The 72,089-nt window shown below is 34.4% G+C and overlaps 2 protein-coding genes and 1 non-coding gene across 10 annotated transcripts; 1 reads left to right on the forward strand and 2 right to left on the reverse strand.

Moving 5' to 3' along the window:
- Nucleotides 1–8,014: 8,014 nt before the first annotated feature.
- Nucleotides 8,015–8,121, reverse strand: LOC121225860 (small nucleolar RNA R71). Its single transcript, XR_005923763.1, has one exon. It is a non-coding gene; the product is annotated as a small nucleolar RNA R71 (small nucleolar RNA).
- Nucleotides 8,122–26,560: 18,439 nt separating this feature from the next.
- On the forward strand, nucleotides 26,561–29,837 carry LOC107893784 (ras-related protein RABE1c). Of its 5 annotated transcripts, none has more exons than XM_041108904.1 (10): nucleotides 26,561–26,708; nucleotides 26,849–26,977; nucleotides 27,507–27,579; nucleotides 27,677–27,777; nucleotides 28,409–28,474; nucleotides 28,728–28,825; nucleotides 28,944–29,006; nucleotides 29,080–29,178; nucleotides 29,284–29,391; nucleotides 29,547–29,837. In XM_041108904.1, the coding sequence occupies exons 2-9, from the start codon at nucleotides 26,905–26,907 to the stop codon at nucleotides 29,362–29,364; spliced, it is 654 nt and encodes a 217-aa protein (XP_040964838.1). In that variant the 5' UTR covers nucleotides 26,561–26,708; nucleotides 26,849–26,904; the 3' UTR covers nucleotides 29,365–29,391; nucleotides 29,547–29,837. The 5 variants fall into 5 exon arrangements, with proteins under 5 accessions (XP_040964838.1, XP_040964836.1, XP_040964834.1 ...); XM_041108902.1 differs by having other exon boundaries at nucleotides 29,132–29,178; nucleotides 29,510–29,837; XM_041108903.1 differs by having other exon boundaries at nucleotides 26,562–26,708; nucleotides 29,132–29,178.
- Nucleotides 29,838–30,261: 424 nt separating this feature from the next.
- On the reverse strand, nucleotides 30,262–34,268 carry LOC107893783 (uncharacterized). Of its 4 annotated transcripts, none has more exons than XM_016818873.2 (7): nucleotides 33,980–34,258; nucleotides 33,624–33,713; nucleotides 33,501–33,556; nucleotides 31,630–32,832; nucleotides 31,484–31,552; nucleotides 31,184–31,387; nucleotides 30,262–30,801 (listed from the first exon to the last, which is right to left on the reverse strand). In XM_016818873.2, exons 3-7 carry the CDS (start codon nucleotides 33,501–33,503, stop codon nucleotides 30,790–30,792), a joined length of 1,491 nt encoding a protein of 496 aa, XP_016674362.2. In that variant the 5' UTR covers nucleotides 33,504–33,556; nucleotides 33,624–33,713; nucleotides 33,980–34,258; the 3' UTR covers nucleotides 30,262–30,789. The 4 variants fall into 4 exon arrangements, with proteins under 4 accessions (XP_016674362.2, XP_016674360.2, XP_016674361.2 ...); XM_016818871.2 differs by having other exon boundaries at nucleotides 31,189–31,387; nucleotides 33,980–34,256; XM_016818872.2 differs by having other exon boundaries at nucleotides 31,189–31,387; nucleotides 33,501–33,713; nucleotides 33,980–34,268.
- Between the last annotated feature and the right edge of the window lie 37,821 nt (nucleotides 34,269–72,089).

Consider the following 72,089-nt stretch of genomic DNA (forward strand, 5'->3'; position numbering starts at 1 on the left):
CCACATTTCAAAATATTTCTCCTTTATTTTTTGTGATCATCAACCTTGACACCACCACACACCACTTCTCCACCTTTGAGCCACCTTTTGCGCCGCCCTTTAGGCCACCACCACCATTCGCCACCGTGAACACCACTATCCACCGCTGTGACCATCGCTGCCCTTCGCTAAAAAATCACCGTACATCAATAATTTTCTTTTCTTTTTCCTTTCCATTCTCGTATCAATTTTATTTTATTAAAACATCTATCTATTTTTTCTTTCTAATGGTATGATATTTTAGATAACGTTGTTGTCGCTCCGTAACTTCTGTGATCCTTACAACCGTGTCTGAATCTTTATTTTCAATATAGTAAGTATTCAAAGACTTATTTATTATCAATTTTCTTCCCTAACTCTTAAGACGACCGAATGCCATCTTTTAACTTTGTATTTATGGGTTGAAGGATCATTTTCGAAGCATTCAAACTTCTGGATTTTAGAGGGTGGAAATTATATCTAATTACAAAAGAGTAAGTATTATTAAAATAACCGGTTTTCTATTTGGATATCATATGATTGTGCTTAATACCATGATAACTAAAAATATTATCATATATTAATATTTAGATTTGGACGTTTTCGATACCACGATTGAGATTAGAATTTTGGACAATCAAATAGAGGTGTGTGTCTTACTTTACGAACTTAAGTATAAAAGTGAAGTTTGATTACAATTTTTATTAACCATAAGTATTAGTTTAAAATTGTGTTGGTCGATTATACATATATAATATTTCAAATTGGGCTAAGGTATGTACCTTACCTACAAACACTATATTGAATTGTCTGTTGATGGATGAAATTTTTTGTATGTTCTGACATTCATGCTATGTGATTAAATGACACGTTTAGATTAAGAAAAATTAATATCATGATAAATCATGGATATTGTATTCTATTCTAATAAGCATGAAAAGAAAATCCATGTCTATTGTTTCTATTAATAAAATTTGATCACATGTTAAGCATGCCCATTGAGATATTTCTGTTTATGTATGCCATATCACATTGCATGGGGTGGGGACAATATTCAAAGGAGGAAATTTCTGGCAGTTTAATGATCTATATATTCTTGAGGTATATCCACATATTCTGACAATATATCTGCGATTCTTGTGGCTTATCCACATATTTGTCTGTTCTAGCAAGAAACATCAAACTTTATTCATGCTGAAAACAAATTAACAACAAAGGTTTAACTTTACGGTTTGCAAAATAAAAAATAAGCTTAAACTTTAAAGAAACTGATTCAATAGAAAAATCAATTATGATAATCCTATCCCACATAAATAAAACCCCATCAATTATTTTGCACATTCACCGATATCTATTCCGGGATGGGCCTCGCAAGTCATCTACCTCGCCACTTCCATCCGCGACCTACTTACTTGTGAAGTAAGAGAGAAGCAGGTGAGTTCATTGCAAACTCAGTGCATAATCAGGCAACAACATAGCATGCTTAAAATATAGAGTTTAAGATAGAAAAAAAACCTAGTCTGAAAAATTGTATCGCGTGTTGGGTATGCGGTGAATGTGTGAGACCCAATTTGCAGATTCTGCTTGTCAAAAAATATATAAGTTTGTAAATGGTTACAAATGTGCTTGTTTAAAATCATACTTAAAAAATTAACTTGTTCATTTTTTAAAACTGGTCTTATATAACATGAAACCTGGTCTTAAACTTGTCTTATCAAAATCGTTGAAGAACATAGAACATGTTCTCAACACTTGTCATAACTTGTCTTATCTTATTTTTTGGATATGTGGATCTCCTTATAACGCCTCAAAATGATTCAAGGAGTCCTTAACATGTCCCATAAGTGTAGCATAAAGCTAAAAACTCTCTTATACGCCAACATGTCCCTATGAATGGAGCATAACTCGATATTCCTTTATCTCTCCACATGTCCCAAGGCTTCAATGCCCAAATTACAAAAATTATAGGTGAGTTCACAAACATATAGGGGTCGCAGAAAATAATACTTTGCAATAAAACTGGTTTGCATATGATATTAGCTCATACTTTGGAAAAATTGCAGGAATACAATATGGTACGCATGCTAGGAAAACTAAGAAACATCAAACTCTATTCATGCTGAGAAGAAATTAACAACAAAGGTTTAACTTTATGGTTTGCAAAATAAAAAATAAGCTTAAACTTTAATGAAATTGTTTCAATAGAAAAATCAATTATGATAATCCTATCCCACATAAAAAAAACCTTATCATTTATTTCGCAGGTTCACTGATATCTTTTCAGGGATGGGCCTCGCAAATCATCTACCTTGCCACTTCCATCCGTGACCTACTTACTTGCGAAGTAAGAAAGGAGCGGGTGAGTTCATTGCAAACTCAGTGCATAATCAGGCATCAACATAGTATGCTTAAAATATAGAGTTTAAAATAGAAAAAAGACCTAGTCTGAAAAATTGTGTCGTATGTTAGATTCGCAGTGAAGATGTGAGACCCAATTCACAGATCTTGCTTGTCAAAAAATATGTTTGTAAATGGTTACAAATGTTCTTGTTTAAAATCATACTTAAAAAATTAACTTGTTCATGTTTGAAAACGGATCTTATATAACATGAAACCTTCTCTTAAACTTGTTTTATCAAAATCATTGAAGAATATAGAACAAATTCTCAACACTTGTCATAACTTGTCTTATCTTATTTTTTGCATATGCGGATATCCTTATAACGCCTCAAAATGAATCAAGGAGTCCTTAACATGTCCCATAAGTGTAGCATAAAGCTAAAAACTCTTTTATACGCCAACATGTCCTTATGAATGGAGCATATCTCGACATTCCCTTATCTCTCCACATGTCCTAAGGCTTCAATGCCCAAATCACTAAAACTATAGTTAAGTACTCACAATTCTCTGGTATACCAATATATCCAACATATAAGCTTGCAAAGGACCTCGCACAGAAACTTATCACATAGAGCTCGCATAGAGAGCTCGTGAAAACATAGTTTATAAAATTGTACTTTTAAAACATGCTTTAAAACATAAGCTTGCATAAGAGCACACTTAAAACATATTTAAAACATAACTTAGAAAACATAACTTGGAAAAATATCTTAAAAAAGTATCAAAACTTTAAAAGACTTGGAAAAATATCTTAAAAAAGTATCAAAACTTTAAAAAAACCAAGGTTTTTAGAAAGCATATTAGTTCTCACACAAGTTACGAACCCTGAGCATTCATACTGAATAACATGATAGTTGTCACACTTATGACGATTTTTAACCACTCGCCAATAAAGTTGAAAGTTTAAACGAGTTTTCCTTTGCCTTTATCCTTGTTGGTAGATGGTCTGGCTAATTTGCAGTATGCATAAACACACAATTACTTAAACAGACAAAACTTACTGAATTCACATTTGCAAGCGAACCTAGCTTTCTGGACAATCAAACCTAACAGGAAAGAGGCTTACCTTGGTTGCTACTAACTTGGTTCAAAACTGAGACTTGACAACAGAATATTGATGAGAGAAATTTCATGGAATATGTATTTGTAGGCACTAAGTGTGTAATATCCCATTATTCAGTCGTGTTGGAAACAGTGGTTTCAGGACGACAATTCTGGCCAAATACTCCCTAATTTATAGGTATTTAATATTTTTAGGGTTATGTGATTGTCGTATTAAGATTTGGTTAGATGATTTTATTATTTACATAGTTAATTAAAGCAAAAAGGTCTAATTTGTAAAAGATGTAAAATTTTAATCATTTTTGAATTATAAAGATTAAATGGCTTAAATATCATAAAAGGAAGTTTTTAAATGGTAATTATATCATTTCTAAATATGTGGGACGGCTATTAGGGAGTTTTATAATTTTTATACATCAAAATTTTAGTAATTAAAATGATAATAGATATAATAAAATAGTAAAAACATAAAAAAAAAAGATCATCATCTCTATTTTCCTAATTGAAAATCAAAACCTCCAAGGAAAGGGACCTTCAAGCTTTGGTATTCTCTTTTGTGCTTTCATGGTATGATTTTTTAAACCCGTTTCTTGTCATTTTTATGTTTTTAGGATCGTTGCAACTAGGTCCAGCTAACCCGTAACTTCATTTTTCAAACTGTTAAGGATTTTAGGTTTTTTTCCATTGATGACTCTTACTTATTGTTGATGTAAAATAGTGAATTTGTAGTCTTCGTTGTTGATTAAGATTATTTTGTAAAGTGATTTTTCTTAGTTTTAATTAAAGGATTAAATTGATAAATTATTAAAATTTAAGTAGAAATTTTGTGAATTATGAATAATTAGGGATTGTAGTAGTTTAGAAAGAAATTCGACTAGCATGAAAAATTGTAAAATTTTGATAAATTTGGAATTTCGAGTTTAGGAACTAAATTGTGAGAAATGTAAAAGTTTAGTGAAAATGTGTAAATAATGAAAACTTAAGGGTCACATGTATAGAAATAGTTTGGTAATGTATGTTAATTTAATAAGTTGAATTTAATTACTATATAGATCAAGAACCAAGTCAAAAAGATAATAATCGTGGAAAGGGGAAATTTACGGAGTAGTCCTTGCAAATTAATCGAAAGCGGATTGTAGGTAAATTCATAGTATAAATAGATATATGATTTATTTATAACTTGTGTTAGTATGTTTTGGTTCAATTGTAATTGATGTTGAATTACGTTATTAAGTTCTTAATTTTTAAAATGCTTACAAATAAGTATATGTGAGAAAATGGATATATGATATTGTTGAACTTTTGGGATAATATGATTATATAATATTGAAATGAATTTAACTGATTAATACCATGTGTACGAATATGTTTCTGGAAGTGCCTCCGAATTATAATTGTATAACCTATGTTAAAATGTCTGGTTGAACGTAGTAAACGCTTAGGATACGATTGGCATGCCAATAGGGTTGGAACGGTGCTTGTACAGGTTTGCACTTCGGTGCCTATGTTATGCATCATTGATGCCTTTGGTATGGTGTAGCTTCCCTAGTATCTGAGTCAAGTTACTATAGTTCATCAAGCTATGTATCAATTGTCTTAAAACTCATTTATTTGCTCAACTTTGTTGGGTAATTATATTGCTGCTAAATAATAAATGTTGCTATGAAGTTCTTGTTTATAAATGTTAATGATTGTATTGAGAATTATGGATGATGAATTGGTTATGACTTTTGGAAGGTATCATTTATGATGTAAATGATTATATACTAATGTGGTGTGATCTTGCTTCTTGGATATCAGGAATTAGAAACTTATCTTCTTGTTTATCTATATTGCTTGAGGGAAGTTAAATGGTATATATGCTATGACCTTATTAGGCTTCTTAAGCTTATTTGTTACGTTTGTGTCTCTTTTTTAGTTGGTGTTTTATGGATTAACCAAACATGTCATTTTGGAGCACAAACTATCCAGCCATCTCTGTAGCTTTTTTTTTTCATTTTGGGATGTGGCATGTATATAGGTGTTAAGTTGTTAAAATGTAAAGTGTTAACTTAACTTGTTATAAATAGTTAATATGGTTGAATTGGGATATGTACTTATATTGATATTGGTCAAGTTGATCTTTAGTGCCATATATATGTTAAGTGGTGATTGATAACTCTTCAAAAGAGTTATATTTCATGCCTTTAGACCTGGCTAATTTCTTGTACTTGCAACATTTAGTTGCATTTTAGGACCTTTCATTGCTATTTTTATCATTGTATTAAGAGTTTGGACTGTGTTTAAATGCTAGGTATTGTTAATTGCATGTGGAAGGGTTGTGTTCGGTGGTTTGGCAACTGCAAGATATGGAGAAAGAAATAAAGGAGTGACGGATTTTTGAGGCAAAAGGTTGGACAGTTTTCCAACACGAATGTTGTGGCAATTTCAGAAAGATGACCGAGTCAACACTCAGCGCATACCAGTTTTAGCCCAACTCTACTTGTACCAGAAAATCTACCTAAAAAATGGTAGAAGATATCGTAGGTTGTTAGAGTTACCCTAGGAAGAAAAGCTTAAAAAATCCAAAGAAGGAAACCCTAAAGTGTGTGGAGATCCAAAGGAAACAATAGAGGGTAGTGGCTAAGTAGAGACAAAAGGAGGAAACCGAAGGCAGTCCCTCTCAGCCACCACAGGACACTGTGTTTCTGGATTCTGGATTGACTTGACGACAACCATCTTTCTAAGTTCTTCAATTATTTCTTAATTTGTTCTCCCATCAATTAATTTGATCAAAATGATGTTGGGTGTTATTTTGAACTTGAATTTTAATTGGCAACCCATGAGCTAAATCATATAGGGTTATGTTTAAATGATGAAACTGTTATTTTCATTAATGGTTGAACCATATATTTGATTTAATCTATTGTTTCATTCAAATTGTTTTTATTTCCTAATTGTATGTGTACATTCTCTAGACATAGATGAGTGTGCAGTATGCTCATAAACTGAATTTAATTCTGAAAAGGTTAGATTATTGGACTGGAATTGAATGATACAAGCGATTATTCGACCGAATACTTGCAGTAAACTCTAGACATATAGCAGTGTTTGTATAAAATGAAGACAAAACAATACAGGGTATAGTGATAAGGCCTATAGACACAGGCCAAGTAACTTGAGATCTAGCTTTCAAAAGATGCAGGTCACTTTAGGTCTCTTCTGAAAAGTAGATTGAGTACGATTTTACTGAAGCATTACTAAAAGTAAGGGTAGATTCTCAGTAATCCCAACCTTCCAAATCAACATTGTATACCCTTAATCCTTTATCATGGAATCTTTGCCGTAGCATTCTTAGTTATTTATTTATTCGCTCGTAGATTATATACGTAATTATTCTCGTAATTTCCATTGCATTTTTACTCTTGCTTTGCCTTAGCATTTTCAGTATTAGTCAATATTGCACACATCCTTATTACTTTAATTTACCACTGCATACTTAACTTAGTTTTGCCATAACATTAATCATAATTCTTTATAATAACTTAACCACTTTTATACTTAATCCGATCCATGTGGAGACGATTTCACTTATTACTTTATTACTTGATTCGACTGTATACTTACACAATTCACACTTGACTGTGATGTTTTGAAATGGTAGTTTTGGTTGTGAATGATTATATAGTTGGTAAATATTTGGTTAATGGTTTTGGGCATGAATGACTACCTAATGATAAAGTTTATTTCTCAATTGTAACTTTTTTTCTTGAATTGAATTGGTGTGTGAATTGAGGTGCCATTGTAAATTTGTTCTTACATATCACTTTATTACTTGATTCATCGTGTCTACTTGCACAATTCACATACCATTTAACACGCGACAAGTTTTTGGAGCCGTTGTTGGGGATCAACAATTTCATGAAATTTGGTTTTGTTATTTTACTTAATTCGATTAGTTTTATTTAACTTAGTTTTATTTAATTTCTACAGGTTTGTCATCAGTGCATGAGAAAAGGCATTCCTGCTAACAAAGAGTATCCTTTTAACCCAGAGATTGAAAGAACTTTACAAAAAAAGCAAAAATAACTGTGAAAAATGGCAAGGAACAGGAATGATCCTGGTCCCAATGACAATCCGAATGGTCAAGATATTAATCCTCTTGTTTGTAGGGTGATACCTGGTCTGAATGATAATCTGAATGGTCAAAACGATAATCCTCATGTTTGTAGGGTGATAGATGACAGAGATAGACCAATGCGAGAGCATTTTGTGCCAATTTTGGATTACTTGAATCCAGGGATAGTCAAACCACAAATACAGGCTCAGCAGTTTAAGCTAAAATCGGTAATGTTTCAGATGTTACAAATAGTAGGACAGTTTAGTGGATTACCCACTAAAGATCCAAAATTCTTTACGTCTTAAACTATTTCCATATTCTTTAAAAGATCATGCAAGAGCGTGGCTAGATGCTTTACCATCAAGAACAGTGGCATCGTTGAATGATCTTTTCCAGAGATTTTTGCTACGGTATAATCCCTCAAATATGAATGCCAAGCTTAGAAATGACATCACATATTTTCAGTAATTGGACGATGAAACACTATATGAAGCTTGGGAACGATTTAAAGACTTAATTTGGAAATGTTCGATGCATGGATTTTAACACTGGACTCAGATGGAGATATTCTATAATGGGTTGAATGCACATACGAGGATGGTAGTTGATGCTTCTGCCACAGTACTTCGTTGGATAAATCTTATAATGTAGCATATGAAATTCTGGAGAAGATTGCCAACAATGATTATCAATATCCTACCACAATAGTTGGGATAGGCAAGAGAGCTATTGGTACCATAGAGCTAGATCCAATCACTTCGTTAATAGCCTAGGTATCTTCTTTAACTAATATGATCAAAATAATGAAGAAGCCCACTACAGTTCAGGAGATGAAATCGGCTAAGCTTTCGTGTGTTTATTGTGGTGAAGACCATGTGTTTGATGAATGCCCATCAAACCCAGCATTTGTGTGTTACATGGTAGCATAGGATTATATCAAACATGCCACCTATGAAATCTAGAAAAATGAATGAACAAGAACCACCGACAGTTTTGGATCCTCTAAAGTTTCAAAATTAAAATGTTGAAAGTTATTTCCTCGAACTCCATGGCAAAACCTTTATTTAGGAAAGGGGATTCAAAAATTCAATGGTTCTTTGTAATGAAATTTGGTCTCTAGTATGGTATCATAGATGACAGCAGATTTGCACAATCCCCAAAGAAAATATTGTTATTCCTCTTATGCAAGAATTTTATGCTAGTTTTAGGGATGACAAAACTTGAAGACCGCATAATGTTATGTGGAGAACAGTAACAGTAAGGTGTATGGATGTGTCATTCTCCCCAAAAAAGATTTCCAAATATTATGATGCTTCATATTACGAATCTAATTACTTATAGAATATTGATTTAACAAAATTTAAAGATATTGATATGGAAAGCATAATAAAATACTTAATTGAAAACTAAGGGGAATGGAACCTCCAATCAGATACCAGATTGCTGACTAATTTTAATCAGGTTATAATGTTCCCAATAGCCAAAATATGGATACAATTTATTTCCATCGAAATTACACTCGCTCTGAATGTTTCTAATGCAAATACGTTCTGAGCTATTTTATTATATGACATTTTACAAAAAATAAAAAAAAACATATATGCTAGGACAATGGATCCATCTGAGTATGAAGCATTGTGTCAGTGGCTAAAAGGTTGGGATTTTCTTTCCCTATCTTGTGACGGCACTTTTCAAAAGCATGGAGGTTCAAATGGAAGAGAATGAATAGTTCTTGCACCCAATAAGGAGTTCAATCGGTGATTCGATGTATGCTCAATAAATATAACTCAACTAAAGGCAAATTATTGGTTGGAACCGGAGGAGAAAAGAAAATATGGACATCCCAGCCTCACTCAAAAGAAAAGAAAAGATGACACATCGACGAAAAACAAGTGAGAATAGTAAAGTAAAATAGACGAAATGATACGATGGGTGCAAGAAATTGGACCGGTCCTTCAAGAATTCGCACGACAGAACAACATGAGAGTTCCTAATTATCTGCAAGACATGTTTAGTCCAATCCAAACTCATCATGGAGAAGAACAGTAAGGAAGTGAAGAAGGAGGTGACAGTGAAGAGGAGGAAGCATTTGTATCTTATGAGTAAAGGTAATAGTAAATGTAATAGTAAAGGTAATAGTAGCTTATCTTTCCATTTTAACCTTTTATGTAGAAACCCCATATGAAGAAGCACAACAATTGTGAGCTTAAAACAATCAAAGGAGGAAGCACCCACCAATAGTTTACCAAACTACCACAATAAACCGAGTAACTTCTTTCCTTATCTTATGAAGTTACACATTAAGTACAATGTGTTAACTAAAGTGTGGGGGTAACATAGAATTTTTTTTAAAAATTTTTTATGTTTTTCTTTTAATTTTTATTGTGAATTGTGTGCTTGAGCTTGTAGAATTACAAGTGATTGATTAGGAGCATGTATATAGTTTGATTGTATTTACTATAAAGTTGGCATAATAGTAGATGATTTTAATTTTTTTTATTATTAGACTACTAAGTTTTATATATTACACTATAAATAGGCATTGAGCAATTGAGTGTACCATGTGATAAAAGAAATACAGGGAAACGAGCATGCTAGTATGTATGATAAATTGTTAAAATTGTGATTGTTTGGGTGATTAAATTTATGAATATTGAGATACCTAAGGATGACCTAAGGCATTGTTTCATATACACCCAGAGCAAAAAAGCTAACCTTATTTTTGAGCCAGAAAATGCTTCTTGATGAACCTTTATACAAAAACCGAGCCAAAAATGTTAATTTGTATTTGTCCTTTTTCTTTGGCCCTAAATTTCAATATTATAGATGCCTGGCCATACATATTAAAGGTTTAAAAGATACAATACGGTGGAATTTTCTAAAAATAGAGTGAAATAGGAAGGATTAGTGTGATACAGTGATTATAGGTTAGCTAATACGTGCAGAAAAAGAAAAAATTCAAAAAGAAAATAAAAAAGGAGTAGAAAATGTTCTTGAAAGTAGAAGCATTTGTGAATGAGACATGTATTGAAAAAGAAGAAAGAAAAGTGACAATGTCACAAAAAATAGAGAAACTTGCTCATTAGTGCACACAAAATCGTGAGCTAGCAATAGTTGTTGTATTATGTTGTGACTTCCTATTGAGAAATAAGGAAGGTGAGAGAAAGAGAAATAAGGCGGTGAGCGGGTAAAGGTTGCTAAGGGGGAGAATAAGGAACAATACGATGTGTCTAACTATTTTTGTCCTTGAAACCATTTGATGCTTATTGTTCTTGAATTTCATACCTGTCCTAAGCCTCAAAACATTACAAGCTGGAACGCCCTATGTGATCTAGGTAAACTTATATAAGAATTGACATGATACTAAATAATTGAATTTATGACTATTTGTATTCTGTTAGGATAATAAAATCACCTGTATAACTTATTGATGGATCCCTACATTTGAAAACTTTAATGTTTATATGCTTTGTAATATGCTGAACTCAGGTGTTTGATATCAAAAGTGATAAGTCATCTATATATCCTACCAAGATTATCTGTAAATATGAAATGCCTAGTCTTGTGCTCCAAAACTAACATTTGTACCATATTTTCTCAAGGGTCATCTTTTATTTATTGTTTTTTGCTTAAGGACAAGCAATGACTCAAGTGTAGGGGTGTTTGATCTGTCGTTATTCGATGTAGAAGATTAAAATAGTTTTCGTACTTTAGGAGTTTGAGTACAAGAATTTTTATTACTTTTGTTTAGATTCAATAAAAAACATAATTTGAGTCTTTTATTGACATTAGGGGCCATTGGTAATTTCAACCAGAACAATAACCCCTATTCCAACACGTATAATCTAGGTTGGAAGCAACATCCGAACATTAGTTGGAATAATTAAGGTGTGGGGAATTTTAACAATGCCGCAAGACAAAATGCCAACAGTGCACTGCCTGGTTATAACCATCCTATGCCAAGGTAAAATGTCCAATAGGGTCAGGCATTGGCTTCACCATCATCATCTATTGAAGCCTTGTTGAAGGAATATATGGCCAAGAAGGATGTCGTAATTTAGATTCAAGCTGCATCTCTCGAGCTATTAAGAATCAAGTGGGGAAAATAGAGAATGCTTTGAATTTGAAACCATAAGGAGCATTGTCAAGTGATACCGAGAATTCGAGATCACAAGGGAAGGAACAGTGCAAGGCCACCACTTTTAGAAGCATAACTCAACTTGGTGACGTTGCTTAAGATGCCACGGGAGGGAAGGATAACTCGAAAAATAATCATGTAAAGATCCCAAAGTTGTCTGAAAAACATACTGAACCTAAAAAGGGTAAGTAGCAAAATGATGTGGCAAAATAATATCAACAACCTGAAGGACAACCACCTCTACCTTTTCTTCAGTGATTTCACAATTCTAAGCAGAATATTCAGTTAAAAAGATTTTTGGATGATTTGAAGCAACTTGACATCAACATACCACTCGTCGAAGCTTTGGAGCAAATGCCCAATTACGTGAAATTTATGAAAGATATATTGTCAAAAAAGCATAGATTATGAGAATTTGAGATTGTCACTCTCATTGAAGGGTGCACAGCAATGTTGACGAATAAATTACCTCTGAAGCTGAAAGACTCAGGGAGTTTCACTATCCCATGTTCAATTAGAAATCATTATGTTGGTAAGGCGTTATGTGATCTAGGAACGAGTATAAATCTAATGCCTATGTTTATTTTCATGAAACTGGGAATTTGAAAAGCAAGACCTAGTACGGTTACGTTGCAACTGGTTGATTCATCTTACGCGTGTCCAGAAGGTAAAATTGAAGATGTGCTTGTAAGAGTAGATAAATTTATCTTTCCTGTAGATTTCCTTATTTTAGAATGTGAAGCTAACCAAGATGTGCCATTTATTCTTGGAAGACCTTTTCTTACTACTGGTAAGACGTTAATTGATGTGCAAAAAGATAAGCTGACCATGAGGGTAAATGATCAACAGGTTAGATTCAATGTATTTAATGCTTTGAAATGTGCTGATGCTAATGATGAATGCCATGCCATTGGGTTGATAGAAACAACAGTTGATAAGTTCACCAAATCTTTCCACAATAATTCTAACTGTGACGAAGACCCACTCGAGTAGAGTGATATAGTAAGTTTTGAGAAATTCAGTGAATTTATGAAAGCCAAACAGATAATGGATAAACCCGAGAAGAAGTTTGAATCCTTGGATTTTTCAAATTGATCCTTCAATCCTCCTAAACCTTCAATAGAAGAACCCCTATACTGGAGTTAAAACCTTTGCCGCAGCATTTGAAATATGTTTACTTGGGTGACAGTAATACCTTGTGGGTACTAATTTCTGCGGAGTTGACACCCGAGCAAGAGGCAAGGTTGTTAGAAGTTCTTCGGTGATTTGAGAAGACATTGGAATGGAGCCTGACTAATATAAAGGGAATTAGCCTTGCATTTTGCATGCATAAAATTTTGTTGGAGGATTGCCCTAGCAATTCCATTGAACAGCAGCAAAGACTAAATTTGAGCATAAAAGAAGTTGTCAAGAAAGAGATTATTGAGTGGCTTGATGCTGGCATTATTTACCCAATTTCAGACAGCTCATGGGTGAGCGATGTACAATGTGTACCCAAGAAAGGAGGTGTCACAGTGGTAAGTAATGATAATAATGAGCTCATACCAACTCACACTATCACCGGATGAAGAGTATGTATGGATTACCACAAGATTAACAAGGCAACTAGGAAGGACCATTTGCTCTTACCATTCACTTATTAGATGTTGGATAGATTAGTTGGGAAAGCTTTCTACTATTTTTTAGATGGTTATTTAGGATATAATTAGATTTCCATAACTCCTAATGACCACCAAGAGAAGACAACTTTCACATTTTCATATAGTACTTTTGCGTTCAAACGGATGTTGTTCGAGTTATGTAATGCCCTGGTAACTTTTCAACGTTATATGATAGCTATATTGTCTGACATGGTGGAAAATTTTCTTGAAGTCTTCATGGATGACTTTTATGTGTTCGAGAATGATTTGAGGATTGTTTGAAAAATTTAGTATTGGTTCTGTGCCACTGTGAAGAAATAAATCTTGTTTTAAATTGGGAAAATGTCACTTCAAGGTTCATGTTGGAATTTTCCTCGGGCCTAGGATATCACAGATAGGAATTGAAGTGGATAGAGAAAAAATTGAAGTGACAGAAAAATTGCCACCTTCTACCAGTGTCAAGGGCATTAGAAGTTTTTTAGGTCATTAAGGTTTTTATAGAAGGTTCATAAAGGATTTTTCAATGATATCTAAACCCTTGTGTACTTTTTTGGAGCAAAATAGACCTTTCAATTTTGATAAACATTGCTTGGTAGCCTTTGAAGAGTTAAAGAAAAAACTTATAGTAGCACCAATTATGGTAGCTCCGAAATGGACACTGCATTTTGAACTCATGTGTGACACCAGTGATTATGCTGTGGCAGCCAAGTTGGGGCAAAGGAAAGACAAAATACTAAGTGCAATATATTATGCTAGCAAAACTTTATCGGAAGTACAGCCTAATTACACCACCACAGGAAAGGAGTTATTGGTTGTCGTGTTCGTGTTCGATAAATTTCGTTATTATCTAGTTGGTATAAAGGTCATAGTCTACATAGATCATTTTGTTATTAAGTATCTAATGAGCAAGAAAGATCCTAAGCCAAAGTTGATTAGGTGGATACTTTTTCTATAGGCGTTTGACTCAGAAGTTAGAGATCTGAAATGAATTGAGAATCAAGTGGCCGATCACTTGTCGAGGTTAGAATCTAGAAGTAAAGGTGATTATGACACGCTTATTAAACAAGAATTTCCACACAAGCAATTGTTAGTTTCCACGGCATTACCTTGGTATACTGACATAGTGAACTATTTAGTGAGTGGTGTATTGCCACCTGATCTCAGCAGTCAAAGAAGATTGAAATTTCTTTATGCTGTCGAGCATTATTATTGGGATGAACCTTTCTTGTTTAAACATTATGTTGACCAAATAATTAGGAAATGTGTCCCTGATAACGAAATACATAGCATTCTGCAACATTGTCATTCAGCTCCGTATGGAAGACATTTTGAAGGGATGAGAACTGCAGCCAAAGTACTTCAGTCGGGATTTTATTTTCCAAGTCTGTTCAAGGATGCTCGTGAATTCTATTAGTCATGTGACCATTTTCAGAGAACAGGAAATCTATCTAGAAGACACAAAATACCATTGCAAAGTATATTACAGATTGAGTTGTTTGATGTATGGGTAATAGACTTTATGGGTCTATTTCCACCATCAGTGGGAAAATTGTACATACTGTTAGTAGTGGACTATGTCTCTAAGTGGGTCAAGGTTGTTGCCCTTCCTACTAATGATGGAAGGTCAGTATGATGTTTTTACACAAGAACATTTTTATAAAATTTTGTACACCTAGAGAAATTATTAGTGATGAAGGCTCTCATTTTGACTGCAAGTTGGTAGCTAATATTTTGCATCAATATAGGCTGAAATATAAGATTGCCATAGCATATTACCCCAAAAAAATGGAAAAGCTGAAATTTCTAACAGAGAAATTACAAAAAATTAAAACGTGGTGAATCCTACTCGTACGAATTGGTCTACCAGATTGGATGAATATTTGTAAGCGTATATTACCGCATACAAAACATCGTTAAGGATTTCACCTTTTAAGTTTGTCTATGGCAAGCCATGTCACTTTCCTGTTGAACTTAAGCATAAAGCATTTTGAGCTATTAAGAAGCTAAACATGGATTGGGTCACTGTTGGCCATAAAAGGTTGTTAGAATTGAATGAAATGGAAGAGTTCTGAGCACAAGCATATGAGAATGCTAAGTTGTACAAGGAAAAGACCAAGCATTGGTACGATAAAAGAATCATGCTGCGACAATTTGAACCAGGAAAACAGGTCCTTTTGAAGTAGCTCAAGTGTATCCTCATGGAGCTGTTAATATCAAAGACTTGAAAATGAGGGTCACATTTAAGGTTAATGGGCAACGCTTAAAGCACTACTAGGGTGCCCATTTAGATAGAGATAAGCACTCCATTGACCTCTGAGATGTTTGAGATAACAATTTCTTTTATCTCTCATTTCCTTACTTATTTTACTTTAATTTTATTTTTAGTACTCATTTAATATTGTTTCTATTTTTGTTTTCTTACTTTTGAATAGTTTTCTATGATTTCTAGAGATAGAATAAAGAATGTGAACTAAGCAGTTGCGATATCAAGAGGAGTTTGTCGTAGCATTGCAACAAACTGGGTAAACGGATAACATGAGGATGACCGGGCAGATAAGTCTAAGGGGAGAGATTATTTTTTCTTATAGTTGGGCCAATTTAGTTACTTGGCGAGCCTATAGAAGAGAAGTTAAACTTTTTGTTTAAGGATTAGGACACTTCAATTTTTTCCCCCAAAATCTTCATTATTCCTTTCTTTTCTCCTCCACATCACGCAAGTTCCCTAGCACGTTTCATTTTTGCTAAACTGTCATTACTATCTCCCTTATTTTCCTCTTCTTAACTGCTCACATCTCTTAAGTTTCTCCTAAAGTTTTCATTTTTATTACTCTTTCTCTTCAATCTCTCTTATCTTTTCTTCCACTACATTCTCCAAGATTTCTTCCAGTCTTCTCCAATGGCTCGCGTCAAAACTACCTCCAATACTGCTGAAGACATTCGTTAACAGTGTTGCAACCATGAGATATAATAACAACATCGCGAAGTACCCTTTCTATTTTGAGCAATGTCCTTATTTAAAGATGAACCATACAAGGGATACGATAAATCTATGTCCTCCATAGTAGAAAAGCATGGGTGGAATATTATCTGTTTGCACCCCGAAGACGTTTTAGGAAAAATTGTTCGAGAATTTTATGGTCATGTCAATTCTACAGATTCCCATTTTATCTACGTAAAGGGAACCTCCGTTCCTTTTGATGAAGATCATATTAATGCACAGTTTGGCCTTGCAGGTGTCCAAGAGGAACATACACTGTTTGCTGAGAGTATCACTACTGAGGTTTTAGCCCAGGTACTGATGATTTACGTATCGAAGGAACACGATGGACTATTTCCAATCAAGAGTGCTATACTATTGAGAGGGATTTGTTGAAGCCTATTGGGAAAATATGGTATCATTTTCTGAGGAGTTGACTTATGTCATTTACACACAATACAACTATTTCAAAAGAGAGAATGCTTTTATTGCACTCCATCATTAAAGTGGGAAAATGTAACAACCCATTTTTAGTGAAATCAAAACAGTGGTTTCAGGACCACAAATTTGATGTATGAATATTTATTTTATTATTATTCTAGTGTCTATGGAATATTAGCAAGGTCGTATAAAAATTTTGTTAAGAAATTTTATCGTTTGCATGTTTAATTTAGTGAAAAGGACTAAATCGTAAAAGATACAAAATTAAAGTTCTATAAGTTAAAGGTACCAAATGGCTATGAAATTAAATGATTAAGGAATTTAAATGGTAACTAGACCATTAATTTAAATAATGGACAAAGATGGACATTAAATAGGTGAATTTTTAAGTATTAAACAAAAGTTAAAAGTGTAAATAGGTAAATTAAGGTTAATTTAATTAAAACAAAAATTAATCATCTTCTTCAAAGTTGTTATTCACCGAAAAATTGAAAATAGAAAGCTTATCTAGGGTTCTTCCATTCGGCTGCACAAAATCCTTGCATGTAAGTGAATTTCAGTTCCATTTTAAATGATTTTTTATGTTTTCGAAATTGTTGTAGCTTAATCTAGCTAGCCCAGGGACTAATTTGCAAAAATTTTAAAGGGTTAGGGTTTTCCATGAATGTGTTCATGTGATTTTTTATGTTTGACGGAAGAAAATGAATCTTTGTTGATAAATAAACAACTTTTGGAAAGTGATTTTTGTTGAAAATGTTAATTAAGGACTTATTTGTAAAATGCGTAAAAATACATGGTGAAATTGTGAAATAGTGATTTGTATGAGTTTCCATGGATTTATAGTGAATTCGGCTAGCAAAGTATTTGGATGAAATTTTATGAATTTCAATTTACGGGCTTAAGGACTAAATTGTAAATAAGTTAAAATATTAGGGGTAAAAGCATAATTCTGCAAAAGTATGAATTTTGGATTGAACTGAATAGAATATATATTAAATGAATTAAAATTGCTTATTTAGATCAAGTTAAGCCTCGTATGGATCTAAATCGAGGAAAAGATAAAGTATCGGACTAGTCGGTCCTATTTTGTCATTTTTGTAATCGAGGTAAGTTTGTATGTTTAATTAGTGTTTTAATGTTATTTGATTTAAATGCTATCATGCTATTCATCATATCATGTCCTGACGAAAATCCAACAACGTTACAACGACTATCAAGCCCCGTTTGAACCTTAGGAATATATAGGATACAAATAACATGTCATTGGGGTTACCATGTTTTGGGTGTTGGTCCTGAATGTCCTACCGATGGTTGAGTTCTAGCATCTATTGCGGATACTTGTCAGCTTGTGTGAGCGGCATCATGTAGCTACATTCTAACCATCAGCTTGTATAAGCAGACCCATTTATGGCTTGAGTGAGCATCTATGTAAAGGAAAGGAAAGGAATGGTTTCGACCATGTGTTTAGCACACATTGTGTGAGCTTCCCACGTATCCGATATTATTTTAAGTGGTTCAACAAGCACGAAAAGGGAAAGAATGGCAAGTGTACCGAAAGTTAAATTAAGAACTCATGAAAAGGTATGAAATGTTGATAATCAAAGTATGAATACTTATGTTTATGAGAAATATGATTTAAGTGATGTTAAGCTCATGTACTATACCTTATCATGTGATGATACTATTAAGTTATGTGTTTATTCACTAACTTGTGTTGTTTATGATGCTTAGGCTTGTACCAAGCTATGTTGGATTGATTAATGTCTATTTTTATGATTATGCATTAAAATGGTAAGCTTTGTTCATGAATTACGAACTTACTAAGCATTATATGCTTATGTCATTTTTTTCCTATGTTTTATAGATTATCGGAAGCTCGATCGGTTTGGAAGCTCGTCGGAGACCTATCACACTATCCATCGATTATTTCGGTAGATTTTTATGTTTGGGTCATGGTTATAATGGCATGTATAGGAGAATTGGATTTGACGAGATTGTTGTTATGTTTGGCTTGTAAATGTGGTATTATGGTTGGTGAACTTTTGGCATTTTGATGCTTTGATTGTTGGTGTTGAAATGGTCAAATGATGGTATGTTTTGAATGACCAACTTGGTATGTTTGAATGTGATTTGGCATATGGTCATTGTGGTAAGTTTGGTATGGAAATAGGCTAGATATGTATGAGTGATGAATGACTAAATTATGCAAATGTTTAAGTATATTCGGTTGTTATGATTGAGGTGTCTTTTGGGCATATTGGTTGTATGGATAAATGACCTATTGAATTGATCTCATTATGAATGTTTTAGGCATGTTTTAAAGGTTTGACTGTATGTGCAAATGTCTTGTAGGCATGTGCTTGATTAGGGTGAAGGAAATGGCTTGAAATTGACCTATTTCATGTCCACACGGCCAAAGACACGGGCGTATGTCTCAACCGTGTGTGAGACATGGCCATGCGACATGGTCGTGTGTCCCCTATAGGTTCCAAAGGGTTACAAGTCAGGCAGTTATACGGCCTAGCACACGGCCTGGCACACGGGCGTGTGGCTTGGCCATATGACCCAAGTCAGAGAGTTACACGGGCTAGGACACGACCGTGTGTCCCTCTTTCAAATGGAACACGACCTGAGACATGGGAATGTGTCTCAACCATGTAAAGCACACGGCCTAGCCACACAGCCGTGTGACCCCTGCAGTGTGAATTTTCCAAGTTTTTCTTTAAGGTTTCATATGTTCCCGATTTAGTCCCAAATCATTTCTATAGTGTTTCTAATGCCTCAAGTGCTCGAATAAGGGACAATATGCATGTGTTTGAACGAATTTTGCTATGATTTTATAATAATGCTCAGTAACCCTATTCTAGCGACGGATACGGGTTAGGGGTGTTATAGAAGAACTAATGTCGGTAGGATCATTTTTAACAAGTACACCAGTGTGCTAAGAAGAATGCTAGTAGCTTAAACTTTCCTTCACTTATTACCGCTCTATGTCAGACCGCCCGAGTCCCTTTCAATGAGGATAAGGATATCACCCCTAACAATGGTAGACTGTCCAGGACCATCTTTGCCAAGATTTAAGGCACTGATGTTGCCAGGGCAACTCAACATAGTCAAACCACCAGTTCCGCTGCTGCGTATTCTCCCATAGCAACACCTTCAGTTTCTCATAGCTCCCTCAAACAGTAAATATTGCAATCTTTAAAGCAATTGGAGCAAAGAATATCCCTTTTTAAAATTCGATAGTTTCACATGGCTGAGGAGATGGTCCATGCCCAGCAGCAGCAAGCTCAACATTGGGCCTATGTAAAGAGTAGGGATTTGGCTTTCAAAAGACCCTTGCAAAAGAATTTTACAAAGCCAATCCCAGACTTTCCTATCTTCCCCGCCACTTTGCTCTCATTTTCTGATGCTACCGAGGAGCCCATTCAAACTACTCTTGAGGAGCCTACTCAAATTGCTACTAAAGGGCCCGAAAAGATAGCATCCCTAAATATAGAGAAGGATGAAGAAGAAGAAGAAAAAAGATAACACTGCCACTATTGCCACCACCAAAGGGTAAGGACCCTATTCCACCTTCATCACCAGCTTTCGTAACTGCACAGGACCGTGACATTGATCGTCTAATCAATGAGCTCATAGAAACCGATAAGGAGGGGAAAGAGATTGACCCCATAAAAAGGAAATGGCGATATAAAGTCAGTGCCGAAAATCCACTCATCAGGCAGACTAAAGTATCTACATGCTAGTCCAAGCTAGCTAAGTTTTTTATTTCTTTCATCCATCTTGCATTTTATTTCTTTTTCTATGGCATTTGTTGTACAAATTTCCCTTTTGATTATTGTCTTATATATCTAGTCATGCAATGAGGACAATGCATCCCTTAGGTTTGGGGGTGTGTTGTGCATTTAGGCTACATTTTATATTTAGTATGTATGATCATTTTAGTATAGTTAAACCTGTTTTGCCACTGCAATGTAACTATTAAGTACTTTTTGCCTATGAGGAGTACAATCTGTAATTATAATGTTCGATGATGAGCTTAGATTCTTCAGTACACTTAGAACATGTGACAGTGGATTAGGTGAATTTAGCTTAGGATTGGTTGCTTGAAAATCAATTTCTAAAAATGAGACGTCCTATACTCAATTTTTTCCAAATTATAGTGAGTATCTTCTAATGAACTTAGGGGCTTTTGAAGCCAAATTCAGTCGTATTGCCTCGGCATTATTAAATAAAGGACAGTAGACACTTCAATGCTTAGAATTGTTGAGTAAGTCAGCACCACTTTGTTTGCTCTATCGTGTTGTTGACTAGAAAGGTAAGTTTAAGTAAGAGTGTGTAATACAAAGTAAATAAATTACGGGCACTAAGTTATAGTAACGGGCTAAATAGTTAAGGAGGAAGTTGTTTGCTCCATCCATATTTTAAGTCAAAAGCCTTAACTTCAAGAGTGATTTCTATTTAAATTGTGGCATGATTGAGTACTAGGTAATTTGGTGTATGCTCTATTGTGATTATTAAGTCAAAGAATTTTGTGACATGCTAAATCCCCTAATATACTAATATTCTAAAAGAAACACACAAATTTAAATGGTTTATACATTTCAAGTATGCTTAGAGAAAGAGTAACTTGAGTTTAAGTAACAAATGAACTGAGTAAATTAGGAGATATTTGCTATGGCCAAAAAACACATGGTACTTAGGAAATTTTGTTTTTAGGGAGAATTTTTTTGCGCTACATTTGTTAAAGACAAGTTTTTAAGAATATTGTTGAGAACTAATGTATATATTGATCTTCGAATAGATTAACAATACAAGATGGGTATATGCGCTGGAAATATTTTTGCATTCATGCACTCATGCATATTTTGCTTGAGAATAAGCAATAACTTAGGTTTAGAGGTGTGATAACTCTTGAAAAGAGTTATATTTCATGCCTTTAAACCTAGCTAATTACTTGTACTTGCCACATTTAATTACATTTTAAGAGATTTCATTGGTATTTTTATCATTGCCTTAGGAGCTTGGATTGTGTTTAAATGTTAGGTACTATTAATCACATGTGGCAAGGTTGTTTTTGGTGGCTTGGCAAGTGCAAGATGTGGAGAAAGAAATAAATGAGTGAAAGTTTTTTGGGGCAAAAGGTTGGACAATTTTCTAACACGAATGCCATGGCAATTTCAAGAAGATGACCGAGTCCACACTCAACGCATACCAGTTTCAGCCCAACTCTACTTGTACTAGAAAAATCCACCTAAAGAGAGTAGAAGATATCATGGGCTGTTGGAGTTACCCTAGGAAGAAAAGCTTATAAAAAGCGAAATGAGGAAACCCTAAAGTGTGTGGAGATCCGAGGCAACAACAGAGGGTAGCGGCTAAGTAGAGACAAAAGGAGGAAACTGAAGGCAGTCCCTCTCAGCCACCACAAGACACTGTGCTGCTGGATTCTGGATTGACTTGGCTACAGTCATCTTTCTAAGTTCTTCCATTATTTCTTAATATGTTCTCCCATGATTTGATTTGATCGAAACGATGTTGGATGTTATTTTGAACTTGAATTGGCAACCCATGAGCTAAATCCCATAGGGTTCGGATTACATGATAAAACTTTTATTTTTGTTAATGGTTGAAGAATATATTTGATTTAATATGCTATTTCATTCAATTTTTTTTATTTCCCAATTGTATGCGTACATTCTCTATACATAGATGAGTGTGTAGTATGCCCATAGATTGAATCTAATTCTGAAAAGGTTAGATTAGTTGGACTAGAATTGAATGATACAAGTGGGTATTCGACCGAATACTTATAGTAAACTCTAGACATAGAGCAGCGTTTGTATAAAATGAAGACAAAACAATACAGGGTACCGTGCTAAGGCCAATAGACACAAGCCATGTAACTTGAGATCTAGCTCTCAAAAGAGGCAAGTCACTTTAGGTCTCTTCTGAAAAGTAGATTGAGTATGATTTTGCTAAGGCATTACTGAAAGTAAGGGCAGATTCTTAGTAATCCCAACCTTCCAAATCAACATCGTAGACCCTTAATCCTTTTTCATAGTATCTTTGCCATAGCATTCTTAGTTATTTATTTATTCGCTAGCAAATTATTTACGTAATTATTCTTGTAATTTCCATTGCATTTTTACTCTTGATTTGCCTTAGCATTTTTCAATATTAGTCAATATACATTTTGCACACATCTTTACTACTTTAATTTACCACTACGTACTTAACTTGGTTTTGCTATAACATTAATCATAATTCGTTATGATAACTTGACCACTTTTATACTTAATCTGATCCCTGTGGAGACGATCTCACTTACTACTTTATTACTTAATTTGACTTGTATACTTGCATAATTTTTACGCGACACAGATGTTTTGAAATGGTAGTTTTGGTTGTGAATGATCATATCGTTGGTAAATCTTTGGTTGATGATTTTGGGCATGAATGACTACCTAATGATAAATTTTATTTCTCAATTGTAATTTTTTTCTTGAATTGAATTGGTGTGTGAATTTAGGTGCCTTTAATGGCATATTGGTTAGACATAGGATGATGAGTATTTGGCATGTAATTGGTGTTTTGAATGTGCTTTTAACCATGTGAAATAGGCTAGATATGGTATGTCTTATTGTGCAAGAAATGGTACTTGAATTGGCTTGATTTAGGGGTTAAAAATGGAGCACACGGCTTGGGACACGAGCTGTCACACGGTCGTGTGTATTTATTGTTTTAGGTGCAAGTTTCACACGGTCTATGACACGACCCTGTGTCTATAGTCAGTTTGTGGCATGGTCTGGTACATGGCCTGCGACACGGCCTGCGACATAGTCATGTGGCCCTATTTCGAATACCCACATTGACTAAGACACGGCTGTGTATCCAGACTTCGAATGTTCACACAGTCTGGACTATATCACACGGTTGTGTGATCCCTGTTTTCCAGATTTTTCATGTTTTACTAGAATTTTCTATTTTGTTTCGAGTTGATCCTAGATTGTTCCTAAACTATTTTTAGGTCCCCGTAGGCTCGATTTAAGGCCCATAAATATATTTTTGCTATGATTAAATTTAAATGCTATATGTTAGTAATTAATTGTATAATTATGTCTATTGTGAAGTAAAATGTTCTATTTTGCTCAGTAACACTCCGTAACCCTAATCTAATAATGAAGACGGGATAGGGGTGTTACAAAGTATCTTAGCGATCTTAGGATACCCTACTAGACTTAGGCTTGGGCAAAAAAATAAGGCCCGTTTAAAAAATGGGTCGGGCCTCGAGCAAGGAATTTTTTTCTATTTTTTGTTATTTTCTCCCTATTTTGCTACCATTTCACTATTATGTTACTACTATTTTGTTATTATTGTTTGGATTTTGTATAACAATTATTTTATTGTTAATTTTGTTATTATTTTAGAGGCATTTGCTTGTTAAGTTGCATCTATCTTAGTGTTATTTAAGTATACATATTTTTAAAATTTATTTCCACTTTGTTGAGAAATATTTATTTTAATATTTTTTAGTATTTTTTATGTATTATATATATTTAAAAATTATATAAAAATTTTTATCAAAAAATTTATATAAAAATTGATATGAGGGGTCGGGCTAGGCTTAGGTTTTAGCATTTTTATCTGGGTGGGGCTTAGGCAAAATTTTAGGCCCATTTTTCGGGTTGGACCCAGGCCTAGCAAATGAGCCTAAATTATTTGTTGGGCCCAGCCCGAACCCGACCCATGAGCACCTCTAGTCCTAGATATACAATATATTTATTTCCTAATTTGAGTCAGACTCGACTTTGGTGACCCTCAACTTGCCAAATAGACTGACGAACTCCTTACATCATCTTTTGGCGTATATTGTTTCGCCGAATTTCAGACGAACTCCTTGCTGAAACTTCTTTTGGTGAACCTTTACTTGCAAGGCCAAAACTTCAAGGCCCTACCTTGGCATGTTACACAGGGTACTACCAAAGATTTGTGAAAGGTTTCTCAATTATGGTCAAACCTATGACTCGACTTTTGTGAAAGGATGAAAAAGTTTTGTGGATTAAGGCATGTCAAAAAAGTTTTGATAAGTTAAAAACCATCCTAACATAAGCTTCGGTTTTGTCCCAACATGTATCAATGATAGAATTTATGATTTTCACCGATGCTTCCTTAAATGGCCTTGTTTGCATTCGTATGCAGTGTGGGAAAGTCATAGCGTATGCTTCCTGTCAACTCAAAGCGCATGAAAGAAATAACTCGACACATGATCTCGAATTGGTCGCGGTTGTGCTTACCTTAAAGATTTGGAGGCAGTATTTGTATAGAGAGAAGTGCCACGTATTTTTGAATCATAAGAGCTTGAAGTACCTGCTCTCTTAAAACGAATTGAATTTATGTCAGCGACATTGAATAGAATTATTAAAGGATTACAACCTAGCAATTAACTACCATCTGAAGAAAGTAAATGTCGTAGTCGATGCTCTAATTAGAAAATCTATGGCAACTATCGCTTCGTTGCGAGCTTGAGTTCACATGGAGAGAGAAAAATCCCTTCTAGCGAAACACCCTTCGTGAAAATCGATTGTATGTCAAATTCAACAAATGTGAATTTTGGCTTAAGGGAGCCACCTTTTTAGGTCATGCTATCTCTGTTGACGGTATCAAGGTGGATCCTAATAAAATCAAAGTTGTCTTAGATTGGAATCCATTGAGGAATGTAACTAAAGTACATAGTTTCCTAGGGTTGGCGGGGTACTACCGAATATTTGTGAAAGGTTTCTCAATGTTGGCCACACCTATGACTCGACTTTTGCGAAAGGATGAAAAATTTGTGTGATCAAAAGCGTGTCAAAAGAGTTTTGATAAGTTAAAAATGATCCTAACAGAAGCCCCAATTTTGTCCCAACTAGTATTAAAGTTATTGGGTTACTTGTTCAAGCTCAAAATATTATCCAATATTTGCAAAGTTCAAGACAAAAATATTAGATTCGAAATATAAGTTTGGACAAAAAAAAAGGTTCATTTAAAATATGGATTAGGATTATGCTCCAACATTTAAGGTTCAAGCTTCACTCAACCCAACCATTTTCTAATTAAGTAATATTTTATTTTATTTTATATATCACATGATTTATATCATTTAAAAATTAAATCTAAAATATAATATAATACTATAATATAAACAATAAAAAGAATACGTTCAATCATTTATATTTAAAATTTTAGTAAATATATTTTATTAGCTATTAAATTAAAAATAACATAATTTTTAATATATTTTTATAAAATAATATGAATAAGTTTAAAACGGACTTCAACACTCATTTACAAATATTTAGGTGCTTAAACAATATTTAAGGTGATATTTTGGAATGAGAACGACTAGGGATACCCAATTCCATGGCATATATCTATGAAACGATGTCGTTTAATTAATAGTTTAGTAAATGCCAGTCGCTTCAACCAGCTATTTTCTGTTCGTTGACGACCGTTGCATCAAGGCAGGTCTCAACAGCAGGGTTGGGAGCTAAATCAAATTCCTTATGTACCAAATAAAGGTTAAGAGATGCCTTAAGTCCTTGTTCTCTTGTACTCTTTTTAGCTGTAGTTTTATTTCAAAATGTGATATAAAAAACATAATAATATTAACAATTCCACTTGATTTTTGAAATAAAATAAAAGGATTACATTCTTAAAAATAAAAATATAAGAATTAAATTCTAAATTTGTAAATAGTATAGGGATTTATGAAAAATTTTAACCACCAAATAAACTGTCTCACTTTTTAGTTTTTTCTCTTTATTTAAAAGAAGAAGAATAATAAAAATAAAATTTTCAACGGCCGACCGGTGCTGACGTTCCAAAGACGCTTTTCTCCTCATTTCTCTCATCTCCTTTCATCAGATCTCACTCTTTCTTTTCCCTGACCCGGTATTGCTTCCCTTTCATTTCACTAAATAATTTTTTTCTTAAAAAAAAAAACAAATTTCTTTTTTAATTTTTTTAATTTTTTTTACATTTGATTATTAACATCGAATCTTTTTTTTTTTGGGGGGGTGGCGGGGGACTAGGGATTGTTAATTTTCTCCTTTATTTTTGATTGATTCGATAAGTTTCTTCTATTACCATGGCTGCTCCACCTGCAAGAGCTCGAGCCGATTACGACTACCTCATAAAGCTCCTTTTGATCGGCGACAGCGGTAACTATTTCTTATATATATATATTGATCTGATATTGATCTGAAAGGCGATCTACTTGTTAATCTACACTGTTTTTGGAAAAAATGTTAGCGCTCGTTGAAAGGATTTGATTTTTTTTTTTGGTTTATTTTGTTAGATGTGTATTTAAAGACCTTTACCTTAAGCTTCATTTTAGCTTTATAGATTATCGTAGTATGGAGATTTTATTGTACTAGCCAGGTTGATTGGGAAAAAAAAAAAGAATGGCTGCTTTTATGGTGAATCTAAGCTAATTGCTGATGGCATTTTTCGTAGGAATATATTTGATATTGTATTCTGTCTCAATTAGTATTTTGATGATTTGATTGGAGTCAGTAGCTTGTTCATTTGCTTGAGACCCGTTTCTTAGCTTCCATCTCTGCTACGAATAGTCGTAGTTACCTGTAATTAGGAACTACTTATTCTACAGGAGCTTGTCTTGGTATTTTGGCACATTCTTTTCAATTTGAGTTGTGAATAGTCTGTTTACTCATGCTTTTGTGTTGGCAGGTGTGGGTAAGAGTTGCCTCCTTTTGCGTTTTTCAGATGGCTCATTTACTACAAGTTTTATCACAACCATCGGGTAGTTGTTTTTTGAATGGTAGTAGTCTTATTATTGTTACAAGTATTGTTTCAAAAAGAGGCATGTCGTTTAATAAGGTAATGTATTATTTTGGCAGGATTGACTTTAAGATCAGGACTATAGAGCTTGATGGCAAACGGATCAAACTCCAAATTTGGGATACTGCTGGGCAAGAGCGGTTTCGTACAATTACAACTGGTTAGTTTTTGGGTTTGAAGGTGTCATTGACTGGAAATAAATGGTCTAGCATTGTAGCTTATTTGGTTGATGAAATAATTTGATAGCATGACTTGGCACCATTTCACTTGAGCCTGTTAATTGCAAGTGTTGTTGTATAATGTAACTTACCGTTTGTTCTCACCCTAATATTGTCAAATTCAATAACTGCTCCGTTTTGGTTCAAGGTTGTCGTTGCATTTCTGTTCATCTCTGTGATTTTTAGAGTTTGTCTGCTTCCACAGTTTTCTCTCACACACTCTATAACCTGTATGTTGTCATACTCTTGAATTGTATGACAGGACTTGGAAATAAAATTACGAAGAACAGAAGCTCCGAGTTTCATATTTTTCTGGAGTCTTGATTGAAGGTGTTCAATAGTAATGTTATCTCTGAGTGTGTTTGAAAATTTTACCTCTACATAGTATTTTCTTTATTTCACCCCTCAAGCATGGTTGCTTGCCCCTTTTTTCTTTTTCTTTTTACTTGTATTGGTTTACACCTTTGAGGCGGGCAAGGCGGTGTTCGTGCTTCAGATGTCTACTACCAAATGCATCCTGAATTTTTTGTCTTCTGGAACAGGCAAATTAAGTTATATTTTCTTCCCGTGCAGCTTACTACCGTGGAGCTATGGGTATTTTGCTTGTTTATGATGTGACTGATGAGTCATCTTTCAATAGTAATTACTGAACCCTTTTTCTTTTTGATTTCTTACATAAGTTGTTCTTATCTTATCCACCTCTGAATCTTTAGAAATGTTTAATGTTTCCACCAAATAATGATCATTATTCAAAACTTTCTGCTTCCCGTAAGGTTGAAACTTGAAAGTATATTCCTTATCCAGTGACTTGAAATTTTATAGTGACTTGAAATTTTATTCTTTCTCCACTATAATGATCTTATCAATTCAACTAATGTACTTTTTTGCCTAGACATTAGAAATTGGATTCGTAATATTGAACAACATGCATCTGATAATGTCAACAAGGTTCTGGTGGGTAATAAGGCTGACATGGATGAAAGCAAAAGGGTTTGTTTCTCTTTCTCTTTCCAACGTGCACGCATGCTTGTATTCACTTCCATTTATGGTTACCCTTATTTTTCGGCATGTCAGGCTTGTCAAGTTGATGAGGAACTTATTTTTGCAGGCTGTCCCTACTTCGAAGGGCCAAGCTCTCGCTGATGAATATGGCATCAAGTTCTTTGAGACTGTATGTAACTTTTACTGCAGATATTGCAGTTCCCTTTTATGTTTAGTTGATCTTTCTGATATATGCTCAAGAGCCAACCAATGCAAAAACAAACTTAAATGTGGAGGAGGTTTTCTTTTCAATAGCCAGGGACATTAAGCAAAGACTTGCAGATAGTGACTCCAAGGCTGAGGTATTGTATCTTTCACTCGAAATTATGCAAATCCATTCCCTTAAACATATTTTAAAACATATATATTGTTGTAATTGCTGTTATCCTTTGTCTTCCTCTTTGCAGCCAAACACAATCAAAATTAACCAACAAGATCAGGCAGCAGGGGATGCAGCAAATGCTCCAAAATCAGGTTGCTGCGGTTGAGCTACGATCGATGATGAGCTCTGAAGGGTATATTTTCTTCTCTAGTGAGCTCTTTGAATTTGGGAAAACTGTAACTACATTCTTCCAGTTTGTAATTTCTTCTTATCTATTTTGCATCTATTACTCTTTCGGTCTGAAATGTTAGATCCCTGATATCCTGCGAAATTAATTATTTTTGCAAGTTGCCTCTACCATTTTGACATTTGGAGTTGAAGCTAAGAACCACTCGGTGCCATCCATTAATTGGAGCATAATTAGAGATGACAATAGGACAGATTTGGAACAAAGTCATTTTGGAGTTTTTCGAGTTTGGTGTGTGGGCTAGGATTTGGGGCCAGCTCGGTATTTTCTTCGTAATTTTCAAACTTTTATAAAAGATGTAAGCATTCTAACATGTTCTTGTTAGAGTTCAATTGAGCTCAGGTTTAAATCATTTTTTTTTATCAAATTTCAGTTCATGGGTTGAGACTTGAGATGTGGCCATGGTCAATACCAAAAAACTAAGTCTGAACTCAACTCCCGATGATTTTTTTAGTTCATATATTATAAAATATTATATTTATATCAATTCAGTATAATAGTTTATAATGAAGTTCAAATAAAAATATATTATTGAATGTTAATTTAAGTCAAAAAAAGAAAAATTATCTTTGTCCAAGCTGGCCAAGTAATTCGCTCAAACCAGTACACGAAATTAATCAAGCCCTAAAAGAATAGTACTTAAAAGAAGCAAACAACACATAAAGACAGGTAGTTTCCTCCGTTCCTCCTTTAGTTCACCAAAGGTGCAATACCAAAAACAAACAAAAAAAAAAGTCTGAACCGATGATTTTTTTTGTTCATATATTATAAAATATTAAATATTATATCTTACCAATTCAATATAATACTTCATAATAAAGTTAAAATAAAAAATTTATTATTGAATTCAAAATTCAAGTCACAAAAGGAAAATTATCTTTGTCCAAGCTGGCCAAGTAATTCGCTCAAACCAGTACACATAATTAATCAAACCCTAATAAAAGTACTTCAAAGAAGCAAACAACGCATAAAGACAGGTAGTTTCCTCCGTTCCTCCTTTAGTCCACCAAAGGTGCAAAATTTAGATTTCATCTCTATCTCTTGAATTAATATCCGACTACATGTTTGCAGAGATACAAGCAAATACACAAATAACAAGTATCTCTCTTTCAGGCATTAACTCCCTACTTTTTAACATAATCCCTACCCCCGTAAATTAAAAAAAAAAAAAACCCCCCACGCCCGGTGCTGTCACCATTAACAAGCATAAAGTCTCGTAAAAAGTCACTTCCTTCATATTCACAAAACAGAGATTAACCCTACCTTGCAAATGAAAATGGTTGTTTTATGACAATTGTTTCATTTCATCCTTCCCATATATACGCTGAAGTTCAAGAGTGGCAGCTAAAAACGAATCTGAAAAAAGAAAGAGGTGCAAAGTAGACATGTCAATTGTATCCCATCTCAAAAACTCCATCCGATCAACCTAAACCAAAACCAAACCCAAACCCGATTTGACCATAAAAAGTCAACAACATGAACCCATCCAACCACACCCAAAAATGACTCAAACCCAATCTGAAATTGACTTAACAAAAATGACCCTGACATTTTAAATTTTGAATTGATCCAATCCAGAAAGATTCGATCCAAAATCAACCCGACTTGCCGAATAGACCTGACCTTTTTAGTTTACTCAATAAAGTGCACTCGTAAAAGAAGCATTTCCTTCTGATTAAATTTGTCAGTCAAGATAGGTAGAATTAAAAGGAAAAGCAAATCAAGTTCAATAGCTTACATCACCTTTCCAAATCCGGAAGCACTTCTGGTTAATAGGCGAGCCGGTTATTGTCTGAATAACATCGAACAACATATTCTGAGGTGTGCTTCTAAGCTCTTGGACAATCCCATAAATGGTCTTCCCATTCTCAAAGTATATGTGATTATTTGGATGCTTTGTTTTGCAACCAGCATGCCGCTCAAATTCATATGCATTGATCACCTATGAGAACGTAGAAACTCTGCTCATCAGCACACACATAAGTGCCTACACAATTCTCTCAAAAAAGAAAAAAAAGGTAAAACCGAGAAACCACACCTTAGAAAAATTGCATGTCTGACAGCCACATTGATATCCCGAACTCTTTATAACACCGTGGAGCTCCTTCTGAAGTTCATATAAAGAAGCAGGCGTATCACCGGACAATAAGGTAAATAAAAAGAACACAAGTAATGAGATTTTACCTCCTGTGACCATGCAATATATTTAACGGGAACTCCATCAAGCATACCAGTTGACAGCAAACTTCTAACATTTGATGGGAAGTTATTTGAAGTAAGTTTTTTGGATGTTTTCTGCTCATCTTTCTTCCTAGGAACTTCAGCTCCAGAGGCAATAATATTATTGGATATAGACGCTTTTTCACTAGAAGCATTGGATCTTTGGACAGAAGACTGACCCATCAATAAATTATAGCCTGATACAATCCTTCCTGGCGGATTTGTATCATCATCATCATTAGAGCCACCAAATGATATAATAGTACTCTCACCCCTACTATAGGACTGACCAATTGACAAATTATAGTTGTCACCCATCTTGTAGCTTTGACTGATAGATATGGTACTGTCATCTCCTTTACCATAGGTCTGACACACAGTTACAGAACTATCATCTGTCATGTATGTTTGACCCATGGATATGAAAGTGTTTTCACCCTTATTGAAGGTATTGCTCATTGCAAGTGCATTATTATCCTCACTTTTGTTATAGGATTGTCCCATAGACATGAAAACATTATTCTCCCTTTCATAGGTGTCACCAATAGGATCCCCTTTGTTATAAGAAGAACCCATCGGCATAATACCATCTTCCACCTTGTTGTATGCATGATCATTTGACACAGAGGTATTATCAACCCCATTAAACACATATCCCATTGATGCAGACATGATATTCTCCGAATCCTTAACCTCGCTGACTTTTACCTTCCTAATCCCACCAAGGTTTAACCCAGATCTAGGATCTTCTAGTGTATGAGACATAGATAAACAGAATGAAGAATCATTTGTAAATATATCTTCATTAAGCTTTCTCCCCATGACAACTTTCTCACTGCTAACTGATGGCATGCTTCGATCATCAAAATTCACAGCTCGAGCTGATTCGGTGTCGAATAACCGTTCAGCAAACTGCCCCGAGATTGAATGAAAACCAGATGCATTTCCCCATGGAGACAGGTTTGAATTCAAGATTCCAGAAAAAAAGTTGGTAGTTGAAACTCCAACCGCCTGCTTCTTGTTAGGAAATATATCTGTCTCGGAACCATCCATAAACCATTGATGAGAACGCTTGGGCTCAATTCTAGATGAAGTATCATACACCATCTCACCATCGTTTAAACACCCAGCTCCTTTCGTCATCCAAATGCCTTGATTCTGGAAAGACTGTTACATGTAACAAATTCCTAATCAGAGGCGTAGAAGAGAATAACAACAACAGTTGAATCTTTTTCATTGACCTAGTATCAAGATTAACCGCAAGCCATAAATATTTATAACATAATTAATGGACAACTTCAATAAGGTGAACTTTGTTTTTGCACCTATCAAAAGCTTGACTAGGCACACCAAGCATGCACTTGAAGAAGGATTGAAATAACTTTTGTTCTCTAGTGCTAATATACAGCGCCTAAGGACGCACCTTGGTCTTTGACAACCTCAGCACTTCAGCACCAACACACACAACTTACCAAGTAGAAAATTGTCAAACTGACATTTTTCTTCACTCATATATACATACTTATATATGGTTCATCAGTGCATCCCCACCTAAATTACTCTATTACAACTGTTTGGCAATAAAAGACACAATCATCTATAGTTCTTTTTTTTTTTTTACCAAAAAGCATAATTTTTCAGTTGATACAGAATTTTAACCTTCTTTAACTATGTGAAACTACATAAGGGACAAGGCAATAAGCAATTGCAGAACAATTAATGATAAAAATTAAAACCACTGAATCAATCACAAAAGATACACATAAAACTGAAAAACAGCATCGAAAGCAACCATTAGACCCTTCTCCCACCACTTAAAGCACATAAAAACATACCATTTTTCTAGCTTTATTTCAAAGTTCTATTTGGATGAATCCTCGCTTCCACTTTGCTGTAACAGTCCAACAATTAAAACTCTATCATATTGCATTAAACAAGGATCAAATTTACAACTTTACCACTAAACAGCAAAGTTCTATAACTCCTGGCTGAAGCAGAGACTGTAAAACTTCGTGAGAATTGAAGCCTTTAATCGCTAAAGTAATTATCTGCAAAATTCAGGGAATAAATCACTTGAAAAACTCTGAGAACAAATAATAGTCTCGCATAAGATGCATAGTCTTCAACCATTCCAGAAATCTATTACATTTCCAGTACCAAACACTGTAAAGCTCACTAATTAAAACAACATTTATTTTGAAGTAAACAAAAACTATAAGAGAGAAGAAATTTTCCTCAATTTTTAACCAAACGGATAATAGAGGGGAAAAGAAAAAGAAAACAAGCGAAGGAGAGATCTTCATTGCGGAAATACCTGCAATGAGACGATTGATTTATTTACGAACACGACAATCGGTGATCGGAAAAAAGGAAAACCTTCCGGCAGTGGTTGACCGGAAATGGGACCGGCAATTGTACGGAATATGATTGGAGCGAGATCTAAAGAGGGTGGAAAGGATTTTGAGGTTTTTGGCGGAAGAGATGATATAAGATGGTGCCTTTGCACGATCACATTCCATGGGCCCTCATCGGACCGTACACGTGTACTTGGGTTTTGTCAGATCTGATCTTGATCTGAATCTCTATACTCTATACGGCGTTTGAAAACAAAAATCGGATAATTAGAGAAACTTAAAAAGGGCAAAATACTAATAAAAGCTAATTTTTTAAAAAATTTATTGAAATTGGCCCGGTACATAATTAATTATTGGAATGGTCTAATTCTCTGAAAGCGCATCCATGTCAGCACGATGTCAGGGGACGTGGCAGAAAAACGCTTCATTAAGGAAGCGCTTTGTCCACGTGGACAAAAAGCGCACCCTTAAGGACGCGTTTTCCTGCCACGTCAGTGCTCTCTTGGGGACGCATTTTTCCCGCGCGTGAACAGTAGCAATGACTACTTTTTTGACCGTTGGTGACCCCTCCAATGGTAAAAAAAAAACTATAAAAACCCCCCTTCATTTTTTTTCACAACTAAATCCTTTCACTCAATTTTTCTCTAATATTCTCTCAAATTCCTACCAAATTCCTCTCAAATTCCTATTTAAAAAAGCTTTAATTTTTTTAATTATTTTTAAAAAAAGTTTTAAATTTTATTTTTTAAATTTTTTTAAATCGTAAAAATTTGATCGTGTTAGCAATGGTCGGAGAATTAATTCGTCTTGATGACAAGCACATATCTGTCGAACAAATGAAAATGGTAAGTGTTAAATTTAATTTTTAAATATTATTTAAGATATTTTTTATTTATGCAATTTTAAATAATTATTATTTTATTATTTGTTATAAAAGTCTATAGATCAGATATTGCAATGCTATATCCGTAATATGCATGGTCCTCCATCACCGTTGGTAGAGAATTACTTGCGGGAAGCGGGTTTTTGGCACCTGGCGACGGTAGGCCAGAGATGCAAGTTGGACCCGAAACTCATCAGTGCGTTGATTGAGAGATGGAGACCCGAGACACACACATTCCATCTTCCATGTGGAGAGTGTACTATCACTTTGGAAGATGTCAATTTGCAATTGTGATTGCCGGTGAACGGGTACTCAGTCACCGGATCTGTTCAATCTGGTGATTAGGGAGAGGTATGCTACGAGCTTTTGGGCACTATTCCGGAGAATATTAATTGAGGTCGGATCGAGATTGGCTAGTTACGAGACACATTCCCGGAGCCGGATGATGATTCTACTGAACTAGAAAGAATCTGATATGCTCGAGCGTACATTCTTCAGATAATTGGAGGTTATCTCATGCCGGACTTGTCACGGAACCTTGTACATTCAAGATGGCTGCTGAAACTCGTTGATTTTAGAGTAGCTGGTGAATTTAGTTGGGGGTCTGCCGTTTTGGCCACATTGTACCGGGAGATGTGCGGGGTGACGCGACTGAATAAAGCGAAAATCAAAGGTTGCTTGTCACTACTGCAGCCATGGGCACGGTTTCGCTTTCCACTTTTACGTCCTCGAGTGGACTACCCATATACATTCCCACTCATAATGAGGTAAATTTTATATTAGATTTTACAATTATTACGTAGATTTAAAATATAATAGTATGCTAAAAATTTATTTAATTAGGTGGAACCATTCGGCAAGTTATGCTCGATTACCTACCTCTCTTGAAGATATACGGCTTCCATTAGACCAACAGTCGGAAGCACAAGTAAGTATTAAATAAAATAGATATTTCCATCACGAGCTAGTCGATTGGTATTTAGTATTTAGTATTTAGTATTATGTATTATGTATTATGTATATAACTAATATTTCCATCATGTTCATATAGTTTCAATGGACACCATACGAGGATCCGGCAATTTGGGCAGTAATTTCGGATGAGTACTTCCAAAATCCAAACGCTTGGCATGTGAAAGTCGTATTGGTCAACTATGCGACCGTAGAGATGCACCAGTCGACAGAGTATTACGGCAATTTGAATTCCGACAACCGATCCCCGTGGCACCTGAGGTGTTGGATGATCATCACAAAATCGACCTACGACAATTGCATACGGATTGGCAGAGATTCCAGTCATACTACATCCAAATGTGGGAAGATCGGTATGATTATATACCTACTCGGAAATCGATCATCGTTCCAGAGTTAGTGTACGTGCCAGAATACATGCCATGATTTAAGATCCATAGCAAGCTGTATTTACTGTCGGCAGAGGAGAGGCAACGACAATTGCATGTCTAAAGGGAACGGCGTGGCCCTTTAAATCCAAAAAGAAGAGACGACGATGCAGGTCCATCAACGAGGCCCAGACAATCACCCGGCCCATCATCAGCACCCATACAATCACCAGGCCCAACAACATCACAGACACAATCACCCGACCCAGCAGTTCAACCTACGATACCCACGGCACAGCCTTTTCAGATGATGCCAAGTGCGTATCCTAACCCTTTTATGTATCCTAACCCTTATATGTTTCCTTTTTCTAGTCCTATGGCAGGTTGGAGTCCATGGCCCAGTTCATCTCCATTTTCGATTACGCCGAGTGGACCGCAGATGTATAGGTCAGATGTGTCGCACGAGGGATCGCAAGAGGGGCCATCGGGAAACTCTGCCTTTTACCAATCCCCATCACCGTATGGGTTTTAAACAGTTTCACCATTGGTGATGCAAACACCTCCGCAGTCACTATTCTATCAAGGTGGCTCATCGTCCTAACACCGACAACCAGATCCCCTACTGGAGGAACCAGAATCCCCGCCAGAGTAATCACAACCCCCGCCGGAAGCTGGACAAAGGAGGAATCCAGCGCGTAACCGTTGACGGACGCCATGTGTCATTGAATCTAGTGGGCACAGAGATTTATTTTTATTTTAATATATTTGTACAAACATTTTGAATATTTTGATATTATTTGATGTAATAAAATAGAAATTCTTCTATATTATTTCATGTACTAAAATAGAAATTTACTTTTACATTTTTAATATAATAGAAATTATTTTAAATAAGGCAATATGTTGAATATTTCTATATTATTTCATTTAATAAAATAAAACATTATTTTGAATAAAGTAATTGTAATTTACTTTAATATTTTTAATGAAATAGATTTTCTTTTAAATTTTATACCATTCTGAATATTTGTACCAATTTTTGATTTAAAAAAATATAAATAATATAAAGTTTTTTACAATAATGTTCAACTATTGCGATTTAGGCATGATCGGCTTGTATGGCCTGGGTTCCTACACCATCCGCACAACTTTTATTGGCTGGTTGTTTCTCAGATATCCATATTGTTACATATTCTAGTCGAGTAAGGTCGACCATTTGGTTTGCGACGTCCACGTGGGAGCTTCTTTCAGTACTATTGCTGACAAAGCATCCTGTTTAAAGCGTTTTTGACACCATTGGCTCAGAAACATCTACTCGAAATTATTTTTTAGGAGCTACTGTAGTAAAAGCGCGTCCACATGAGAGCTTCTTTCAGTACTATTGCTGACAAAGCATCCTGCTTAAAGCGTTTTTGACACTATTTGCTCAGAAACGTCTACTCGAAATTATTTTTCAGGAGCTACTGTAGCAAAAACGCGTCCACATGGGAGCTTCTTTTAGTACTATTGCCACTACACCAAAATAGGCTTTTAGCGGCACATTTTGCGGCGTTTAGAGAGAAAACGCAGCTAAAAATCGAGAATTAACGGCGCTTTAGATAAAACGCCGCAAAAAATATAATTAGTGGCGTTTTTCAAAAAAATGCCGTAAAAATCGAAACCCAACGACGCCGTTTTCTGACTTTTTTTGGGCTTTAGCGGCGTTTTTATGGAAGCGCCGCTAATGTTCTGGGCTTTAGCGGCATTTTTATGTAAGCACCGCTAATGTTCTGGCCTTTAGCAGTAATTTTATGTAAGCGCCGCTAACGTTTTGGGCTTTACCGGCGTTTTTATGTAAGCGCCGCTAATGTTCTGGGCTTTAGAGGCTTTTTATTGATACGCCACTAATATTCTGGGATTTAGTGACGTTTTTATGGATGCGCTGCTAATTCTCAGGCCTTTAGCGGCTTTTTTAAAAAACGCCGCTAATGCTCTTCATTTAGTGGCATTTTTTAAAAAGCGCCGCAAAAACATTATTTACCTATTTATTATTTAATTGATTTATTTATATTAATTAAAATTAGAAGTTTTCATTTAAGTTACCATTAAGTTGTTAAAATCGACGCCGGCCATATGGCTTTCTCAAAACCCTTTAACCCTAAATTCATAATTCTTAAAACCCTAAACCCCTAAAAATTTCAAAAAAATATATTAATGTAAAAGCTTATATATGTTTATAAACATGATGTACATGTATATACATAGATATATATATATTAATGTAAAAGGTTATATATGTTTATAAAAAATTGTGGAAGCAGTACTTAATATTGATTAAAAAATTTGGGGTTTAGGGTTTAATTGGTGGTTTAAGGATTATAGTATGTAGTTTAAGGGTTTTATAGTTTAAGGTTTAATGTTTACTATAATTTTAAGTTTATGGTTTAGGGTTTGTTATATTGGGTTTGTGATTTAGTGTTTTAAAGTTTGTTTTTGGAGTTTAGTTTTTATAGTTAGAGTCTTAGTGTTTAATTATGGTTTTAAGGGCCGGTTAGGGTATTAGGGTTTAAGGGTTAGGGATTTTGATAAAAAATATAAAGTTATTTTAGGGTTCAAACAAGCAATAAGATTCTTTTTAATTACTTTTAATTGTAACTTATAATATATATTTATGGTTTAAAGTTTAGGGTGTTAGGGTACATTTAATGTTTAGTATTTTAGGTTCAGTGGTTAATGTTTGTTATTTGGATTTAGGGTTTACGATTTAGGGTTTGGTTTATGGTATACGATTTAAATTTTTAGTGTCTTATTGTCTATGGCTCTAACGGTTTAAGGTTTATAAAAAATGACAAAAATTAATTTTATTTTACTGTTTATGCATTAGTGGCGTTTTAGTAAAAAATACCAAAAATATATCACAGTATGCAAAACGATGACGTTTTATTTTGTGTTGCTAGTGGCATTTATAAAAAACACCGCAATTTTGTTTCAGAAATGGCAAAACGTTGCGTTTTGATCTGTGTTCTTAGTGGAGTTTTCTACCAAATGCCGCAAAAGGATAGAAATTAGTGGCATTTTTTTTTAAATTGCGCCACAAAATTTGTCCCTGATACTGCAAAACGGTACGTTTTGATGCAAATTTTTAGTGGCGTTTTTTGTAAAACGCCGTAAAAGGACTATGCTTTAGTGGCGTTTTAGCAGAAAACGCCACAAATAGGTTTTAATAGTTTCTCAAACGGTGCCGTTTTTTCCTATGCTTTTAGTGGCGCTTATTAAGAAACGCCACAAAATTTAATTAAAACTAACATAAACGGCATCGTTTTATTAACCCCGAATTTCCTTTAGTTTCCCCCATGTCAGATTTCCACGGTTTTGAAAGTTCATTGCTTGTTTGAATATATGGAGAGTAATTTTAAAAGTTGTTTTGTATTTATATATGTATACTTTTATAATATAAAAATGAAATGAAAAATAATAATTTAATAGGGATGAATCTAGTTTAAGTTTAAGTTTAAGTTTAAAATGAAAAACCTTTTCATTTCTTTTCCTTTCTTGGGATTACTTTTAGTTTTTTCCAGTAAAATGAGAAATTTTTAGATTTTACAAGGAATTATTTGAATTTCTACAGAAAAACCAATTTATATACGTATGGTTAAGCCAAACGGTATGCAATTGGAGCTTCATTTAAAAATAATAATGTTTTCTCATTACATTTTTAATTACTCAGTTTTACTTTCCATTCAATAGGTTTGGAGTGGGAAGAATGTCAATGACGAAGTTAAATGGCTTTCCCAAGGTCCAAATCGAGTGGTTAAAAGATATAGTGCGTTCCTCATCAACGGATTCAGGTTTCATACAAAATATCGCGAGAGATTGAGGAAAACGCAAAATTGTGGAATAGTTGTTAATTCCTCAATTACAAGTTATGCTAGTGTTAGGGACAATAATCCTGTCGAGGGAAATGTGGAATATTTCGGACTTCTTACTGACATAATTGAGTTAGATTACTACGACAAATGGAAAGTTATCTTATTTCGAGGTGATTGGGCCGATGTTAATACTGCTCGTGGAATTAAGCAAGATCAATTTGGTTTTACAATAGTCAACTTCGCTCGATTGATTCACACAGGAAACAACTGATAGATGAGCCGTATGTATTCTCATCTCAAGTCAGACAAGTTTTTTACTCAAAAGATCCAACCGACGAGGGTTGGTACGTTGTACTTCGTAACATTCCTAGAGACTTGTTTGACATGGGCAGTGGAAGTAGAGATAATATCGATGATAGATCAGAAACTTTGCCCTTTCTGGAACAACACTTAAACGAAAATATCCCTAGTACTAGTACGCAATGTCAATGGGTTCGCCAGGATACAGATGAAGATATTTACGAATAATGATGTAGTAAGAATATACGATTGTTTAATTATATGTAATATCATAATTTAAATCTTGGTCTTATTATATATTTCAACTATTTTATATTCGCTGTTATTGTTGTAATTAGTTACTAAGTTTTCAACTATTTTATATGTATTGTAGAAAAAATGCCTAGAAGAAAAATGCGAGAGGTAAGTATTGTTCAAAATGCTCCAAACTCGGTAGAAACAAATAGTGAAGAACAGACAGGAATTGGATCTTCGAATGTTCCGATTATACCTGAGGATCCTACAGGAGTTCAAAGTAATTTTACATTTAATTTACATACGTGTTGACTTGTAATTGGTTTATTTTTCAAAATCTTATATTATAATATATCATTTTTCAGCTGAAAATGGTGGGACGTGCAGAGGTCGAGGTCGTACGCTACTTAGCGAGTTGTACGAGTTAGATCCAGTCGAGCGTGTCAAAGTATGTAGAAACAGTTTTGGTCAGCCTGTTGGAACAGAAGCTCGACTATTAGCAGGATACTTGGGCATTTTAGCACGAAATGCAAATATGTTGCCTATCAACTACGAGTCATGGCATCAAATGCCCGATAGTAACAAAAATCAAGCCCTCGATAATATTAAGGTAACAAAACATTAATGTCATCTGTAATACTTGGGAATTAGTTTCACTTATATTTACTTTCTTAACTTGTGTTTTTTGTAGGCGAGGTTTGCCTTAGAGGTCTCGGATGCCTATGTAAAGAAGGCATTGGGAAAAAGATGGAGAGACCATAAAAGTACTTTAAAGAGAGATTATTATAAGGTAAAAACAACCCTCGATGAGAAATTGCAAAATGTCCCGCCGGGTATGCTGAGGTACCAATGGAAAGATGCAGTTAGATTTTGGCATTCGAAGAAAGGTGATGTATGACGTACTTCTAAACTCTTGTAATTATTTTGGTTTATTGTATTTACTATTTACGTACTAATAATTTCATAACGTAGGATCGTGAACGGGCTGGAAAAAACAGCAGGGAGAAACAAAAATTCACGCACACAGTCGGGTCGAAAAGTTTTGCTTGTGTAGCTGAGGCTGAGGTATTTTTAATTTTTTAATACTGTCAAATATGTGTTACTTTCCATTAAATAATATTTTTACTACTATATTGAGGAACGGTCGTCCGGTCAAAAAGTTGGACGCCTTCAACTTTTTGAGATTACACATAAGAAGAAAGATGGATCTCTTATGACTCCTGAAGCTGCAGAAATAATGGTACGTTTACTTAATACGATTTTGTAATAGTTTAATTCATTGCTTGTAATGCTACTATTGTTAACTTGTGTTGCATTTGTTTTTTTCATATATATCGTGTTCTTAAATATGTGATTTATTTATTAGGAGAAACTAAAGAATAAAAAGGCGGAGTACGAAGCAATTGCTTCTAGTGATAGTTCTGTTCATCTTGAAGACATTGATAACCGGATTATTACTGAAGTTATGGGTCCTGAAAGGTATGGCCGAGTTCGATTTCAAGGATCTTTTGTTAGCCCAACCCAATATTTTGGATCCAGCTCGCAGCAATACATGCCTTCGGGGAGTCAGACTCAAGCTGAAGTTCAGAGGTTAAAAGACCAGATGGCTCAGATGCAAGCGACCACAGTTGAGGTTCAAAGGAAATATGAAGAACTCCAGCTACAACTTAAAGTAGATGCAGCAGCGAGAGAAACAGAGGCTGCAGCGAGAGAAGCAGAGGTTCAAAAGAAATATGAAGAACTCCAGCAACAACTTAAAGCTGATGCGGCATCCAGAGAAGCAGAGGCTACAGCGAGAGAAGCAGAGCAGAGTAGAAAGTACGACGAACTCCAACAGCAGCTTCAGAGTATGATGAAGATGTTTCAGCAGTCCCAACCTCCGTTGTGATAGTGTATTGTATAAATATTTTTATCATTTTAAAATTTTTGTGAAAATAATAAAATATTGATATTAATATTATATTATTCATTTAATTTGAAATATTATATAAATTTATTGCTATTGGCTGGTTTAGATTTGATTACTTTTGATTTGTTGCTACAAGAGGGCTGAAAAAAAATTATTTTTCAAAAACTCCAGCTACAATTAGTGGCGTTTTTTAAAAAAGCGCCGCTAAAAGCAACCAAACAAATAGCGGCGTTTGTGAAAAATTGCCGCTAAAGAACATGATCTTTAGCGGCGTTTGTGTAAAAAACGCTAAAGAACATGAGCTTTAGCGGCGTTTGTGTAAAAAGCGCCGCTAAAGAATATGAGCTTTAGCGGCGTTTGTGTATAAAGCGCCGCTAAAGAACATGATCTTTAGCGGCGTTTGTGGAAGTAGCGCCGCTAAAGAACATGATCTTTAGCGGCGTTTTTAAAAATAAATGCCGCAAATGTTAGTGGCGTTGTCAATAGCGGCAACTTTAGCGGCGCTTTAGGAAGCGCCGCAAATACTTTTAGTGGCGCTAAAAAGCACCGCTAAAGGCTTAAAAAACGCCGCTAAAAACCTTTTTTGTTGTAGTGTGCTGACAAAGCATCCTGCTTAAATCTTTTTTGACACTATTTGCTCAGAAACGTCTACTTAAAATTATTTTTTCAGAAGCTACTGTAGCAAAAGCGCGTCCACGTGAGAGCTTCTTTAAATTAACAAATAATTTAATTAAGTAACCCTAAACTCCAAACCCTAATTTATTTAAGTTTTTACTTAAAAATTCTAAACACTAAACCCTAATCTAATTTTTTAAAAATTTATAATTAATTTACTCAAGTAACCCTAAATCCTAATTTATTTGATTTTTCCATAAAAACCCTTAACTCTAAACCCTAATTTAATTGATTTTTTCTCAAAAAACAATAAACATGAAACCTAATCCAATTTTGAAAAATTTATAATTAATTTAATTGACAAACCCTAAACCCTAATCCCTTATTTATTTAATTTTTTCTCTAAAATCCAAAACCTAAAAACACCAAAATCCTAACCCTAACTCTAAACCAATAACTCAAAACTCTAACCGTAGGAGACACGGGCAAAACGTGTCCTTGAGGAAGCGTTTTGCCTACTTGATCATAAAAGTATAATACATGAAATTCAACCTTCATTAAAGTGATTTAAACTGTCTCTAATTTTTATGGTACCTTAAAATGTTGGATTATATTTTGTAATATTACGAGTGAAAGATGGGATTACATTATTTAATTAATTTAATTGAAATATAATATCCATATATTTGATAGACAAATATAATATCACCTAAAAATAAATTTTATCAGATTGTCCTTATTATAAAATTTTGTCTTCTTTCATTTAACATTTTTTACCTTCAATATTTTCATAAAATTACAATACTTTAAGGAATCCATTTTAATTTTATTATATAAATTAAATTCCTAATTATTTTTAACAACATTAAATGCAATAAGTGAAACTGCAACGACTTATATGATATAAAGGATCCCGACCTTGTTAATAAAAAAAATATTTCACATGTTGATTAAGAAAGTAAAGTAATTGTATTCATGAACTTATAAATTTATTTCAAAGTCCAAATCTTAATTCATTTAGAAACATGTACTTCTAAATTTGCTTTTTCATTTCTACCAATATGTAATCCTTGAAAATATGGATGGCTTTTATCCTTTTATTTAATTGCTTTTTTAATTATACAAAAATGGTTTTGGAAAATAAAGGAGCATTTAGCCTTAGTCTTTGCAAATGTTGGGCGGGAAAACAAAGTCTTATAAAAAGGCAAAAGACAATATATAAGTAGAGGTGTCCATGGGCTAGGTCGGGTTAGGCCCAAAAAAATTTCGACTCGCATCCTAGGCCCGGGTTCGGCCCAAAATATGGGCCTAAAATTTTGTCCCGGCCCATTTTTTAATAAACACCAAAAAATTATTTTAAAAATAAAAAAATAAAAAAATATTTTAAAATAAAAAAATTAAAAAAAAATATTTATTATATATTCAGGCCGAGCCCGGGCCAAAAAAGTGGTGCCCGAGGCCCGGCTAGTTTTTTAAATGAGCCTCGTTTTTTTGCCCAAACCCATATTTCGGGCCTATATTTTTACCCGAACCCTCCCATATTTCGGGCAGGCCGTCAAGCCAGGCCGGGCCGCCCGGTCCATGGACACCTCTATACATAAGTCACTGTTATTTTTAATTATTGAAATTATATTTATTAATATAATAAAATCGAAGAGTATTTTTTCTCAAATTTATATTTCATTCGGAAACTTAGATAATCTAAGAAAGAGTAGTAATGAGATTATACCCTATATTATGACATTTTGATATTATTCTATAATGTGAGATTACAAGATGGTCGAAATGTTAACAATCCAAATATCATAATCTCATTTCAGAATGTAACATTACAGGTCATAATATTACATTCGATCAACCAAACTAACATTAAAGCATTAAAACTACTAGCCTTCCTTGCAAGTGTATCAACACACCTACTTGCTTTACGAAAAGTATTTTACAAGTGTATTTTACAAGTGAGATATGTTCAGATCTTTTGTAAGTAAAAAACCATCTCATAATGCCTAGATTTCAGTGACCATATTGCTTGTAAGGCTAATAAAATGGTGGCTTATAAGGAAGACATCGCTAAGCTAGCTTCTTCTTTATTCTAGATTGGTCGTCCACCATTCAATATCAATTTATAAGATTGCAACTCTTTCATGAGCTATGTAAGGTCTATTTCCGAAGTTAGAAGTGACCTTAAAGCCTGCAAAGTCCTTAGATAAAGTTTTAATCACCATTTCAATATGAGTATTATAATCCCACTCAACCCCATAAACGTAAGCATATATTCTTTTAGTAGCTTCTACTTAGAGTTCATCAAGTTGGTTATCACAAATTATCGAGTCAAAATAGCTAATATGTGGTTCACATTTAATCTCCTCAAAATAATCACATCCAATGAATCAAAATAATTATTAAGAAATAATATTTCCAATATATAATTATTAAGAAAGGACCAAAATGCCCTTTCATGGAAAAATTACTATTCTACCTTTTTTTTCTTATTTATACAATTTTGTTCACATAAAAAAAATATTATTATCAACTCAATCCTCATAAATCATATTTGATTCTTATTGATAATCCTTGGATGGAGGAAATTTCACTTTTACGGTTTTCTTAACAAAAATAGGAAATTTACAATTTAATTCTTATACTTTCAAATTTTTCTAATTTTGTCCTAAAGTGATTTTCATCACTCCAATACATATTCCAAATTATTTTCAAACCAAATAATCAATAACAATTCATCTTTTCTCTTTTTGGTACATTTACATTTTAATCCTCTAATTTTTTAAAATTTACAGTTTGGTCCCGTTTTATCCATTCTCACATCCATAGTTCTTTTTATTGATTTCCACATCCAATTATCAATTTTTATTTTATAAAAATTATTTATCTGATTCATTTCCAATTTTCTCAAAAAATCACTAAATTTGGTCTCGAAACAATGTCATATATCTTATAAAATTTTTTAGGGTATTACACATATTTGATATACTTTTTTTTATAATAGAAACATGAGAAATAAAATAAAAAGTTATTATATTTACATGGATTTGAACCAATGTAAGAGATTTTGATATTCAAAAATTGTTTAAAAAAATATATTGTGTTTAAAGCTAATAAATTTAAATCAGAGTCAATTCATTAAGTAAATTTAAAGCTTTTTTTCAACTTTTTTTTTTAATTTTACAAAATATTTTTAATGAAAATAATGAAAGCAAATTTTTATTATTTTCTAATTTTCACATATTTTTATTTTTAAAAATTATTTTTCAAATTTTCAACCAAATATGTTTTCCTTTTTCCAAGAATTCGAAAATAAAAATGGTATCAATTTCTTGAAACCGTGGTTTTTGGAATTTTTTTATTTTCATTTTCTATTTTTTAAAAATTGAAAAACACATTTGATAAATGAAAATAAAAGTTTGTTTTGAATAATAAAAACATGATTGGTACCTATTTTTCTATAATAGAAGCATAAGAAATAAAATAAAATAAACTACATTAATATAGATTCAAACCATATACCAAATTTAAATATTTGAAAAGCTATTAAAAAAGAATATTTTTATGGGTTTGAAACAAGATTAATTTATTTAAAGTTAAAAATACCCTTGTTTTCATCATTTTTAGTGAAAGCAATAAAAAAAACTTTTAATTTTTTTTTAATTTTCACATATTTTTTTTACAAAAATCATTTTAAAAATGTTTAATCAAACTTGTTTTTCTTAGTGAAAAAAAAAAGTGTAGATAGGAAAACGCAAATAGTTGATAGGCTAAATCATAAATAAAGCCCAGAAGGTAAATAAACATTGACAGCCCACTCATAATCTTGTGGTATGGGTTATCCTTAAAAAGAGCTTTCCGCGAGGTTTCACTTGTGCAATAGGTAACCGGTTTTTGCAAAAAAATTATTACGAAGTTTGTAATATTTTTAGGAAATTGTTGAATTTTCGCAACTTTATAATGTTCTTAGTGTTGTAATTGTTTCAGTAAATTATTGAACTACTTATTACATTGTGATGTTTTCAATTTTTGTAATGTTTTTTTAGAGTTATTGAATTTATTACAACTTTGTTTTCAGAAATTTTGTAATGTCTTTCTGATTACCGAATTCAACTTTGTAATGTTTTAGTAAATTACTAAATGTTTTACAACTTTGTAATATTTTCAGTAATTTTTAATTTTTTTAGTAATTTTGTATTATTTTCAGTAATTATTGAATTTCTTACAAGTTTGTAATGGGGCAATTTACCAATAAAATCCTTTTTTTTCAAAAATTACCGAAATGGGCCCATTATTTTATTATTTACTGGAATGGTCCTTTTCTGGGAAATCGCGTCCACGTCAGCGCGATGTCAGTGCACCCGGCAGGACATCGCGTCCACGTCAGCTCGAGTTACTGACGTGGATGCGATGTACTCTGCGCGTGAACAGTACCCAACGTTCAAAAATTTGACCGTTGCCCCCCCAACGGTAAAAAAAAACTATAAATACCCCCACCCCTTTTTATTTTTTCACAACAAATCCTCTCTCATATTTCCTCTCGATTCCTCTCAATTTCCTTCCAAAATTCTCTCAATTTCCTTCCAAAATTCTCTCAAATCTATATTTAATTTCAATTTCCTTCAAAAATTCTCTCAGATCCATATTTAATTTCAATTTCTTCTCAATTTCCTTTTTTAAAATAATTTTAAATTTTTTTTATATTTTTATAAATCGTAAAAATTTGTCCGATTTCATCAATGGCCGGATCATTGACTCGTCTTGATAGGCATCACATATCGGTGGAACAAATGACAATGGTAAGTGTTAAATTTAATTTTTAAATATTATTTAAGAATTTTTTATTTATGCATTTTTAGATAATTATTAATTTATTATTTGTTATAAAAGTCTGAAGATCGGGTGTTGGAATGCAATATCTGGAATATGCATGCTCCTCCATCACTGTTGGTAGAGAATTACCTGCGGGAAGCAAGTTTTTGGTACGTGGCGGCGGTGGGCCGGGGATGCAAGTTGGACCCGAAACTGATCAGTGCGTTGATCGAGAGGTGGAGACTCGAGACGCATACATTCCATCTTCCATGTGGAGAGGCACTATCACTCTAGAAGATGTTAGTCTGCAGTTGGGATTGCCGGTGGACGGGCACCCAGTCACCGGGTCTGCCCAATCTAGCAATTGGGAGGCGGTGTGCTACGAGCTTTTGGGCGCTATTCCAGAGAAAATGGAGGGAGGTAAGGTCGAGATGGTCTGGTTACGTGACACATTCCTTGATTCGGATGAAGATTCAACCGAAATTGAAAGAATTCGATATGCTCGGGCATACATTCTTCAATTAATTGGAGGTTATCTGATGCTCGACACGTCACGGAGCCGCGTACATCTAAGATGGCTGCTAAAACTTGTTGATTTTAGAGCAGCCGGTGAATTTAGTTGGGGGTCTGCCGTCTTGGCAACATTATATCAGGAGATGTACGGGGCGACGAGACCAAGGAGAGCATACATCGGAGGTTGCCTGTCACTACTGCAGTCATGGGCACGGTTTCAGTTTCCATTTCTACGTCCTCGAGTGAACCACCCATATACATTCCCACTCATAACGAGGTAAATTTTATTATATTGCATTTTACAATTATTATGTAGATTTTTAAAAATAAAAGTATGCTAGAAATTTATTTAATTAGGTGGAACCATCCGGCAAGTTATGCTCGATTACCGTCCTCTCTTGAAGATATACGGCTTCTATTGGACCAACGGACGGAAGCAGAAGTAAGTATTATTGCAAATAGATATTTCCATACATTCGCTATTTGATTGATATTTAGTATTTAGTATTTAGTATTATGTATGTATATAACTAATATTTCTATCATGTTCATATAATTTCAATGGACACCATACGAGGATCCGGCAATTCGGGCAGTAATCCTGGAAGAGTTTTTACAAAATCCACAAGCTTGGCACGTGAAAGTCGTGTTGGTCAACTACGCAACCGTGGAGCCGCACCAGACAGATAGAGTGCTACGACAATTTGGATGTAGACAACCGATTCCGGTGGATCCTGAGGTGTTTGACGATCAACACAAAGTCGACCTTTGGCAATTGAATACGGATTGGCCGAGATACTGGTCTGAGTACACGGAAATGTGGGAAGATCGGTATGAATATCTACCTACTCGGGAACCAATCATCGTTCCGGAGTTATTGTGCGTTCCAGAATACATGCCATGGTTTAGGATCCAAGGCAAGCCGTATTTATTGACGCCAGAGGAGAGGCAGCGACAAATACGTGTCGAAAGGGTAAGGCGCGTGTGACAGCCCAAAGTTGACCCTAGTCGGGAAGTGGTTTCGGGACCACTAAACCGAGTCACCGAAATGTTTGAATGTGATACTTATTGTCTAGAATATGTAATTATGAATGTGTGAAAATTTCAAGCTTCAATTTGGTTGATTGCATGTGAATTTAGTCAATAGGACTTATGTGAGAAAATTCTAAAATGTGATAGGTCAATGTGTGAGGACCTATTAGTGCATGTGGACAAAGGGGGGACTTGCATGTCAAATTCCCCCCCTACTAGTAGTGGCCGGCCATGACAAGCATGGTAGACCAAGTTTGATGGCCAAGACATGTCATAGACATGTTTTGTTGGTGCATCATGGGTGGAAAAAAATAAAATAATAGGCATGGAAATTAAATAATGAAAAGGAGTATGATGAATACACAAAAAAAAAGTGTGTAGTTGATTCTTTTCCCCCCCCATTGCCGTGAGCTAAAGAAAAGAGAGGAGAAGATCTTTGTTCATCCTTTTCTCACCTTCATTTAGCCTAAATTAGAAAGAAAAACAAAGAAAAAATTTTCTCATCCTTTGGTTCATCCTTGGCCAAAAATTTTAAGGAGGAAAGAAGAAGAAAGGTGAAGAGATTCGGCCATGCATGTAGCTAGGCTAAGGTATGTTTGATGATGTTCCATGAGATGCATGCATGTTTTAGTTGTTAGCTTGAGTTCTACCTAGCCCATGGTCTAAATCTTGCTATGTGATGGAATTGGCACTTGACCATGGATGCATCATTCTTGGTTGGTGTTTGATGTTGTGGTGATGAGGCATGAGGATAAGTTAAGATTCGGCCTAGGTGGAGGTTGTGTTAATGCCATTGCATGCAAAATATGAAGCTTGTTAATGATGCATGTGATGATGGCTTGATGATTCTTGAACCTCCTTTTTAGCATTTTTGTGTGAGCACATATGTGCATTGGTTGCTAAATGGAGAAGAATCGGCTAGCAAGATGTGTGCTAAGGTCGAATGTAACTTTGCATGTTAATGAGCAATGCATGTGTTAAATTGATGAAAAGGGGGAGGATGCTTTACTAGTGTGTATATGTGTGTATTAAGTGTTGAAATCGACCCCAAAAATAGACATGCATATTCGGCCAAGGGGAAAGAAATTAGCTAATATGTTGTGTTGATGCATGATTTTTGCATGTATGAGACTTTAATGTCTAATGTATAAATATGGGCTAAGTGCCTTGTGTTCATCTTTTTGATGCCTAAATGATGAAATCAATTTATTTGTTTAATTAAGCTCAAGAGCAAAGGGGAAATAAATCCGATAAAGGGAAGGAAAAAGTGGTTGAATAGCTAGCGGAATCGTTCGACAACACCCGAGGTAAGTTCTTGAGTAAGAGAGCTTAAATTACGATGTGATTAAATCATGCTCTATGTGTGGCTATTGAGCCGAATGTGCAAGGACGATATGTGCCTTGTGTTTGAGTTTCGCAAATGAAAATGAAATATGAATGTGCCATGAATTATTGTTAGATGTGCATGATTAATTGAATGTTGTCCGGGCTAAGTCCCGAAGGCTTTGTGCTAAGTGAATATATCCGGACTAAGATCCGAAGGCATTTGTGCGAGATACAAATTCCGGGTTAAGCCCCGAAGGCCTTTGTGCGAGATACTAAATCCGGGTTAAGTCCCGAAGGCATTCGTGCGAGTTATTAAATCCGGGTTATGTCCCGAAGGCATTGTGTGAGTTACTAAAACCGGGCTATGTCCCGAAGGCATTTGAACGAGGAGCTATATCCGGTTAAATCCCGAAGGTACGTGATTTGGTAATGAATGAGCTTGCTGTAAAATTCCAGCGAATACTCGAAAAACATCCCAATATGGGGATATGTTACGTATGTGTTGAATTTAATCGAGCCCTTACAAATAAATGTTCGCTCAGTTGATAAACGAGCTACCGGCCTTCGGCTAAGTTAGTCTATTGTGTATGTACATAAGGGTTGTTAATGTTGTGAAGCAAGTTTGATATCGGTAAATTGCGTATTATGAAATATTCCGTTTAGCTAAATGTGTGTTATTCTTTGTTTATGCTGGAATTCCTTGCTCAAAACTTACTAAGCATAAATTGCTTACTCGTTACACTGCTCCTCTATTTTATAGATTTTTGGTTCTCCAGCTATCGGACTCGGGATCTTGAAGTCGAAGTCGCCCACACTATCAAAGGCTCTTTTGGGTACTATTTTGGTTGAATTTTGATATGGCATGTGTAGGACTACCCATTGTTGTTTTTCGAGTACTTTATGAAATGTATAAGTGTACAGCCATGCGAAAATGGCTTGTAGAAGTGGAGTATGGCATTAGACCATTCGTGTTTATGAATGTATAGATGGTTTCATTATGTAACTATAGTTGGAATGGAAGTGTTGAGCAAATGATCAGCCATTGGAATGGCTAAGTATGATCATATGTGGGCATATGTATGACAAGGCCCTAGTTGGTCCATGAAACCCCGAAAATAGGTAAGGTTTACTTTGAAAACAGAGGCTGACAGCAGCAGTGGTGTGGATTGGAAAAACCACAAGAATTCGTAGGAGTGGAATTAAATAGTGAAAAATTATGTAATCGAACCTTGATGAATCTACTTTCATATGAAAGTAACGAAACAATCATATGAACAGTACAGTAAGAGATATTCGGGTTCTTGTGGAACAGGGCCAGAACAGTTTCTGGATTCCCTGTTCCGACTTTGGAAATTCACTATAAATTGACCAGAGATAATTAGGGGTCATACCATATATGTATGGATTCCTCTCTGAGTCTAGTTTCCATAGAAACAAACGGCATCAGTATTGAAGCTCTGTGCAGAGAGATATCCAAGTCGTAATGGGAAAAGGTCAGTGTAGTCGACCCCTGTAACATGGGAGACTTTGACTAATAAACTGTACTAATTGGCCCGACAAAAAATTCTAGAAAAAAATACATAGGTGGGGACATGAGTTTAGTTTCAGGGAAAAATCACAAAACTGATTTTCGAGTTGTGAAACTCAAGATATGATTTTTGAAGCGACTAGTACTCAGACTGGGCAGTGTCTGGAAAAATTTTTCAAAGTTTGTTAACATCTCATGTCCGACTCCGGTGTCGGTCTCGGGTTCGGGGTGTTACAGCGCGAGCCTCTAAATCCAAGACGATAAGACGAAGACAGCCCCTCGACGAGGCCCAGACATTCACCCGGCTCATCATCAGCGGCCATGCAATCACCAGGCCCAACGAGAGCACCGACGCAGTCACCCGACGCAGTAGTTCAACCGATGATACCCACGCAACCGCATTTTCAGATGATGCAAGTGTGTTCCTAGCCCTTATATGTTCCCTAACCCTTATATGTATCCTTTTCCGAGTCCTATGGCAGGTTGGAGCCAAATGCCCGGTTTAGCTCCATTTCCTGTTATGCCGAGCGGACCGCCGATGTATAGGCCAAGGGCGACGAGGGATCGCAAGGGGGGCCGTCGGGGAGCTCTCCTTTTTGCCAATCTCCACCAACGTATGGGTTTCAAACACCGTCGCTGTTCCCGATGCAAACACCTCCACATATACTATTCTTTGAAGGTGGATCATCATCCCAAGTCCGACAACCAGATGCCGAACCGGAGGAACAACAACCGCCACCGAAAGCTAGAGAAAGGAGGAATCCAGCGCGTAACCGTCGACGGCCGCCATGTGGCACTGAATCCCCTGGGCATAGACATTGATTGCCGTATTTAAATTTATTTGTACAAATATTTTGAATATTTTGATATTATTTTATGTAAAAAAATAGAAATTTTTTGAATTATTTTGATATTATTTGATGTAATAAAACAGAAGTTTATTTGATGTAATAAAAACCCTAACCTAATTTAACCCTAAACCCTAACCTAAAATAATTAAAAATCCAAAACCATAACCTAATTTAATTAAAAACCTTAGCCTAATTTAATTAAAAACCATAACCTAATTTAATTAAAAACCCTAAACCCTTAATTAAAAATCCTAACCCTAACCTAATTCAATTAAAAACCCTAAACCCTTAACTTAAAAACCCTAACCTAATTTAATTAAAAACCTAGCCTAACCTAATTTAATTAAAAACCCTAGCCTAATTTAATTTAAAATCCTAACCTAATTTAATTAAAAACCCTTTAAAAACCCTAACCTAATTTAATTAAAAACCCTAGCCTAATTTAATTAAAAAACCTAACCTAATTTAATTAAAAATCCTAACCTAATTTAATTAAAAACCCTAGCCTAATTTAATTAAAAACCCTAACCCTAACCTAATTCAATTAAAAACCCTAAATCCTTAACTTAAAAACCCTAACCTAATTTAATTAAAAACCCTAGCCTAACCTAATTTAATTAAAAACCCTAGCCTAATTTAATTAAAAACCCTAGCCTAATTTAATTAAAAACCCTAAACCCTTAATTTTAAAAACCCTAACCTTAACGTAATGTTAGATTTGGAAAAATGTTTTGACTGGTACTAACAAATAATAATTTTACATAATTTGATAATTTTACTAACCATTAATACAATTTTTGACTTAATAATTTTACATTCACATAATGTTAGATTTGGAAAATATTTTGACTGGTACTAATAATTAATAATTGTATATGATTTGATAATTTTACTAACCATTAATACAATTTTTTGACTTAATACAATTTATCAATTAATAATTTCACAAACTTAATTTTTTTACAATTACATTCAACTATTGCGATTAGGGCATGATCGACTTGTATGGCCTGGATTCCTACACCATCCGCACAACTTCGTTTGACTGACTGTTTCTCAGATATCCATATTGTTACGTATTCTAGTCGAGCAAGGTCAACCTTTTGGTTTGCGACGTAATTCTCTATCCGGTAACAGCTTAAAAGGAGCAAGAGTTACGGGTGGCCACTTACGTTCATCTGGGACCGGTGGGAAAACGTGTCTCCATACGTTGTACATGTTTTCTAAGTTGTACACTTCGTCCACATAACTCATCGGATCCAGACGGAGTTTTTGACAAGCTGCAATAACATGAGTGCATGGATACCGAAGTGCATCAAACACCCACAGTCACAAGTCCTATTTCGCAAGTGTACACGATATTGCCCGCCAACAACACCTTGGTGCGGTCTGTCAAACTCTATCACGCGAAACCATAAATTATCTCGATCGTGACACACTGTGTGCATGGTGTTTGCCCTCGCCTTGGCCTTGTTAATTTCTTGAACTACCTTACTGCACCATACATGGCCTCCCTGCATCTGGCCTGCATAACTTGCTGCTCGCTTTGGAAATAACGCCGCCAAACGAAAATATGTCTCTCGCACAACCGATGTTATCGGTAGGTGGGGCGTTCATTTAAGAAACAGAATTTATGCATTCTACCAAGTTCGACGTCATATGGCCATATCGTAGGCCGCCGTCGTATGCTTGTGCCCACTGTTCGAAATGTATGTTACAAAGGTAGTCCGCCCCTTCACCGTTTTGGGATCGTAAAATTGCCAACATCTCGTGAAAACGATCTTTATTTATTTCATAACCTGCCAATATAATATCATATCGAATAATTTACACCACTTCTAGCAATAAAACTAATTCAAATTGACAAACGAAATAACACAGAAATAGACTAAATACCCATGTTGGTCACTTGTCGCCGTTCGCTCTTAGATGGATATTGCCTGTAGTAGTTCGAAGCAACATGTCTTAGGCAATATCTATGGTGTGTGCGCTACCATAAGCTTCCCTCTCGATCAAATGCAGCTAGTATACCGGCGCCCCGATCTGAAATAACACAGATATCAGGTTGGGGGCACACATGCCTCCTTAACCTAGAGAGAAAGAAATACCAGTCATCAGACGACTCCCCCGGTGCTATTGCAAATGCAATTGGAAGAATTCTCCCACCGCCATCTTGTGCCACTGCAAGCAATAGCTGATGAGTATACCTACCGAACATGAAGGTACCGTCAATTTGTACCAACGGCTTGCAGTTTGGAAATGCGTCTCGGCATTGCTTAAAGGTCCAAAACAGGCGTTTGAACACTTGGCATCTACGTAGCAATCGGCCGTTGTAGTACGCATGTTCCGTTTTAAGGTTTGTAATGGCACTGGGGATGTATCTCTCTAGCACCTGACACCACTGCCATATTTCATTATATGAGGCGTCCCACCCACTATGCATCTTCTCTAACGCCTTTTGCTTAGCTATCCAAGCCTTGCGGTAAGAGGGCGTGTACCCCATTTGGCTACGGATATTGGCAATTAACACCGGCACTGAAGTCCTAGGATCTGCTTTTATCATGGACAGTATCAAGCTAGCTAACATAGCTGAATCTATTTTGGGATGATCTTGTGAAACACCTACAAAGGGAGTACATTAAATAATGCAACATTGCATAATAAAAGTATTATTCAGATACAGTCGATACTGTACGTGCAGAATATGTATGTGGACCTTTGTACTTTTTTATCTCCCACAACCCTATCTTTTTCCTTAACGAGGCGTAGATTTTCCATGAACATGTGCCATATTGCACCACACACTTCGCCTTAAACTTATCAGATTTTGATTTAACGACGTGATAGTTAACGCCATTTTTGATGCTATGTTGTTTCAAAGCACCAATAAAACTATCCTTGTTGGTAAACTGATTACCAACTTCAAGTTCACTGAAATCTACCCCCGAACTTGTACGATCACACAACCGGTGTGGTAGATCTAAAAACTCTAACGTATCATCTACAGACAGATCGACATTATGCATGTGGGCTGGAGGTGAGTATGTTCTGAATCGTGGATTTTCTTCCTCATCTGAACTCATGTCAGCATCTTCAGCTTCTGTTGGAATAGGCTCCGATTCAGAAAATAAGCCAACTTCTGCACCATCCGGCCCGGGCTCTTGAGGTGGATCCACATCTGAGTCATCTTTTAACCCACAATCATCTGTAGTGTACGAGGTCCCCTCACCGGTTGACATCGTAGGGAGTACATCATCCCTTCTTTTGGGCATTTGATACCGTCCCCAATTGGATGTAAATTGTCACCCGCTAGAGCTTGATGCCACTCTCCAGTACGTATTTCCAGCATCAAACATCGAGCCACCGACGTACATGTCCCATCCACCGACAGAGTGTCTTGCAGGGGATGTGCAATCGACACCGCTACTGAACATGGGCTATTCCGTATTTTGTAACCCGCTGACCGAGTGTCGGCCAGGGTGGTGTATACATCTCGAACACCGATCGTAGGTACATCAGTTGGCGATGTAAATTGTACATATAACTCAATATAAGCTGCTCCACTTGCAAGATGAGTCTGCACCATTGCCTCCAAGCTACGAGCACCTTTTATGTCGAACGAGTCATATGTCACCGGATCAACAGAAGAACAAAATCGATACGTGATAGACAGAACTTCCATTGGCGTCGTTCCAAAAAATTTACGCCTAATCCTTTTACGAAGTTCTATCAAATCTATATTCTGGTTAAAAACCAGTCGCACCGTATTCTTCGACAAAAAAACAACACCATTCTCGGTGTGGCAAACCTCACCATCGTAGTAAATAACAGTACTAATACGTTCACTCATATTTGAAACTCTAACTTTCTTAGCCTCTCTAAATTGTTTCTGCTGTTACTTATGCATTCTGAAAACATTTTCTGCCTAATTTATAGCCTCAGCCCAAACATTCTACTGTAGCAAAAGCGCGTCCACGAGGGCGCGATTTCACAAATTCTTCTCGAATAGCATCCTGCTAGAAGCGATTTTATATTATTTGCTCAGAAACGTCAAAAAAAAATATTTCTTACATGACCTACTGTAGCAAAAGTGCACTGACGAGGCCGCAATTTCACAAATGCTTCTCAAATAGCATCCCGCTAGAAGTGATTTTATACTATTTGCTCAGAAACGTCAAAAAAATAATTATTTCTTCTGTGACCTACTGTAGCAAAAGCGCGTCCACGAGGGCGCGATTTCACAAATTCTTCTCAAATACCATCCTGCTAGAAGCGATTTTATATTATTTTATCAGAAACGTCAACTCGAAATTATTTCTTCTAGGACCTAAAAACCCTTAAAAGCCTGAACCCTAAACCCTAAAAGCCAAAAAAACCTAACGTGGGAAAAACCGCAAAATCGCATCCACGTCAGTGCGATGTCAGTGCACGCACCAGGACATCGCATCCACGTCAGCGCGAGTTGCTGACGTGGCAGCAAATCGAGCGTCGCGCTGACGTGGACGCGATTTCGCAGTTTTTAGACAATTTCGGTAAATAATAAAATAATGGGCCCATTTCGATAATTTTTTAAAAAAAGAGCTTTTATTGGTAAATTGCCCGTTTGTAATATTTTCAGTAATTTCGTAATATTTTCAGTAATATTGAATTCTTACAAATATGTAACTCTTTGCAATAATTTTGTAATATTTTAAGAATTGCTGAATTTATTATAACATTGTAATTTTTCAGTAAATATTTGAATTACGTATGTAATTTTTTCCAAGTACAAAATCCAACTATGTAATGCTTTCAATAATTTACTATTTTTTTACAACTTTATAATTATTCTTGTAAATTTGTAATGTTTCTGCTAATTTCTGAATTTCTTAAAATTTTGTTATGTTTTCAGTAATTTTGTCATATTTTAGGATTTACTGAAATTATTAGAACTTTATAATGTTTTATTAATTTTTGTAATGTTTTTCTAATTATTGAATTCAACTTTGAATGTTTTCAATCAATTAATAAATTTCTTACTATTTTTAATGTTTTCAGAATTTTATAATGTCTTTTAATTTTTTTTACAATACATAAACTATGGTTTAATGTGCAATTGTATCCATGAACTTTAATTTTGTGTAATTTTGTATATAAAAATTTGATTTGATCCAATTCTTGTAAATTATTAACACAATTATTAATATCATTTAATGTTTATATATTGCATATATAAATAATTATATTTATCTAATATAAAAATAAATTGACGTATTTATTTTTTAAACATGTATGATTAATAAATTGATGTATTTATTTTTTAAATATGTATGATTAAATCAAAATTAAAGTTTCAAGTATACATTTGAATCCGAATTAAAGTTTCACGTGTATGGTTACACCAAATTAAAGTTCATATATACACAATTGCACATTAAATCAAAGTTCATGTATAATTTTGATATTTATCCCTGTAAAAAATATAATGTCAGTAACGACAATATATCGCAAAGAAAAGAGAAATAAAAAAATAAATAACACACCGATTTTACGTGGAAACCCTATTGGGGAAAAAACCACGGGCAGAGGAGAAGAAAATTCACTATGTCGAATTCAAATAATTACAAGAGGAGTAGACTATGTCTATTTATAGGCTTGTAAAACCATATTCTAATAAGAGTGTAGTAAGATTGAAACACCTTATTCTAACTCAATATCAAATAGATGGAGTTTAATAAGGTTTAAAAAACCTTATTTTAAAATAAAATAAAAGAAGTGTATTTGTATATGGAATTTACTTTTATTTTATTTTACCACTTTATTTTATTTAAATAAGGATCCAGGTCACTTAATTCTAACAATCTCCACCTTGACATGAATTATCAATGAACAAGTTTTTCATCGCGAACTCTCAACGAACAAGTTCTCCAACTCTTCCATAAAACTCCTTAAGGATTTAACTTCAACAATGAACACCAACCAAGTCTAAGCAATGCTCAAACTTGGTTATAAGAAGTGACTTAGTCATCATATCTGCAGGATTTTCATGAGTACTAATTTTGCTCACAACAATATCACCATGAGAAATAGTATCACGAACAAAATGATACCGAACATCAATGTATTTTGTTCTCTCATGAAACATTTGGTATTTTGTAAGGAAGATGACACTCTGACTGTCACAAAATACTGTACTAATTTGAAGGTCTTCATTGAGTTCACTAAAGAGTCCCTTCAACCAAATAGCTTCTTTACAAGCCTCAGTAATCGCCATGTACTCAGCTTCAGTGATAGACAAAGCAATTGTAGTTTGCAAAGTGGCTTTCCAACTGATTGGACAACCTCCGATTGTAAAGATATAACCTGTGAGAGATCTTCTTCTATCAAGGTCTCCAGCAAAATCAGCATCAACATACCTAATGACTCCATCTCTAGTTCTTCCAAACTGTAAGCAAACATCAGTAGTACCTCGTAAGCATATTAAAATCCACTAAACTACTTTTCAATGTTCTTTATCGGGATTTGCCATGTATCTGCTAACTGCACTGACTATATATGATAAATCTAGACGTGAAAAAACCATAGCATACATGAGAGATCCCACTGAACCAGAGTATAGAACATGTGACATGTACTCAATCTCATCATTTGATTATGGAGACAAAGCCAATGAAAGTCTGAAATGGGCTGCTAAAGGAGTACTAACAAGCTTAGCACCCTGCATATTGAACCTGTAAAGAACTTTCTCAATGTAGCCCTTCTGACTTAGGTACAATTTACTTACTTTTCTATCTCTGAGAATCTCCATACCAAGTATCTTATTTGTTGGTCCCAAATCTTTCATTTCAAGTTCTTCACTTAGTTGGGCTTTGACTTTTCTTATCTCTCCTTTATCTTTTGCTGCTATCAACATGTCATCAACATAAAGGAGTAGATACACAAAAGAACCATCACTGTTTTTCTTAAAGTAAACACAACTGTCAAAGCTACTTCTTTTGAAGAAGTCATAAAGGAATCAAACCTCTTGTACCACTGTCTTGGTGATTGTTTCAAACTATAAATGGACTTTTTCAGCAAACAAACATAGTTCTCTTTTTCTGAGACTGTAAAACTCTTTGGTTGCTGTATGTAAATATCCTCATCAAGTTCCCCATGCAAAAATACAGTTTTTACATCTAACTGCTTAAGCTCTAAATCATGCATGGCCATAATACCAAGCAAAGCTTGAATCGAACTGTACTTCACAACTAGGGAGAACACATTTGTGAAGTCTACTCCTGGAATTTGACTGTAACCCTTTGCAACAAGCTTTTCTTTATATTTGGGTTCTTCAACTCTTGGAGTCCCTTCTTTCTTTTTAAACACCCATTTACAACGAACAACCTTTTTACCTTTAGAAAGTTTCATAAGATCCCATGTTCTATTTTTGTGGAGTGATTCCAACTCCTATTGCATAGCAAACATCCATTTTTCTGAGTCTTCACAGCTAACCACCTCAAAATAATTAGATGGTTTTTGGTTTGTATCTATATCTTCAACCATATTTAAAGTATAAACAACTAGATCAGTCTCATCATACTTCTTTGGAGTTTAATTTCTCTTTTAGTTCTATTTTTGGTAATAAAGTATTGTGGTAAAGAAGCAACTCTATTTCAAATTTTTGTACTGGCTTGAGGAGTCGACTCTGTTGTAGATTCTAGATTAGTCTGATGCTTCACCTACTTTTGATTTTCTTTATTAGAAGAGTCTTTAAGAGATAAGTTAGGTAGCATAGTAGTTTCATCACAAGCAACATCTCTGCTAATCACAACTTTTCTATTTTCAGGACATCATAACTTATACCCTTTTACACCGGCTTTATAACCAAGAAAAACACATTTAATGGATCTCAGTTCCAATTTTCTATTATCAACATGAGCATACGCAGGACAACCAATGATATTTAAATCAGAATAATGAACATGATTACCAGACCATACCTCTTGTGGTCTCTTTTTCTTAATGGCAACGGATGGAGATCGGTTGATTAAAAAATATGCAGTAGAGGCTACTTCAGCCCAAAACGACTTCAGTAAGTTAGCATTTGACAACATACATCGAAATTTCTCCATGATCGTTATGTTCATTCATTCTACAATGTCATTTTTTATGGAGTATGACGAACTGTCAAGTGTCTCATGATCTCTTCTGACTTGCATAGTTCATTAAATTCATCAGAACAGATCTCTAAGCAATTGTCTATGCGGAGGTGTTTTATTTGTTTTCCTGTATGGTTTTTAATCATAGTTTTCCAAGACTTAAATGTGGAAAACACATCGCTTTTCTGCTTCAGGAAGAACGCCCAAAATTTTCTAGAAAAATCATCAATAAAAGTTAGCATATAATTACCTCCACCTCTTGAAGGTACTCTGGATGACCCCCACAGATCAAAATGAATATACTCTAACATTCCCTTCATGTTATAGATTCCTCTGTTGAATCGAACTCTCTTTTGCTTCCCATAAACACAGTGCTCACAGAACTTTAGTTTGCAAATTCCTTGCTCATCAAGAAGTCCTCTTTTGCTCAATTCTACCATGCCATTCTCACTCATATGCCTTAGGCGCATATGCTAAAGTTTAGTGAATCATCATCTGACAAGGAAGAGGAAGCGACAGCTGCATCACTAGTAATAGTAGAACCCTGCAAAACATATAACTTGGCAGTCTTTCTCTACCCTTTCATCACAACGAAGGAACCTTTAAAAATTTTCAAAACCCCACTTTCATCTATGTATTTGTACCCTTTTGAATTAATATTACTCAATGAAATTAAATTTCTTTTCAATTCTGGAACATGTCGCACGTCACTAAGTGTTTTGACAACACCGTCAAACATTTTAACTTTAATCATTCCAACACCTGCAATTTTACATGAAGCATTATTTCCCATAAAAACAACACTTTTAGACAATATTTTGTAAGTTGTAAACCAATCCCAATTGGGACTAATGTGGAAGGTGCTGCCCGAATCAAGGATCCACTCCTCGTTCACTTTAGAATTGTTTATAGAAGTGACTAGAAGTTCACCATCGCTATAGTCTTCTACAACATTAGCTTCACTAGATTTTTCTAGTTGTTTTCCCTTTTGATTCGCAGCCTCACTTTTGATCTTGTTCTGCAGCTTATAGCACTCAAATTTAATGTGCCCTTTTTTCTTACAGAAGTTACAAGTTTTACCTCTATTTGAAGACTTTGATCTACCTTTAGATTTACCGCAAGGATTTCGTTCCTGTGTCCTTCCACGATTATCATCAACATTTCGATCTTGTCTCCCACGAACAATGAGACCTCTCCCTGAGAGTCGGGTTTAACAACAAGATACTTCATTTTATTATACGAGGTTAAAGAATCATAAACCTCATCAACTGTGAGAGACTCGCGGCTATATAAAATCGTGTCTCTAAAGGGTGAATAAGACAAGGGCAACGAAAAAAGTAGAATAAACCCTAGATCTTCCTTATCATACTGAGCCTTAATAGCATCCAAGTTTGAGAGAATTTCTTTAAACACTGTTAATTGTTCGTACACAGACGCACCTTCCTCCAAACGACGAGCATAAAGACACTACTTCATATGCAACTTGCTGGTTAGAGTTTTCGACATACATATTTGTTCCAGCCTCTTCCATAATGCAGCGGCAGTCTTTTCCTTCATCACATCTTGCAAAATTTCGTTAGACAAATGCAGATGTAATTGTGTTAACGCCTTTAAATCCTTATGCTTCTTCTCTTTATCCGTTAAATTCGTAGGCATCTTATTTATCCCTAGCAGGGCATCCTCCAGATCTATCTGGGTAAAAACTGCTTGCATCTTAATCTGCCATAACGCAAATTTGGTGTTGCGATCCAACAACGAAATTTCATACTTCAAAGACGCCATTACCGTGATCGAGATGAACAACCCAGAAGCTTGGATACCAATTTGTAAAAAAAATAGAATGTCGGTAATGACACTATATCACAAAGAAAAGAGAATAAAAAAATAAAAAACACACAGATTTTGACGTAGAAACCCTTTTGGGAAAAAACCACGGGTAGAGGAGAAGAAAATTTATTATGTCGAATTCAAATGATTACAAGAGGAGTAGACTATGTCTATCTATAGGCTTGTAAAACCATATTCTAATAGGAGTGTAGTAAGATTGAAACACCTTATTCTAATCAATATCAATTAGATATAGTTTAATAAGGTTTAAAAAACCTTATTCTAAAATAAAATAAAAGAAGTGTAATTCTATATGGATTTTACTTTTATTTTATTTTACCACTATATTTTATTTAAATAAAGAGTCGGGTCACTTAATTCTAACAATCCCTATTGAATTCTCTCTTTTAGGCTGCCAAACCGTTTTTTTTCTTTCTTTTTACTGTTACAAATTTTAATTGTTCTAATCTAATGGTTCTTGTTGCTCCAAGTGCTGAGGAAGCTATTTTTAGAATTTTCCTGAAGACCATCAGTTCTTTATTTAGTAGAGACCCTTACTTGATTTTGGGTTGAACTTGGAATGGAATGTTTGTGGTTGTAGTTTAGATTCTAATATATTATTTATGTCCAACATCAATATACTTGATCTGTTAAACAATATATTTGAAAGATTATTATATAACAATATTTTTAAAATTAAAAATTTAGCCTTTCATGTCTCTACCTCTGCCAAAATTCTCTCCACCTTGATTTTTCTTTTTTATTTTCACCTTGTTTGCAACTACTTTTGAGTGATTTTCAAGGAAGCAAAAGTTCGCTAGACACCACCGACTAAAGTCAGCACATAAATAAAAACTCGCTCTGCTTTCTTTGAAAGCCATGGTGTTATTGGTACCTTTACTAGTTTTTGGGAGGATTAGTTTAGTGTTTTTTTTTCATTTTCTTTTATTTTCGTCAGTTTTTAGTTGTTATAACACATATGGAACTTCTCAAGGCAAGAGTACGACGAGATGTTTTAAGAACCACTATTGAAGGATATTTAAGACTTGGTTTTCAAACTTCATTAATGTGGATGTTTGACATTATCCAATTGATTGACTAAGGTTTGTTGTGGATGCGATTTGACAGTCATGAGGTTAGGATGCGCACGAGACTACGAAACAATTATTAACAATTCATCATGGTGGTGCATTTTTAGATAATTTTTGTAACTTCCAGTATAGCTGTTACTGTCAGTTGGTATTTCTCCTCTATTGGATTATTCTCGAAAATAATGACATTTGTGCAAAAATTTAAAGTGATTTAATATTAGTTTGTATAATTGTGTGATGCATGATATCAAATAAAAGATATTAGGAATTGGTTAATCTCCATGGTCACAATTAATCTTCGGGTTAGAGATTTTAGTGGATAACACATCAATTGTTAAAGATCCTTTTGGCATGTAGCTTACAACTAGCAATTTAGACCAATCTTATCTTTTGACCTCAATCGAACTAAATGGGACAATTGAATTTGTTGTCCAATAAGATACCCTTTTGGTCTCACTTATCTAAGTTTTCACCTAATGTCATCAATTCTAGGTTTTAAAGTTCATTCAATTTAACCCCATTATCTTTAATTAAACCCTAGCCCTAGATTAATTGATTCCACTTCGTTTACCCAATTCCAAGTGAATTTATTTCCTACCCATCTTCATACTACAAAACCCTATAAATTCAGAGGCCATTAAATAAATTAACAATAAGAAAAGTGAGGGTTTAGAGATGCTCAATGATGAAGTTGAAGCTCTGGTAGTGTAAATGATGATGGAATGGGGTCTGAATCTCCTTGGAATTGATTCAATCGAGTGCTTTTGATAACGAACGGAAGTAATTAAAATAATTGAAATTGATTACCTAAAAGAAAAGCAGCAATTGTTTGAAGAAAAGAAAAAAACTGAAATATAAACTGAAGCTAATGAGCAATCACAAACGTTCTTTAGACAAATCTCCATAAATCTCCGAAAGGCTCCCTTAACATCTTTTTAAAGTAATATTTATACTAAATTTATGTAATAAACCTATAAAAAAACATAAAAACCAAACTTGGCTTTGGTAAATTTTTTTTTTGGTAAAACACATAAACTTCATTAATCAGTAAAATAGACCAGAACATAGTGGAAAATCTATACCCAAGCCATCAGGTTTACCTAATACACCCTTCCTAATTTCTCTAAACATCAATAGAATCCAATAACAAAAGATAGAAAATAATAGAAGGATAAGTAACATAATCCAAATAGTTTGCTTCAATCAAAGTCACCTTCCCTAAGTGTGAGAAACTTTATTAGCAGACGCTCGTGCCTAACAAAATGACAAAGAACAAAACATGGAGCTCAAGTGAATGCTTCCAATAACCTGTAACACATCAAATGAATTCCCCTGATTCATTTTGAACTAGAGCTGCCCAACTAGTTTCAAGAGTATGGAAAACAATAGCATCTATGTTGCACTTCAACTTACCAGCAAGAGGCTGTTGGATATATTGAGTGGAGATGGTAGAGCTAGAGACTATATGGCAATAAATAGTAGACTTTGAGGTACGGGTGATGCTTTCCAAAGAAAACTATTTGCCCTCACACAAAGTTGCTAAAGGGTTAAGACAAAGGTCCTTCCGGGATACAACGAAGTTTTGAATTTCCTTTGATTAGCAAAGTCGAAGAATTCCCTAACTCTTACGATTGTAAAAAAAAGTGATCTGTGAGCACCATAATGCCTCTATTTATATGCATTCAATGAATACTATTTTGGAGAGCCACAACCCTTTATATTGGACATACTTCTTGGGAGAAACATGTTCTATGGAAATGTATCCATTGGATGATAAATCATCACTTTTAATTTGAATAGTGCTTATGAATAACTAAATTTGTAAGATTATAAATCATTACTTTTAATTTAAATAGTGCTCATGAATAATTAATTTGCAGTATATAATTTCCAATAATCCCCAACTAGATTGCTAATTCTAGAAAATAAGTGCACAGCGATTATGCATAAAGAAAGGGATCCACAGATTGAACCTTCCTTAAGTGCAAACTCTCAGAGTATCAACAAAGTGAATGGTAGCTAGTCGCTTGAACCATCACTCTTAAATTCAACACCGAAAAAGTTTCACACATAATCATAAAGTACTAGAGTAAGAGTTTATTTGCTTTAGCACCGTTATGACCATGTGCTCATTCCTTTTCATAAACATGTACGAGAGAAAACCATAAAGAAAATCTCGACGACACCACTTCATGTCTATATAGGTGGATTTGATGACAATTAATGTCTATCCATTAAGAGTAAAACTCATCCTCCTAAAACATAAACACTAAATCCTGATTCTCAGTGCACATTGTCATTTGATAACTTGTTATTACCCTTTGAACCTCAAAAATAACTTTTGCCTAGAAAAAGGTAGGGTTTCTATTATCAATGATGTGAATAGAATGATTTTAATCCCATCTTAGTGGTGGTACTCTTAACCAAATCCCTTGACAAACCTTTTGTCAATAGATCCGCTAAATTTTCAATTAACTTAACATATGTAACAGTTATCACACCGTCCCTAATCAATTGTCTCACATGCTCACGCCTTAAACTTATATGTCTAGACTTTCCATTGTGCACCTTATTGTACGCTCGAGACATGGTGGATTCACTATCATAATATATAGAAATGGCGAATCTACCTTGTGGCCACAACTTTATATCTAGCAAGAGATCTCTTAGCTATTCCGCTTCCTAGCCAGTAGTTGCCAAGGAAATTTAGTCTCCATAGTTGAATTTGAGATACAAGTTTGTTTCTTGGAAGCCCAACTAATGGCTCCACCTCTGATTGTAAAAATCCATCCTGATGTGGACTTATTGTCAGTTAGACTTGTAATCCAACTTGCATCTGAGTAACCTTCTAGTATCGTGAGATATTCACTATAGAATAATCCCAAATTTTTTGTTTTCTTAAGAGAGTAAAAAATCCTACAAAATCTTTTCCAATGATTGATACTAGGACTGTAACAGCTCGTTTTTTAGTGGTGTCGAAAATAGTGGTTTCGGGGACATAAAATTTGACGAGTAAATTCATAAATACTATTATTTAACATTTACAGGTCACTTTGGTTTTAAAAAGGTTTTTGATAGGGTAACTTTTGTTTTATGAATGATTAATTAAGTTTAAGTGGTAAGACCCTAAAGTCAAGTGGTTTTAGAAAATGAGGTATCAGGACCTCGTTTCCATAAACCAAGCCGTAAATAATTTTATAAATATTTACAGAGTGTCATTAAGGTTGTATTAAATTTTCATTAAGAAATTTTAATGTTTCTATAGTTAATTAATTAAAAAGGACTAATTTGTAAAGGATATAAAATTTTATCACTATTTGATTTGAGTGATTAAATGGTTTATTGAATAAAGGAAAAGAGACTTAAATGGTAATTAGACCATTATTATAAATAGTGGACAAAGATAAACATTAAATAGGCGAATTTGGATTTTTATAACAAAGGTTAAATTAGTAATTTAGTAATTAAAAGAAAAATAAAACAAATAAAAGATGGCATCATCTTCTTTAACTTTTGTTTCATCGAAATTTGTTGAAGATGGCTCAATAAAAGATGGCTCAATATTCAGCCAAGTCCACCTAGTGCGTGTAAGTCCGTTCTAGCCCCGTTTTTAATAATTTTTATGTTTTTGAGATCATTATAGCTAGGTCCGTCTAGCCCGTACCTTCGATTTTGAAACTGTTAAAGATATTGAATGTTTCCATTGATGAATATATTTTATTTATTAAATGATTAATTTGAAATGTTGGTTGATATTTAAAAGTATTTTGTTAAGTAATTTTGATGAATTTTTCGATTAGGGACTAAATTATTGAAATAGTAAAATAAAAGGATTTGATGTGAAATTGTTGCAAAAATAGGCTGTATTGGATTCCATGAATATTCGGTTGGCATGGGTTTGCATTAAAAATGGTTAATTTGCATGTTTTAGGCTCAGGGACTAAATTGAATAAAAGTAAAATGTTAGGGGAAAATTTTTAAAAATGTAAAAAAGACTAAATTGAATGAAATAAAATGAATAAATTAATAAATTGAATGAAATAATTAATTTAGATCAAGATTGAGTGGAAAATTGAGGAGAATGGAAAATTACCAAAAAGCCCCTATACTTTGATATTTCTGCAATTTAGCTAGGTAAGTTCGTATGAACTATTATCATTTAATGGTTGATTAAATTGAATGTTTAATTTATGGTTCTATTGAAAATTAATTAATATATATGTTATTATGAAATTTATTATGTAAAGAAATGATGAAAATTCAACGACGTATGACAACTATCGAGTCTCGTTTGAACTTTAAGAATATATAGGATACAAATGACATGTCATTAGGGTTACCATGTTTCAGGTGTTGGTCCTGAACGCCCTACCGATGGCTGAGTTCCGACATTTGTTACGGATACTCGTCAACTTGTGTGAGCGGTATCGTGTAGCTACGTTCTGACTGTCAGCTTGTGTGAGCAAGCCCATTTATGACTCGTAAGAGTGTTTACGTAAAGGAAATGGAAAGGAATGGTTTCAAACATGTGTTAGCACTATGTGTGAGCTTCTCGTGTATCCGATATTATTCTAAGTGGTTCAACAGGCATGAAAAGAGATGAACTGGTAAGGGTTCCGATTGATTTCACTACGACAATTATGGAAATGTATGATGTACTGATGATCAAAGTATGAACATTCATGATTATGAAAATTATGATTTAAGTGATGCTATGTTTATGTACCATATCTTAACATGTGATGTTCTTACTAAGTTATGTGTTTAATCACTAGCTTGTGGCTATGGTTAATGTTATGTTTATGTCTTATGTGTTATGCAAATGAAATGGTAAGTGGTCAATATGAACCAGGACATGTATGTATGAAACTATTTGAAATAGTGATACATGGAAAACATGATATGTTATGAAGGATGATAAATCCAATTGGATCATGCTTAAGTATAATGGTTATCTATGTTAAGTTCACATGAATTTTGTTTAAGTATGCTAACATGTGTTGTTGTTGGTGCTTAAGCTTGTGCTAAGTTTATGATTGGATTATATCATGCTTAATCTTAATGAAATACATTGAAACGGTAAGTGTTTAATTGGTAACGTGCTTATGTTCATGAAAAAGTGGTATAAATGAAAGTATGAAATTTCTTATGAAATGGTTTATCATGTAATTGATTCCAAAATAGCTATGTTTAAATGCACTAGATTATAGTCATGGTTGATGTTATGCTTATATATTGTGTGTTATGCATATGAAACGGGTGAGGAAAGGTAATGAAATGGTAAATTCATAGTTGAAATGAAATTTGATGAAAAGGGAATAATGAGTTTGAAAGATGTATTTATATATGAGAAACTTATGTATGCTATGGATGAATATATACTTATATCATGGATAAATACACTAAGTCAGGAATTGATAACGTCGTTTAAGCTTATGATAAGCATTGGGAACGGAATGGAAAGTAAGTAAATTGAAAGATGTATAATCTTATAGAAAGGTTTATGATTATATATTACGTCCCATAAAACCCTATCATGTTATGAATGATAAATATATGCAACATTAATGAACTTACCCATTTGTGAGTCGATGGTCGTAATGATCATATATATTTATGAATCTTATGGCTTTAACATAGGTTTATGTTCATTATATTAAATTTATTATTGAAATGAAATATTATGCTTAAAGTTTATACGAGCTTACTAAGCATATATTGCTTACGTAGTTGTTTTCCTTTACTTTACTGATTATTGGAAGCTCGATCGAGTTGGAAGCTAGTTAGAAATCCATCACATTGTCCATTGATTTTATCGGTAGATTTTGATGCTTTGATCATGGTTATAATGGCATGTATAGGTGAACTTATGTCTAATATTTAGTTAACGATATTGGCATCTAATGTTGCTTAGAATTTGTAAAACTTATGTTATTTTGATACATTGATGGTTGGTGTGCTTTTGACACTTTGATGATTAATGGTTGGTGTTTATATGATCATATTGATGCATGGTTTTATGTTCAAAGTGGTAAGTGTTGGCATGTTTACAAAGTGATCATTTAGAGCATGTTTTGATATGGAATTTAGTTAAGTATGTTTGGTTGAATTATGACCATTTGGACACAAATTTAGGTATGTTTGATTATTGTGATTTAGGCGCTTTTTGGCATTTTGGTTGTATGGATAGATGCCATATTGAATTAGCCTTATTATGCATATTTTAGGTATGTTTTAAAGCCTGATTGTATGTGCAAATGTCTTGTAGGTGTGAGCTTGAAATGGGTGAAAGGAATGGCTTGAAATTGGCCTATTTCTTGTCCACATGGCCTAAGACACAGGCGTGTGTAACACATGGCCATGTGACACAACCGTGTGTCCCTTTTAGGTTTTAAAGGTTGCATTTTGAATGTTACACGGCTTGATACACGGGCGTGTGGCTTGGCCATGTGACCCAAGTCAGTGAGTTACACGGGCGCAAACACAGATTTAGTCTATGGAATGCTTGGTATATGAAGTCATATGTGCTATTGCTAAATGACCCCTATTTTTTTTGTTAATCATATTCAAGAAATTATTTCGATTAAGTTCGACATTTGAAAGTCTGTAAGAATTTGTGATGAATGCTGATAATTTTGGATATATGGGTTATGTGCTAAAATAAATCCCATGCCGGTATACAATATGAGGCTTGATGCCAAATCGATTGTATACGGGTATCGTTAACGGTGATTGAATGTGCTAAATGAACTCAATGTTCAGGTATGTGGAAGTTGATTTTCTGTTGGAAATAGGTTAAGTTGAATAGTGAGATATGATGGAGTGATAAAGGATATTTATTGGGATGTTTGAGTATATGTGTACTTTCGGTCAGGTTACAGCTTATACATGAATGAAAATGTGAGTTACGAATATGTGGGTTGATGATATGAATTATACATGTTAATATGTGATTTATATGTGTTTGAAATGCATTTGTGAATTAAATTAAGTGATTATTGCTTATGAAATCAAGGAAATGAGATATATGTGCATACTTGTAGAAATGTTTATGTATTTGTTTTAAGATAAGAAAATGATTTTATAGACCGATGCGAAATCAATAATGAATTACAATTGCTATCGATGAGCTAATGTCTTTGTGGATATAATTCAATAAGAGAACGTTATCCTAACCTATGCATCGGTGGAAATTTTCGGGGACGAAAATCCCTAAAGGGGGAGAGTTGTGACACCCCTAATTTGACCCTAGTCGGAAAGTGGTTTCGGGACCACAAAACCGAGTCACAAAAATAATTAATTGTTATATTTTATGCTTATTATTTATGAATAAGTATGTGTGAAAATTTCATGCTTTAAATTTTGTCATTTGGATGTGAAATAAATAAAAAGGGGCTTATGTGAAAAATCTTGAAAATGTCATAGGTTAATTGGAAGTGGCTAAAAATTGCATGGTTTGAAGCATGAGGGACTTGCATGTCAAACATTCCTTTTTCTTGGTAGTGGACGGCAATGATGGGCATGAATGACACATTTTGGCATTTTGTGCTTTGTATGTTAGTAAATAATGTTAATAATATATTTGTTTATATTAAAGAAAGTGGTTTCATAAAATAGAAATAATAAAAGTTAATGAAATAAATGAATAAAACATGTTTGAGGTGAAAATAACAAGGCCATTTCTTCTTCTTCTTGCCGTGAGTTGAGAAACAAAATAGAAACCTTTGAGCTTAGGGCATTCGGCAAAAGAAGACTTCAAATAAGGTAAGGTTCATGTTATTTTCTTTGAAAAGTTGTGAATTTTGGTTGGTTTTGAAGCTTGCAACAAGACCCATGTGAAAATT

Source organism: Gossypium hirsutum, chromosome D13, assembly GCF_007990345.1.
Source record: "Gossypium hirsutum isolate 1008001.06 chromosome D13, Gossypium_hirsutum_v2.1, whole genome shotgun sequence".
Taxonomy (NCBI): Eukaryota; Viridiplantae; Streptophyta; class Magnoliopsida; order Malvales; family Malvaceae; genus Gossypium; species Gossypium hirsutum.

Bases quoted from the DNA above. Each gene is read 5' to 3' on its own strand.
- LOC107893783 (XM_016818872.2), bottom strand. The intron at 31,388-31,483 runs GTGTGGTTTCTC...ACGTTCTCATAG, and splicing joins AGACATGCAATTTTTCTAAG to GTGATCAATGCATATGAATT. The intron at 30,802-31,188 runs GTGATGTAAGCT...TTCTTTTTTCAG, and splicing joins GTGCTTCCGGATTTGGAAAG to ATTCGTTTTTAGCTGCCACT.
- LOC107893784 (XM_041108900.1), top strand. From the start codon at position 26,905: ATGGCTGCTCCACCTGCAAGAGCTCGAGCCGATTACGACTACCTCATA. The intron at 28,475-28,727 runs GTAATTACTGAA...TTTTTTGCCTAG, and splicing joins TGATGAGTCATCTTTCAATA to ACATTAGAAATTGGATTCGT. The intron at 28,826-28,943 runs GTTTGTTTCTCT...TTATTTTTGCAG, and splicing joins ACATGGATGAAAGCAAAAGG to GCTGTCCCTACTTCGAAGGG.